This window comes from Hevea brasiliensis, chromosome 12 (genome assembly GCF_030052815.1).
Source record: "Hevea brasiliensis isolate MT/VB/25A 57/8 chromosome 12, ASM3005281v1, whole genome shotgun sequence".
NCBI lineage: Eukaryota > Viridiplantae > Streptophyta > Magnoliopsida > Malpighiales > Euphorbiaceae > Hevea > Hevea brasiliensis.
The window spans coordinates 29,420,359-29,492,447 of record NC_079504.1 but is presented as its reverse complement, the minus strand read 5'-3'; the positions used below and the strand labels follow the sequence as shown (position 1 = coordinate 29,492,447).

General features: G+C 32.8%; 3 protein-coding genes and 1 pseudogene across 5 annotated transcripts; all 4 read left to right on the top strand.

Annotated features, from left to right (window-relative positions):
• The first annotated feature begins 5,198 nt into the window (after positions 1-5,198).
• Positions 5,199-10,129, top strand: LOC110649490 (two-component response regulator ORR3). Its single transcript, XM_021804077.2, has 5 exons — positions 5,199-5,457; positions 5,588-5,667; positions 7,413-7,490; positions 8,228-8,298; positions 9,651-10,129. Exons 1-5 carry the CDS (start codon positions 5,313-5,315, stop codon positions 9,844-9,846), a joined length of 570 nt encoding a protein of 189 aa, XP_021659769.2. The 5' UTR covers positions 5,199-5,312; the 3' UTR covers positions 9,847-10,129.
• A 10,396-nt stretch (positions 10,130-20,525) lies between these two features.
• LOC110649492 (dynamin-2A) lies at positions 20,526-38,718 on the top strand. The gene is made up of 22 exons (XM_058131426.1): positions 20,526-21,012; positions 21,897-21,947; positions 22,044-22,164; positions 22,654-22,746; positions 26,129-26,190; positions 26,417-26,534; positions 26,803-27,136; positions 29,100-29,247; positions 29,910-30,011; positions 30,101-30,220; positions 30,622-30,705; positions 30,901-31,028; positions 31,444-31,528; positions 31,652-31,775; positions 32,559-32,635; positions 33,552-33,608; positions 35,694-35,838; positions 35,943-36,100; positions 36,359-36,472; positions 36,562-36,629; positions 36,859-37,028; positions 38,178-38,718. The coding sequence occupies exons 1-22, from the start codon at positions 20,866-20,868 to the stop codon at positions 38,429-38,431; spliced, it is 2,760 nt and encodes a 919-aa protein (XP_057987409.1). The 5' UTR covers positions 20,526-20,865; the 3' UTR covers positions 38,432-38,718.
• Positions 38,719-48,393: 9,675 nt separating this feature from the next.
• Positions 48,394-60,720, top strand: LOC110646578 (uncharacterized). 3 transcript variants are annotated; one of them, XR_002493175.2, is made up of 10 exons: positions 48,406-48,772; positions 49,373-49,484; positions 51,688-51,878; positions 52,026-52,120; positions 52,200-52,631; positions 53,812-53,920; positions 56,808-57,456; positions 59,051-59,187; positions 59,509-59,601; positions 60,430-60,720. XR_002493175.2 is itself a non-coding variant. In XM_021800056.2 (9 exons), the coding sequence occupies exons 1-8, from the start codon at positions 48,638-48,640 to the stop codon at positions 59,170-59,172; spliced, it is 1,845 nt and encodes a 614-aa protein (XP_021655748.2). In that variant the 5' UTR covers positions 48,394-48,637; the 3' UTR covers positions 59,173-59,187; positions 60,430-60,720. The 3 variants fall into 3 exon arrangements, 2 of the variants coding, with proteins under 2 accessions (XP_021655748.2, XP_021655751.2); XM_021800056.2 differs by lacking the exon at positions 59,509-59,601 and having other exon boundaries at positions 48,394-48,772; XM_021800059.2 differs by lacking the exons at positions 49,373-49,484; positions 59,509-59,601 and having other exon boundaries at positions 48,639-48,772.
• Positions 60,721-62,532: 1,812 nt separating this feature from the next.
• Positions 62,533-66,881, top strand: LOC110646576 (disease resistance protein RPV1-like; annotated as a pseudogene).
• The last annotated feature ends 5,208 nt before the right edge of the window (positions 66,882-72,089 follow it).

Below are 72,089 nucleotides of genomic sequence, written 5' to 3'. Positions count from 1 at the left end.
TATGAATCTGGAGCCTAAGCTCTGATACCACATTTGTCATGACCCAACCTATGGGCCAGACCGGCACTAGGACCTGGGCCAGCCTAAAGCCCCCGAGGCCCGTAGTAAGCCTAACTATTCCTTAACCCAACTCTAAGGCCCATTTGGGCCCAATTTCAAGAATTCAACTAGACAGAGTTCGGCCATAAAATGGACCTTTCAACGGGGAGTTTTTAACTCACCCGACCTGTAAACACAATATACAATCAATTGGGGAGCTCAGCTCACCCTCCATATACTCATATGTCATAAAAATAAATGGGAGCTCAGCTCTCTCATCCAGTCCAACATACACGCATATAATAATAAGTTTACAGGTCCAACATGGTAATTATATTACAGACCCAAATCAAATGAATATTTCTAACACATGCAGAAATTCTAGGAGTTAACAGAATTACACAAACATTAATAGACAACCTGCGAAGGAGAAAAACAGGTTAACCACAACAAAAATCCTCCTGTAGCCTGAAAAATAATAAACAGGAGTGAGCGTTCGACTCAGAGAGTAAAATATCAATTTTAACCATAATCTCTATAACTATCTAAAGCTAATGCACCCTGTAGAGTGAAATGCAACATCGTCAATATTTTCACATCATAACAGCAAAAAGGTAATTTGGAGCACTCACACACCCGATAATGTCAAACAATACATATATGGGAGCTGATCCCCTATACAGCCCTCTTAATCCAAACTGTGCCAGCGAAGAACTCAAGCTCAGACTTTCACTTAATAAACCAAATCGGAGTCCTAGCGAAGAACTCAAGCCGTGTCTACCCCGAAGGACCGGGTCCCAGCAAAGATCTCAAGCTGTGTCTACTCGTCCTATCCATAACTAACACCATACCACACGCACGCCAACGCACGCACACTACTCCAAATTACCACAACAACATCCATGGTACTTTAACAGTTGTGAATGCAACATAAAACATGCCTAGAGTTTAACTACATAGATATATACATATAAGTGATGCATGGGCATGCTTGAACATATAATAATATCGAAATTACAATTAAAATTAATATTTTACTCACAGACTTAACCGCAGTCACTGTGGCGGTTGGGCGGAGGAAGAAGGCTGTCCCAACTCACCTGATAATTTTTTATTAAAATTATTTAGTACATTTGACTCAATACAAACTAAGAAAAAGACCAAAGATGTCCTAAGTCGTGCCGAAAATCCGGCAGAGTCTCTCCTATACCTAGGACCTACCCAACCTGCAAAATGGCTTAAAATGCACTTCTATATCCACAAACCATACACCCTCAACTCAATCATATCACACAGCCCCTCCTGGGCCCATCCAAACAGTCGTCAATCACAATATGTAAAATTACAGTTTAGTCCTTATAATTGATCCTTTTTGCAAAAACTACCCAAATAAACTCTAAAAATTCTAAAACTTTTCCCCGCGGTCCTTAGCAATATTACTAAGCTAATGCAAAAAGAATCATAATTTTCTGAGCTACCACAAATATTTATGGATTTTTAATCCCATTCAAGCACTAAAAATTTAAGAAAAAGTAAGGTTCGTGTTTACCTATGCCGATTCTGATCTCGGGAACGCGCTCGGGACGTCTAACAACGGTAGGGTAGCTAAAATCTCAACTCAATTCCGAGACTTTTTCAGTAGCCTGTCTGTCTGGCCGGAAATTCACAGACTAGGGCAACCGTCGAATTTCACAAATTGAAAGTACCTACACAAAGCCCACAATATGGAGGTTAGTATAAAATTTTTACGAAATTTTCTAAACTCATTTAATGCTCGAAAAAATACTATGAAGTTTCGTGGGACCCATCGAAAAACGATGTCGAAAAATTTTGAAATTTATATTGCCGTGAAGCTCTCGACGAGTGGAGCGCTCTAGTACTCCCGGTTTTCTCGTGGGGTTCACGGTTTGCGAGAAATCTAGCCCAAAAGTCGAAATGGGCTAAAACTTTCCAAACAAAAATTGGACAAACCGCTTAATGAATTTTGGTGTTCTTGGTGTCTATGGAATGCTATCAGGGTGTAGATGGTGTTTGACAGAAGACCCGGCTCAAACAGTGGCCGGATCGGCCGGATTTTAGCCGGGAAGCCGAAATGGCGCGCTGAGCATCGCGCGGTTTCGGGCGTGTTTTCCCGGCGTTTCAGGCTGCGGCCGGCGATGGGGGAAGGCTGGGGCGGCACGCCGACGAGGTGGGGAGGGCTAGGTGGCGGCGGCGCTGCGTGAGGGTGAGGGAGGAGAGAGAAAACGGGAGAGAGAGGAAGAGAGGTCGGGCGCGCTGCGGAAAGGAGAAGAAGAAAAAGAAAGGCCGGTCCGATTCGGCCGGTTCGATTCAAGGTACCCAAAATTAAATTTTTACTCTGCCTTTGGACCAAAAACGAAACCCAAAAATTCCGAAAAAAATTTTAGAAAACTCAGAAAAATTCGTAGAGTCCAAATATATTTTTAGTTTTGCCACGTGGTCTTTAAATAAATTTTTAAAAATCATCAAAGTTTTATATTTTTGGAAAATCGAACCCGATTTTTAAAATTCGAAAAATTTCAAATAATTTTCTAAAATTTAAATAAAATAAAATATTAATATTTATTCACAAAATAATAAATTTAAAAATGTGGGGTGTTACATAATCTTTATTTGTTGCCTTGAGATAGATTGACTTTGTAACCTTCTTTTTACTTTAATTCATCTTGAATTATCTCGCTTTGAAATCTGCTTAAGGGCGCTCTAAAATTCATATCCCCTTCCATCAAAACTCTTTCAATTAAATTACCTATAAAATACTTATAAATTAAATAAGTTGAACTTCTTTAAATTATTGATATCATTGGAATCTAATTTTTTGAAATTGGTCTAACAAGTAGGGATGATAATGGGTAGGATACCCATGAAAATCACTTTATTTAAACTCAAATCCGAACCCAATTAATATTCTCAAAATCTGAATATGTCTCAAATCCAATTACAATTTATTTTGAATTATCTGAACTCATTTCAAACCCGATTATTATTCCCTGATAATACCCAAATCTGTTTAATTTTATATATTTTAATTAATATTCTATATAAAAAATAATTTTTATTAATACTTTATATTTAAAAAATTTAATAATTTTATAAAATATTTCAATTTTATTTTATATAAAATAAAATATATAAAAATTTATAAATATTATTATAATATATATATATATATATTATATTTAATTAAATATTTATATAAACAAATTTGGATAACGGATAACTAATGTGTAAAAAGTTAAACCTGACCTAAACTCATCACTAGTATTAAATTTCAAACCCAAATCCTTTTCAAACCTGATTATATTATCCAAACTCGCTTTATTAGAGTTCGGTCAGATCGAGTATTTATAAAAACTCGACCCGTTACCATCTCTACTAACAATAATAGATCCATAGAACTAAGTTCAATGAGCTCTCAAAGGTCTGATAATCTAGATATGGTTATTGTGACTGTTTAATTAGTAGAAAATAATTACACATTTTTAGAAGCTAAACAAAAGCTATTAACAATTTATCCCCTATTGGGATTCATCATGGGGAGGAAGGAAAATAATCAAAGGAATATATATATATATATATATATATATTATTTTTCACCCTTTATATTTTCTCTCTATTTGTATGGATAGGTGGAAAATATTCAGATGAAATGTATCAATTACTGTACATTTTTCTTTCTTTTTTCCTTATGTTCTCTCCATTTTGGAAAGAAATATCCAAACCACTCTTTGCCTTCCTTGTCCAAACAAGGAAAAATGGGTTACTAAATCTATTTGCCTTTGGTTTAAATATTTTTTAAAAAATAAATTAAAATAATTATTACATATATTTTATCTAAATATGTGAAAATTTTTATCTTTATATTTTATTTTATTGAAAAAATAATAATGAAAAAAAAAACCTGAGCATTCAAAATATTATATCTAAATTATTAAGGATTGCGCAATTATAATTTATCTTCAGGTTATCCGTTATTGAGATAACAAAACAGTCATGTAAACCTTATTTAACACCAATAAATTTAATTAAATTTTAATTAATGTTAATTAAATGAAATTAAAATATAATAAAAAATAAGATGATTTTTAAGTCATTATCTCCAAAATGCATGCGGTGGAACTCATTGGATTTAAATGGCATTTATTCAGTTTTAATGTTGATTGAAATTAGATTAATTGTTAATGAGTTAGTTGACTTAATTACTAACTGTCAGTTGATTAAAAATTATCTTATTTTTTATTATATTCTAATTTCATTTAATTAGCGTTACTTAAGGTTTAATTAACTTAATTAAGGGATTAAGAAATGATGATGTGGTAATTTCATTATCTTAATTAAGGCTGTACAAACAAACAGACAAACCAATCAACCTGATTAATATGAATAAATTTAAATCAAAATTAGTAATTTTATATATTTAAATATTAATTATAATTTTAAAATAATTATGAATTGAATTTTTTATTTAAATTTTAGATTGATATATTAAAAATCAAACTCAAATCAAATATATATATATATAATTTAATTAGAATTAAATTATAAAAATTGATAAATATTAAAACAAATAAAAATTATCTAAATTAAATATTACTCGTTTATTATAAAAATTAAATATATGTGATTTTATAATTTAATTTATTAATTTTAATTTAAATATTAACAAAATTGATTTTTTAAATTTAATTTGATAAAATATATCAAATCCATCTAAACTGATATATGTATACGCCTAACCTTAATAATGAGTAATTTGATAATAGAGAGTAATTACATAATTCTTAATTAGCTCTTTTCTAAGATGAAATTATAAAATTTTTAAGAGTTGATTTTTTTTTTTTTGTCATTTTTCCTTATTTTATTTAAAGATGGGAACATATAAGAAAAATCAGAAGTTTCTGAATAAAAAGAACAAATAAAAAAATAAAACAAAATAAAATGTCGGAGGAGAATGGGGACAAGAATATGTCAAGATCAGGTGAGAGACGGTCCAGAGCAAAAGATTCCCGACACTGCAATCTAAAGAAGTAAAGCTTTTTCCCCCCAACTTTTTCTCTCTGCACACTCTCTAACCTCACTAAAGCGTCATCCTCTGACCCCACCCACCTTCCCACTCTCCCCTTATCCCTCGAGCAATTCTCTTTCCTCTCTCTCCTTCTGCCTTATTATCCCACGAGCACTTCCTCTTCCTGCCACTTGCCCTTCCCAGTTTTTCTCCTCTCTTTTGGTCTTACTTGCTGCTGGCTGAGCCAGTCATGGAGGAGGAGGAGGAGCAGCAGAAGCACGAGCAGGCTAGTGCTTGTGATTCTAATGGCACTCCCATTCATGTCTTGGCTGTTGATGACTGCTTCGTTGACCGGAAAATTGTTGGGAAGCTCCTTGAAAAAGCCTCGTTTAAAGGTTTTTCTTTTTCTGCATTTTGTGGGATTTTGTCCATTTTGTTCTGAGTGTGTCAGTTTTTGAATCTGAGAACCGAAATGGGTATTTGTTGGGTTGATAGATTGAAGGTTTGGTTTTTAATAAATTGCAGTTACTAGTGCTGATAGTGGAAAGAAGGCATTGGAGATTCTTGGATTTAGTCAGGACAAAGTGGAGAAATCTAGTTATAATGTAAGTAATTTTCTGCCTGTTGCTTGTTATAGATTGATTTTCTTTTACTTTCTTTTCTTAGTATCTCATGCAAGAATGTGATATGAAACCGAGAAGAGTTTGGTAAATTTGTATGTTTCCACAGCATTTGAATCTAAATGCAAATTTAAATTTATTGATCCCAATCAACTAATGAATTACTGTAATAACCACTAGCAAAACCTCTGTTTTTAGCTAAGTTTAAGCAATTGTTAATGATTAGATCAATGAAGTGAAGATTTTTATATTTCAAAAGCTTAAATGCCTTGATCTATGAGAAATTGAGAATGCATCCCAACTTTGAATTTGCCAAATTAGTATGATGGGTTTTGGACTTAATGACAGTAACAAGTTTCTTCTATTACATGGCCCATCGTGCTTGTTCTGAGGTACAGTGTGGAAATTGGAGTGCCCACACAACGCAGTTATGAATGACAAAACTACTTTTTTTTGGTGGTGGTTTATAGTGGTGGTGGGGGAAGTGTTGTATACGATACAGCATATTTGCATTTATGCTTGAAATATATGGTGCAGTGACATTGATTCTTCTTTTCATTCTATTATTTGACAAGATAACACTAAATTGATTCTTGCTTCTGACATGTCATAAATGATTTCTAATTGCATTAATAGAGACAGTTTTACATTTTTATTGAATCAATGCATGATAATTGAATGAACGAGGATATTACCATTGCAGTACTAATTAAGTAATTATTAATCTAGAGCGAGGGAATTGGGTGTAAAGAATGGCATAGAACTGTAATTATGAGTGCTTGATTTGATTTGGAAGGCTTGCCTGCTTAGCAATTCTCCTCTGTCCTCTCTTTTCCTCTTGTTCTTCCTTTCTTCCAAAAGCTAACTGCTAGATTAACTGGACTACTGTTCACAGGCCCCGAACATCCCAGCAATTTCTTTTTATTTTCTCATTATAACCAGCTCTAATTCAAATTCTAAACCATGAATTCCCCTTCTTTTATATCTGAATCTTAAAAATCATCATTTGCTTGAGATTTGACTGCCATAAAAGCACTAGTATTGCAACTCTTCTGTATGCCTCACAGTTCCTTGATATCATGAAGATACTGTTTTTAATTAAAGAGTCGTTAAACTTCACTAGGTTCCATTGGCAAGTTTTCTAAGTTTCCAAGATTAAAACCCAACTTTTTATGTCAAAATGTTCTCATCTCCAGAGTTATATAATATTCAACAGATTATTAATCATTTATAATCTTCATAATGATTATCCCTATAATGCTGCCCTGTTTGTGCATTGGGTTTTATGTTCTGACATTTAGAGGGATTTTCTATATATTCAAACTGCAGTACAGCTCCTTTTTCTTTTTGTTTTCCAAGTTGCAGTATGAACTTTGACCATTGGACCTTGAACCTCTTGCTGTAAACATCTAACAAAGAAGTAAAAAACAACTGGCTGGAGTTTAAAACATCATATCAGGTAGATTGATGTTTGTTTTCCACTAGCATCATAGTTGAGTCCATAGATCACTACTGTACCCAAGTTCCTATCTATAATACTTTTTCCATTTTGTGTGGCCACATTTATATAAAATGATGCTGCCTTATGGATACAATTTTAGAATTGAGATGCATGCTTCCTGCCTAACATCTTGTATTTTTAAGTTGGTTGGAGATGAACTATGTTGAAACAGCTTTTTTAAGGTCACCTCTAACCATTCATCACAAATCTTTTGTTGCACATTTTGCAGGACCAAAAGATTGACATAATCCTTACTGACTATTGTATGCCTGAGATGAATGGATATGATCTTCTTATGGCTGTGAAGGTAAACAAATGGGCATGCCTCTCCTCCCCCAGCTCATCCCCTCCAATCCCTAACATTGATTTTTATATATTTCTTCCTGCTCAAATATAAAAGATGATACAAATGATGGTAAATCAAACTAACCTCTGGATCATGGTTTTGAATAACGGCCTTTACATAATGAATGGCTAGGGTACCATTACCAATACCCCCATAAGTAATGGGCATTTAAATTTCAGGCTGGTAACAACCTACTACGGCCGTTAATGCCTATCACTTAAAGGTGACAGAATGAACTTTGATGATATCTACCTAGCTATTTTAATTTTAAATTGATTAATACTAATTATGTTTAAGAATGATGGATTTAATGTCTTTATTTGATATATTTATGCTTTTATGTAGTTGTATATCATTTTTTAAATTATATCTTTAAATATCTATTCATTTCATGAACTTAACAATTTTTTCAAGAAAAAAAAAATAGTAATAGGCTATTGCCTTTACGTTACAGCAGTTGCATGCCTGTTTTTGTTACCTTTGACTGTGATTTAAATCCATGCTCTGGATTGTTGGGTATTTGGCACATAAGTAATTTGAACTAGGAAACCTATAATAAGATCAGAATTTTCTGAACAATGATTTGAATTATTTCATTTTCTTAAGCAATGGTTTACCAATTTCATTACATTTAAAGAAATCAGATGCCATGTGGTTTTTGAACTTTCTATAACAGAGTCCATTTTCTTTATACCCAGGGGAATAGCAATGTGAAGTCCATTCCCGTTGTGATAATATCATCTGAATATGATCCACAGAGAATCAGCAGGTATTTTTCTCACATTAGTTTACCATGAAGATAACTACCTGCAAGTCTATTATTGTAGTTGTTGATCTTTTTGGATATTATTTGCACAATCTTGGGTGTTTTCTCCAAAGTTTGATTTGGTGGATTAGATTTTACCATTAGTACACATGGATTTGAATGGAAGGATGGATAATTTGCAATTTCTTTCTTTAGCTTGGTAAGTGCTTCTCTCATCTTAGCTACCCACGAACGGAAAGCAAAATATAGTGAACTTTGTTTGGACGTGGTTATTAAAAGATGGTACTTTGGGATTCCACAAACAGGACATGTCCCTAATTTCTCTCTTGGCTAGCCGGTATGAAAGAAGGAAAGGAAAGGAGTTGAAATTTAATGCTTCATTGAAATAAACTAATAAAAGTGTTTTAATATGAATGGCATAGATCATTAATATTAAAAGAAAAGATGGCAGCATCTGTAACCAAGCAGTATTTACTCGCTTTTCAACTAATAGCTATTTATATTAAGATGGATCTTGATATTAAATATCTTATTGTTAAGGCACATCAAGATGTCTAAATCAATAGAATAATCATTCCCATGCTGCCAATCAAATTTGGCGGAAGAAGAGATTTGAGTACTTTGCTCTTGGCTACCAAAGCTACCAGCCTTATTGGAGTTTAATATGCTTTGGCATTTTAAGCTTGGATATTAGTTATAAAGTTCCTATTATGAATCTGGTTTAATCTGCATATACAAACTTTCATGAAGTGCTATTGTATTGATGCTTATTTGGTTAGTCAGCATTCTGCATCTACAGTGCATCATCAAAATGGTGCCTTTTGCATATACCAAGAAAATGACTTTGTGTGATTTAGCTTTTATTTTTGATGTGGCTTCTGTGCATCAATGTTATTTTAGTTTCTGTTTGGGAGAGACGAAAATGGAGGGAGAGAGAAAGTGGGATGTGGGGACCACATGATAAGAAACAAATATGTGGGCCTTATCCCATTTTTCCTCCACATGGCATGATAAGAAACATATTTGTGGGCTCTTATACCATTTTCCCTTTTCCCCATTTTTTCTTCCTCTCCCAAACAGAGCCTTAGTGATCTGAGTGTGCTTAGAACTTTTCCAGTCTTTGCAGGGCAATCTTTTCCTATATTTGGTGGAAAAACAACCATAACTTTATGTGAAATACTATGTTTAACCCATGGGGAAATGCCAAGTTGCCAACCTAGCTCATGGCTGTTCAATAATTGGGCTGCATCTTCTTTCATTATCAAATAGTGGATTACATAATATCAAGTTGCATCATAGAATGGTAGGTTCACATGGCCCTCACATATTGTACTTGATTGTTATGTGCTCCACAGGTGTCTTGCAAATGGTGCTGAAGATTTCCTACGGAAACCACTTCAACATAAAGACCTGCAGAAGTTGAGAAGCTATGTTAAGCCTTCAGCACCTGTACCCAAGACAGGGACAAAAAGAAAAGTCATGCTGGAATTGATACCAGAAAGTGGTACAGCAGAAACGCGACCTCGCATTGCTGGAGTTGCAGTGGCTTAACCCTCCATCGGTGTGACCCTCTCTCCCTTGTCTTCTCTTTCCCTCGACAAGGGCAAGTTGCCAGCAGCCATCATACACATCCCTGCGGAGTAAAGGATTAAATGTCTGGCTGGAAACCTGATTGTGCTTTAAGCAATAAGTTCTTTGTGTTGTTCTGAGGGATCCAAATGTTATGGTTTAGAAATACAGCAGCCATGTTTATACAATAGGCCTTGTGGCCCTGCGGAAACTTGTTAATAATTAATTATGAATGCAATCCTGTTTGTGATGGATTTCCAAACCATTCTCTCTCTTCCTCTCTTATTCTTTGGTATTGAGTATGGAGATTCTTGGATTAAAGAAAGGTTCATACGGATGGAGGAGGATTAGAGATGAAAATGGACAATAATATCATAAATGATTAGTTCACTATCTAGTCCAGTTACAGCCCTAGTATAAATTTCAAATATTCGTTTATTAAAAAAAAATATCAAGCGATAAGCCAGGTTTGAATTGAAGCAACTACACGGCCTGGCTGTGTAATAGCTTGTCAGAATGGCTTATATGATCAGTTAAATCTTATATGACTTTTGATAATCAGATTTCTTTCAATAAAGTTGTGCTCAATTTATTTTATTTTCTTTAGATTCTAAATTAAATCTTTCGTGTTTAAAGGTTGTAAGTTAAATCTTACCATTTTTTTTTTTCAAATAATTTAATCGTGTGTCATCATTTACATTGCCATCCTCAACAGCTGTGCCAAGTGCATCAAGTAGTTCCTCTTTGCTGACTGAATAGAATTGTTGGGTGGGATGATATTCAGTTTCTCCAAGCACAGGAACATATCTATAGAAACAATCATAATAATTTACTTCAGAAAGCATTAAAGAGTGAGACACTATTTGTGGGAACAAGAGACTATTTGGGGGAACTCCTACGAAACAATTATGTTCATTATTAGCGTAGATTCCACTTTCAACACTGCAACAACCTACTCAAAGAAGAAGAAGAAGAAGAAGAAGAAGGTCCATCAAATAGAATTTGGCCAATATATGACAACATCATTTTCCACAATGCTATGACCTTTGTGCCTATGAGAGGATTTGTTTAACACAAGAACATAAAAATTTGATTGATGGTTGTACTATACAAAAGCTGGCTGAATAAACATTGGCATTGACACTTGGAATGTAATATCAGCTTTCTACTCCTTCTAGACTACATAATGCTCGGATCTTATCGAAACAAATATCCAAGCCCAAATTATCAATCAGTCCCTTGGCAAAGTAACTTGTCCACTGTTCACTACATTGTAAGATACGGATATACCCAATGCATTATCTACAGTAAAACCTACGAACAGAACATGGGAATGCCAATGTGGAGATGCAAAGACAAATCGTGCAAGAAATCAGCAGTATGTGATGGGTTAAACTGGGCCAGGAAGAAACAGAAATTACTAGAGCATGCATGCCTGGCAGCCAGTTCAACAGGTATGCAAATCAGACGACACATCAATTGCAAGGAGACCAGCAAGGCACCCCTATTCTATTTCAAAACTAGAATGCCGACCTGTTGTCAATAGCCTTGGTAATATTCATTGGCATCCAAATTGGTAGGTCTGCCTTGAATTTGCCAGTAACCTAGATAAAAGCAGCTATCACAACCGTCCAAGGAAAACCAAGAAGCGAGAAGATTTAAAATTTGCAGTTGAATGTGGAAAGCTGAGTTTTTAGCATCAGAAATTCATATTAGAATTCGAATTCGCAGCAACAAAAACATACATGCAGTCAGATATACCCAAATTTGCAACAAGATGATCTGCACATGATTGAGGGATGTGCATGAGCGTACATCGTAATCAAAACAAAAACAAATACAAGAAAAACTGAGACATTAACATGCATCCACACTAGTTAACTGCAAAATTAATTCATGAAGAAATTGTCTCTGCTGCGATATAATAAGAACAAATGAAGTATTTCCAAATTTTGCTTACCATATCATCAATTATGATAGTGATCACTAATAAAATATTTGAAATAATTAATCTTTGCATCTCTGCTACAAGGCCTAATAAAGATCATTATGATAAAATAATCAATTACAAGTAACCATTACTATCAAATTAATCTTTCCAACGATCGATCAACACGCTCGACAAAGAGGGTATGTCTTGCTTTTTTTCAGCCACTCCGTGATGCGGTTGCTATGGTAGAGATGCGAGCATGGCAACCGCCTACCTTCCGACCCTATCAACAATTGGTCCAAGCAAATTGGACACACCAAACCCGATTCTTTGATTTTGACCTTCTCAAGCTTTTCAACGAACTCGGCACTCGCAGGCTGTTTCTTTGTGTCATCTTCATTAGTTGCTAACTCCGCCATCGTCAAAGCATCATCTTCGTCGCCCATCAAAACCAGTAATGGTAAACGTAGAGCAGGGGAGGACTCGTGGGAACTTGCTAGTTGCCCCATGAAACCTGCGAGTTCGTCGCCCAGAAAGGACTCGAATTCATCGTTGTCCCCAAAGAAAAGAGTAGAGAACAACTTAGACATTTTTGTGAAGCAGTACGAAGAAGAAGATGAAGATGAGTAACTCGATTGATTGCTTCAAAGAGAACAAATTAAGTAACGAGAGAAGAGGATGAGGATTAATATGGAGAAATTTAATAGATTTCCTCTACGACGAGAATCAGGACCTGTAGAGAATGTTTTTATCAGCCTACTCCAACGACTAACCGCCATGGACCCCCGCGGTACAAGTAGGTTATCTTTTGTTAAATTACAATTACCCTCTAAAGTTTTTCAAAATTCACAACTTAATCCTCCTATTTTCAAATTAAAATAATTTATTCACTTAGTTATTGTGTTGTCAAATAAATTATCATTTTATCTAAATTTGGTGAATTTAACATGAACTATAGTAAAAATAATTAAAATGTCCCTTATTTAAATAAATTTTATTTTTATTTTTAATTTAAAATAATTACGTTCTTAAAATTTTATTTTATAAATAAAATAATTATTTTATTTAAATTTTATATTTAAATAATTAACATATTTTATATTTAAATTATTTTATTTCATATTTAAATAATCATAAAATTATATTTAAAATATAATATATAAATACATTATATCTAAAATATTTTTATTAAGATATGCTCTATATATGTGTAATATCCTAAATTATTAAGAATAAAAGTGTCATATATTTGTATTGTAAATGTATTTTGCGGTTATATTTATAATTTATAAATTTATTAATATGGTTATTTTGATAAGAAACATTTAAAATTAGAAGGGATAAAATAAATTTATTATAATCTATAATAAAATTTTATGGGTGAATATTATATTAACAAAATTAATAAATTACACAATATAAGAATTTTTAAGCATATATATTTTAAATATGATGTATTATATTGAACAAATTAATAAATTATACAATATAAAATAGGGTCGTGATGTTAATAAAAGATAGTTTATAAGATATTTTTTCTTAATATTTTTCTTACAAAATTCTAATTTGTCACTAAATAGTTTAAAAATTTTATTTCTTAAATAATAATTAAAATTAATATGATTAGCATTCTAAAAAAATAATATGATTGGATTATTTTCTTATAAAATTATATAAAAAAATATTTTCATATTAATTACGAAATTTATTAATTTGATCAATATAATATTTAATAGTAAGAATCTACTATAAATCATAAAAAAGATAAGACAAAATTATTTTAATCATCTTAATTTTAAATGAATTTTATCATACCCACACATATTTAATAAGTTTATAAATAATAAATATAGATACAAAATATATTTATTACAATATAAATATTTTACATAATAGAAGACATTTTAATAAAAATATTCTATTTATTATATTTTTGTTATAATATATGTATATATTATTCCCCATAAAAAGCTCACACCAGCAGAATCTGTCTTGTACAATTTGGTTCCTGTAAAGAAAGAAAGTTGATAATTTTTTTCATTAACCAACTCTTAACTACCTGCTTCTTAATGATACTTGCGAAATTTTCCTCTAATCACTTTATGCAAAAGCTGAGAAACGACTTATGTCATCTATGTTAAGAGTATGCCACTCTCTCTCTCTCTCTCTCTCTCTCTCTCTCTCTCTCTCTCTCTCTCTCTCTCTCTCTCTCTCTCTCTCTCTCGTTTTCTAACACTCTGTTTGGGAACTTTTTAAAGGGGAAAGAAAATAAAGGAGAGAAAATAAGGAATATAAATAAAAATTATTTTCTTTCTATTTGTTTAGATTAAGAGAGAAAAATATTAAAGGAAAAGTTGTTTTATAAATAATACAATTACAACTTTGCTCCCAAATTTAAAAAGAAAAACTATAAAATATATGGTTATATTTGTAATTTTGAATGTTTTTCTTTTATTTTCTTTCAATTTTAGAGAGAAAGTTGAAAATGATAAAATATTTTTATTTTTCCTGTAAATTTTTCTTTCTTTTTTATTTTCTACTCAATCCAAATAAAAATAATGAAAAATAAAGTTATTTTCCCCTATATTTTCTTTCCTCTCTTATTTTCCTCCTTTCCAAACATAGTGTAAAGAGAAAATTCTCTCATTCACCGTTTTTATCTTCTGGGGTTGAAAGTAAATATTGATATTATAAAAACTATTATAAATTTAATGTAAATAATAATTTAATTAATAAATTTATTTTCAGAATTTTCAGGGTAAAAAATAATTTTTGAATACATAAATTTTAAAGTAATGTAATTGTAATATCTATTTAAATCTTTTTGCTTTTAATAGTATTTAGTACATATAATTGATGAAGAATACATTTTTGTTTAATAAATTCTATTTAATTATAATATTTACAAGAATTTGGATGACAAGATTATACACAAATTCATTACTATATATACATGACATGAAATAAGATAAATAAAATTTAATAAATTTGTATAATTGGAGTGAAAGATTAAAATTGAATACTAGATTCAATTTGAAATATTAATAAAATTGAACATAAATTCACCAAAGATTTATATAGTAATTTATTTTACCTGTAAAAATTATTTTATTATTATTATTATTATTATTGTTTTAGAATTCATATTAAATATAGCTAGCTTATAAAAGGAAATTGATTCTTAAAATTAAAAATTGAAATTCATATATTAAGTTTGACTGTCATTAAGAAGGTTTGAGAAAGCTAATCATATGAAAATTACTCATTATAAATAATTAATTTAATAAATATACATCTTAAATAAGGAAATTTCACTAAGTTTTGAGGGGCCATGGCCCCCTTTAGCTCCGTCCTTGATTTTGAGTTTTTTTTTTTATCTTTTTTGGAAACAGTCACTTTTAATGCCTTTCAAAGAATTCTCCTACCGTAGTCGATCTTTGTGGGCTTTCACCATTGTCTCACCTGGAGAGGCTGTAAATTGGCGTTAAACTCTCGGGATCTGCTCTTGAATTTGGTTTTGATGAGGATATGGACGACATCTGCGTGCAGGGGTTTCTCTCGGGCGGGAAAGGGCAGTTGTATTTTTAACAATTGTTCCTAAATTTCTATGACTGTAATATTGTAATCTTTTGACTTTAAAATGTAACATAAAATTAACTAAATTTTTAAATTTTGTACAGTAAAATTCCTCTGACTTTCAATTATTAATTTTTCAATTAGAAACTGATGTAAACAGCTCCCACGTGTTGTTTTGTTAACACTTCTCTCTCATCTCTTATGCAAAGTATAAAATTATTCTCTCTATATATGAAAAATTATTTTATCTATAGAGAGGATAATGATTCAATTTACACATGAGTTGATTGAGAAAAAAGAAATACTGACTAAACTCTATATTAGAATTATCTAAATCAGCGTCTAATTAAAAAATTATTAATTAGATATTAGAGATATTTTACTATGTAAAATATAAAAGTTAATAAAATTTTACAATAAATTTTTAAATTAAAAAATTATAATATTATAATTATATAAATTCAAGAATCCTTATTAAAATTTATCCCACACGGTCCAAATTTGCCTGTGGTTCTTGTCTTTTAGCGATATCGTCCTAAGCTCAAGTCCTTTGGTTCGGATTCGAGTCAATCTCCCTAGCTGTAGGGTTTACTTTGTATGGGGCTATGGACTCGGCTTTCTTTTGGGGCTTGGGATGGGTGGATGGGATCTACCTACAGTCCTGATGTAATAGGCCTTAAGCCCAAGTTCTATTGCCCTCACATCTGAATAAAATTTATCCTTTTTTTTTAAGAAAAAAATATATTTTAAGAGTATACTATTTTGGTTGAAGGCTTGCAATTCATATAAAAGAGTACAAAAGATATACTATCTTTTAAAAATATTTTTCGTAAAATTGCATACATTAATCCTTTTCGGAGCATATAAATATGAAATGATGCATTACTTTTTTTGTTAGCATAGATTATAATAAAATAGCACATCACTTAGCTAAGTGAGGCTTTTTCTGTTAGATGATGGGATGATCATTATAGAGGATGTTCCCCCCCTTTTATAATATTTCTGAATAAAAATAATATTTAAATATTATTAAAAATAATTAAAATTTATTAAATTTAATTTTAAATTATTTTTTAATATATTTTAATTAATATATCTAAAAAAGTAATTTTTTTTCAAGCAGACAGTTAGTCTCTCACATTTTAATTAATATATCTAAAAAAGTAATTTTTTTTCAAACAGACAGTTAGTCTCTCACTTTATTTTCCTTAAAGTCAAAAATTTCTCATTCTAAAAACCAAATTTACCCTTTTATTAATTAAAATTAATTATCAAATAAAGAAAAAGTAACTAACCCACATTCCCACCTCTCTTCTTCCACAGTTCCCCAATTCCTTTCTATTACTTCCATGCACGAAAGCAATTCCATGCCAGCCTACTCCAACTTCGGCGACTGATATGGCTTGCTCAGGTGGTACTATAAATATACTACCCACCAAATTTAAAACCAAGCTCAATTTCGGTGCCGCTGTAGATAAGACCCGCGGCTTGCTCAGGGAGATCACAGAGAATAAAAGTGTCAATTCCAAATGGTGGAGGAGGTTTTAAGGCATGGAAATCTCGTCTCGTCAGAAATTACTGCTCCACTTCCACCAGCACCAACATATAGAGTAGTCGTGATTGCAAATGATGACAAATAATCTGTTATCGACTGTGGAAGTCTCTCTTCAATGCCTACTCTTTCCTTTTTTTTTTTTATGGAAAATTTCTGGGTATTGAATGGTTGATTGAAGAATTTAATTGTTTGGTATTGTTCAATTTGCAAATTCATTCGAACCTAATGCTTAATTTAAGCTAATACTGCGGAGGTAGCATTATCGTTATAATGTTGAAATCATGGCTTTTGTGGTTTTGTTGGGTTGAAGCTAATGGTTGATTAGAGCAAAGTGTTGGATTTCACTGTTGAAGTTGTTGATAATATTGCGTTTTGTGTAGCCGTGTGCGTCTAAATGTTGGCTTGATGGTTCTGTCTTTGGTGGAGTCGAGATGGTGGCTACGATTGATGGTGGTTCTGCTTGTTTGTGTAGCCGGTGACATTGTTAAGCACTGCCCTTCTCTCTTTTCTTGTTTTTTGGTTTGGAGAAGGCACTGTTCTCCTCATTTTCAAATCCCCAACTTGTTATTGCTATTGTTCTTGTTGTTGCTGCTGCAACTGATGCAGTTGATGCTGCTGTTTCTGATAATGAATTTGGAGCTGTTGAAACTGCTATATGGTTAAAAGAGTATGCATCGCATGATTTCACTAGTTTTGTGAGACTGTATCTCCTTGTTGAATGTAATTCCCTCATCTCATAAGTTTCAATTAGCTTATTGGAATTGAAATTTTGTAACTTGTGGGCATGAATTTATGAACATTGGAATTGAAATTGTGGAACTTGTGATGAGACAGAAGTAGATATGGGGAAAGAGAGAAATGGGGAGAGATAAACAGTTAAAAAGGGAGATAAAGAGAAATGTTTTCTCTCTTCTTGTACTAACGAGACTAACAGTAAATTATATGTAGGAACTTTTGATTTTGATAAAAGCAAAAGTCATGAACTAAATAGTAAACTTTCATGCAATTAAACTCGAAGCGATCGTTTTTCTATTATTTTTTTTATATCATATAGGTATTTGTAGATTAATGGGTCAGGACTAATTCTATTTATGCCATATCTAAAATAATATTTCCCTAATCCTAGTTATATAAGAAAATTGATACGTAATCGATCATTATTGATTCTTTTCAATAAAAAAATTTCTTCTCAATTTCAATTATAACAATAATTATGAGTACATGTAAACCCTAGAATATAGAATTTTACACAGATATCTAATATGATATCTTATCTGTCTATGATTTCTATAAGAAAATTTTTATTCAATTTTTCATTGAATATAAATTTTGATAGAGCATGACATGCACTGTCCAAAATATAACTGCAGTGAAATAAGAGACATATAACTATAGATAGTTATAGTTATGTCTGTATATGTTTAATAAAAAAATTTTCTTATGTACTTTAATCGTATTATATGAATTCGATTAAAAAAATAAATAAAATATATTTATTTTATGTTTTTTTTTAACTAAACAATGAAATTCATGAAAAAACTAAGTGCTAAAAAAAATTAACTTTATATTTGACTCATTAAGGATAAAACGCTCCCAATAGATACCTTTTCTATCAACGAGAATAAAACACTCAATCTCACTTAAAAAATAAGAATGTAGAAATACTCATACAATATATTTGCATTAAATAATTTTTAAATGCAAATTAATACAAAATTTGATGCTTCTAATTTAATCTGGTCAACTTTAATATTATTTTTTTCTTCTTCTTCAAGGATATGGAGAGAGATTTTAACAAGTCAAAACTGTTGACTGTTTCAAAGAGAAGACTCTAGAAAATTCTTTGTTATGACCAATTTACAAGCATTATATACTGAAAATGGAAAAATGGTTCACGCCACTATAAATTACATATTTAAAATTATTTATTCTAAGGATATGTGAATTTGTACTTCTAAAATTACAGACTTAATTTTAGTACATAAAATTTATTTTTTAATTAATTTTTAATTTTTGTCTAAATTAATTTAAAAGTTTTATTTGAAACTCAATTTAAATCAAAACAAAAAAAAATTAAAAAATTAAACTTATTATTTTTGAGCTTAAATAAAAAAAAGAAATTTAATTAAAAATCAATATATTGAAATTCTTGATTTTTTTTATTTAAATCATGAAAATAAAAAAATTTAGCATTTAAATTTTAATTTTATATTAATTTGAGTTTAAATTAAAAATTTTTGTATTAATTTAAATAAAAAATTAAATTAAATTAAATATTCTTAATAAATATATGGATAAAATTGAATATTTTGCAAAATAATTGAATGGGAGCCGCCGCAGATACGCCTACCAACTGCCAAGCAATTTGGGCGTGCAACCGTTCCCGCGCCTGAGCTAGTAAACTTAGCATCGAAGGAAAAAGATTTATTAAATTAAGGAGTCTATCACAGCTCACGAGGATGTTATTTCATTTATAACTGTTTATAAAATTACAAATTTCATCAGTAATTTTTCATCAATTTTAAAAAGTAATATTAATTAATCAAGTTAATTTTATTTTTTATTATAATATATGAATGCAAAATTTTTTTTATTCAAATTAAAAACTATAAACAATTAGATGACTTGTTTTTAATTTGTATTAAAACAAAAAATGAATGATATATAAGAAATCCTAAGATTTTTGAGTTCTGATTCTTAAATTTTTTTTATATTTTTATTATTAAGATTTAATATTGAAAATATAAAATCTTATAAAATTCAATTTGATCGATTTAAAATTGAATCAAATCGATATTTATCAATTTGATTTGATTTAATTATCTCTTAATGATCATTTTAATTTAATTTTTAAAATTTTTAATTTTTAATTTTAAATCTCAAAAACAAAATCATAAAAAAAAAACTCTCGAAGATTTTTAATTTATGGAGCTTTTGGACTTCTTGTTTGGTGGAATAGGTGATTTTTTTTTTTAAAGAATAGCGAACCTTTTTATTTGGGCTTGTGCTGTGCTCTTTTAGTCTATTAATGAATTTTTAATTCCAGAACAAAAATGAGAGGTCATTTTTATTAGTCATTCTCCAAATTTGGGAAGTGTTTCACTTTTGTCCCTCATTTTCATTTCATTTTGCTACCACAAATCTCCAAACTTTGAAAGTTATAATATTACGCTAAAATTTCTGTGGTTAGAATCTGATGAGATTTCTTTTAAGAAGCTTTATATAACAGTATCACGTGACATAAAATAAAATTAAAAAAAAAAAAAGAAATGTTACATAGAAAGTGACCAATAAGAGGCGTTAATAATTCTTTTTTTTTTATTTTATTTTTTGACAATAAAATACTGTCACATAAGTGTTTTGTTGAAAAATTAATCGGATAATATTTTTAAAATTTAAAATTTTATAATAATAAAATAAAAATAGAGAGGGAAGTGAAATAAATTTAAGAGACAACATATAAATTATTAAATAATATTTAGCAACAATTATATTTTTTTATTTCATTAATTTAGCACCACATTATATGCATGACGTCAAATGCCGGACGCGTGTTTTAATTTTTCATTTAAAAAAACTACCAAAATGGAAACTTCTCTCACGAAAACTAAAAGAGAGTTAAAACAAGATTCAAAATAAGGCAGTAAAAACTCAATTCGAAACGCGTAAGAGAGAGAGAGAGAGAGAGAGAGAGAGAAGGTGGTTCTTCTTCCTTAACAATTTCCCCAAACATTTTCTCTCTAAAGAGACCCACCTCTTTCCCTCTGTTCTCAAATCGTTGAAATTTCAATTTCTTCTCTCTCTCCACGCCATCAGATCTCCTCTAATTCTAGGGTTTTACCATTACTTGGATCGCTTTCGCCTTTACTCAGAACAAGTCTTCGCTCTTTTCCTTCTTTTAGATCCTTGGATCTTGGAAATTTTGTTTATTCCAATTTAAATGGAGGCGATCGAAGAGTTGGGGCAGCTTTCAGAGTCCATGAGGCAAGCGGCGGCTTTGCTTGCCGACGAAGATGTTGATGAGAACCACAGCTCCACTTCTAGACGGAGTTCTACTTTTCTTAATGTTGTTGCTCTTGGGAATGTTGTAAGTTCCTCTCTTTGGTATATGTGCTCACTTATCTATGTCTAGTGATTGGATTGGATTCTGTGGATTGAAGTTGGATTCAGGTCTTTGGAAGTTTGGATTAGGTTTATGTTTTTTGCTTGTGTATTTAAATTGATAGATCTTTGTGTCTGCTGTTGTTTTTGAATTTTTTTTTTGGTTTGTATGCTTGAAGTGACAGTGTGGAGTGACTAGCTGATGCATCCAAGTAAATTTGTGTTTGCTTATAGTAACGGGAGTTCTAGTAAATGATTTAAAAACAGCTCGAAGCAAAAGGAACTGAATTCAATCTGTACTAATAATTCAACTGAATTTAACTAAGCCTTAATCTCGACCTAGTTAGGGTCAGGGATCAATTTTTCCCAATTCTGCTTAGTTAATCACAAACCTAGTTGATGTCAACGGCATTCATTTCCCCACACAACGTTGCTTATTTAAGGGTGACATTATTAGAAAGGTCTAGTGATTGCTTTTGATAATGATCAGAAATTTAATACATTATTTTGGAATTGGTTCCTAGTATTCAGGAATCAGGACAGCTTTAGATAAAACTCTCTTTTGTAGCCATTTTTAGAGAAGGAATTGTGGGATTTAGATATGTGATGTTGCTTAAAATGTGCACCCAAGTGTTTTCATGCAAGGAACTACTGAAGATGATTAAGTTTATTTAAGTAACATTTCTGTTTTGAAGTAATTTGTGTTGTTGCTAAATGATAACTTGCTATGAGCCTTGAGTAGCACTTGAAGAGACTTAACTGCCAGTTTCTTTGTTATTATAGTTGCTATTTCTGTGCTATGCAAACATTTTTACTATTTTATGATCTTCCCTCCTCCTTTCTTTATCTGTTTGTGGACAATCTGGTTAGGGTGCTGGTAAATCTGCAGTTCTAAACAGCTTAATTGGACACCCTGTTCTGGTAAGTAATCTGCAAAGAATCCTGTATATTCTTTTGCTTGGTACTTTCCTTTTTGCATTAAAACCCAATAAATCCTTTTCTCTTTTCAATGTTCAGCCAACTGGTGAAAATGGTGCTACTCGTGCTCCTATAAGCATTGATTTACAGAATGATGGCTCTTTGAGCAGCAAATCAATTTTTTTGCAAATTGACAATAAATCCCAGCAAGTTTCTGCAAGTTAGTATCTTCAAATGATTGGTTTATATTATTATACATGTTTTATTGTGCTTTTGTCCTCTCTCTTACTCTCTCTCTCTTTCTCTCTCTCTCTCTCTCTCTCTCTTTCCCTATCTGCTTGTTGCTTAGTAGTGTGGGTGAGAATAAGTTTTAAAAATAGTCTTGTCAGGTTCTTGTGCTATTGCTGACTCTGGTTTTAAAAATTGTCACTAATATCTGCTGTTTTGGTGTCTTTATGATTGATCCCCATCTGAAAAAGCTATGCAAGGTATTTAATGGGCATTGTCGATAAGTGATAACTTGTTTAGACTTCAGAGGCCTAATAATACTATAGTTGATTGTAAGACAAGATAGAGTGCTAATGTAATGGTGATTGAAGAACTCTTAATGTCTACTACAGGGTTGAAAATTTGACATGCTTGTGCTTGAATAGGTTCCTTTCTGACATTCAGATGTGAACAAATTGTTAATGTTACTGCTTGTCTGTAGGTGCATTACGGCATTCTTTACAGGAAAGGCTCAGTAAGGGAGCCTCAGGCAACAGCCGGGATGAAATATATTTGAGACTACGGACAAGTACAGGTTGGTTTATTAGTTAAAGCTGTGATTATGTCTTCATTTATGCAATAAATTCTAAGAGGCAATATATAACTATTGTGATTTTGTGAAAGCTTACTTTATGCACAAAATAAGGCGCCTGCTTGAAGTATTTGCTGTTATAACTGTATCAAATATTGTTTGTGAAAGGATATATTGGCTGGATGACATAAAAGAAATGATCATTTGAAAATAATCTTATACAATGGTTAGTCATGTAAACATTATTCTGGTTGCTGGAGATATTTGGGCCAGTTTTTCAAATAAAGATCCTTGATGAATGAATTATCTAATGATAGGCGCTTGGGCTAGGCACCTCTTAATCTGTCATATACCGTAGTTGCTTTAACTCTATGCTTTATTCATAAATACTTGTGTTCTATAATCTGTTTGAAAGTTTTATCAAAGAAGATGAGGGTTTTTAGCATGCTTTTGGTATTGATGATAAATAGAGCTTTGAGATTCTCCTATTTTAGGACTCTAAAGATACTCTTGTGGATAAATTTTTAGAGAGTAAGAGAAGAAAGATAGAATTCACTTACCTTACAGTTTTCTTTACTTTCTCCTGTGGTCCGAATTTCTCTTGTTTAATTTTTCTTGGTAGTTGGATGTTTACGCTTCTTTTCCTTGAGTAACCTCTCATGGAAGTGCGTTGCTAGAACTTGAAGCTAGTATTAAGAAATATAAAGGGAAAAGAAATAAAGAGTAGATAATCAACTGTGAAAGTTATAAGTAATAAAAATTAATCCTTATATGTATGCTTACTCAAGTACTCATTGGGTGGGTTTTTTATTTCCATGGAGAAGTGAATGCCTTTTCTATACAACTTTGGGTTTGTTTGATGTTGTTATTGGAGTTGCTATTGAGAAAATGAGCTTACTAAATATGTTAGTTAGAGGATATTAAAAATTGGTTTTAAGTTAAATTTGATATGCTTTGGTCATATGATCTCCAAAACATCCAAACAGCTTTTTTCAACAACATAAAAAATGGTGCTTTTCCAAAAAGTACTTTTTTGGCCTGCCACCACAATCCCAAACGGAGCCTTAGTATCAGCATTAAGCTCGCTCTCATGATTGAAAGTCAAATTCTTGCACAATTTAGAATCAAGTTTTTCGGTGTTATCTTCCTTCTTAATGGATCTGTATTACTAATTAATGGATTCAATCAGCACAACCACTGAATTCCTATTACTGCTAACCAAGGAATACAATAATAAGAATCAGGAATACCATAGAGACTTCTTCAAGAGCCCAGCTATAAGCCAAAATACAGGGCAATACAAGTCATGCAACCATTCTACTATTTTAGTGCTATATATAGATTTCTCCTCTGCTCTTCTTCCCTTTTTTGAATCTTCTATCAACTTCCAGAAGCTTACATAGGTTCCACTCTTCCCGAATTCATTCATCTTCTTTCTGGTGTAGACTTTCAACTGTCCTTTTCCAGGCCCATTCCTCCTTAGCTTCCTTGCTCCTTCTGAATCCATATCATTCTTTGTTTTTCTCATTACCCTCATGTCCAAATAAAGTCACACATAATTTATTCAACTGATTCTGAAAGGGTTTCCAGTGTTCCATATCATTTCTGCAAATGAGTGATATCTCAAGTTTCTAGCTCAGAAAGGCCAAAATAGCTGCAAGTTTGTGACTACTTTATTGAATTTTACTAGAATTGGCAGCTCAGCCGCCCAGATAGGTGCCAAACCACTTGTATCTACTAGAATATCACTTGAAAGGATATATATAAGAATGGACACTTTGTTTTACAAGCTCCAAGGTCTATACTAATTTTCTTCTATGAGATTTTCTCTGCATAATTAAGTGATTAGCATAGCTTTTTACTACAATGGTTGAAGTAAGACAATTGCTTACTCTCTCTGTCCCACAAAGATAGGCTTATGTTCCTTTTTTATGTGTCCCAAATTATAGGCCACTTTCCTGTTTGAATAGTAGTTTATTTACTAACTTGTTAATAGAACCCTATGTAATATACATTGAAAGTGTAAAATTTATAAGTTCGAAGAATAATTTAGGAACATGAGTTATTTAATTTTTAATGGAGCAATATGACTAGAGGGTATATTAAGAAAAGACTAAACAAACTCTATTACTTTAACTATATTAACTATATTTGGCTTATCTATGTGAAATTAGAAGTAAGCATATCTTTGTGGGACAGAGGGAGAATAACCTATGGATGTTATAATTTGCTTGTGTTGGCATAACGTGAGGCTAGTGATCGGCAGAAGACTATAGGGAGGACAAACACTTATAAAATGTGAATGTGATGCTGTTTTTTTGACGCATCGTGAAGGTCAAGATACATCCACATACAACACACAACGTGTTTGAGAAAATAATTCTGCAGAATTTTATATATCAAAACTTAAAATCTGAAAATACATAGAATATATGGGGCTATTTATAGAGTCTTAATCTCCTAAACTCAATAGGAATATAAAGCTAATAGTTAGGAAGTTTTGATAAACCTAAATACAGAAGAGAAACATAGATAAAATAGGAGTAAACGTAATCCTAGATAGAATAGGAAGAACCAAGTGGCTTGAGGACTGCTGGACTTCGAATTTAACCAAAAATGTAGGTGCCACTGCTGTCCAGAGAGTCTCACAGCCTGTGTGGGATTGGGTGCTATCTCACACCCCTCACGTGGGATACACTGTGTCAAAAATTACCTTTGCCCAAACTTGCTAGAAATTTGCTGTTTTTCCCTCTTCACACCAGCGTGCTTCCATGGTTGTTCGACTTGCTTCTTCACCCAAAAATGCCCTGCATCATTTTTAATTTTATAATTTCTGGAAAGTTTTTTTTTTCATGTCCATGCATTTTTATAAACAACTAGAATAATGTAGGTTATCACCCCTAGTAAATAGGAAGATTTTATTTATCAAGTCTGGTAGTTAGGACCAAGGTTTCTTATAGGATGTTCACAGGCTGTCACTCGAGTATTTTTAAATATGGGCTTATGCTAGATTGTCAAATTAAATAATCTCATACACATTTCAATAGTTAAAGGTCAGAAATTCATATGTCAGCGTTTCACAGACTTCTTAATGATTTTTGATAGCTACAATTTGCATGCTCAAGTTTGGCAGTGTGAATTGGCCTGTTTTTGGATGCTATAAACTTCTATTACAACATTGTACTTACTTCCATCTCTACTAAACATGTATGGTCTGCTAATGAAAAATGAAATGTTTATTTCACAAAAATTTTGGTTCATGTTAGGACATGAGATGTTCAGTTGACTGATTCACTTTAATTTTATGCTTTTGTTTCTATTTTTTAAGATCAATTGATTTCCTTTATACTACACCTTACAATTGTTTTTTGTGATTTGTTCTCAGCACCTCCTCTGAAATTGATAGACTTACCTGGCCTAGATCAACGCATCATGGATGAATCTGTGGTAAGACCGTAAGAGTTGTTTAATGGTTCTGTGCCTTCATTTAATTTAAGGATTTGTATATGTGCATTTCATTGTCAGTGTAGACAATGCTAGTTCTTTATGTGCTAATGAAAAAACAGCATTTGGCTGATTTTATTTGCTTGATCATTTATTCTGTTTGACTTTTAATTCAGTATGGCACTTGAAACAGTATATGTTAATTTGTTTTGAAATGGCCTTTGCTTAGGTTAGTGACTATGTGGAGCACAATGATGCCATCTTGTTAGTTATCATTCCTGCTGCCCAAGCATCAGAAGTAGCTTCTTCTCGAGCTCTTAGGGTTGCCAAGGAATATGATGGAGAAGGTAAATGGCATATAGCCTTAGCCTTTTTTTTTTTATAAAAAGATATTTTGGCTGATTTAAATTGTTCTAAGATCTTTGTTGGGTCTAATTATGGTCAAGTTTGATTTATAAATTGATATTGGATGTGCCTCTTATTATGTGGCACATCTTCCCTTCATTCTTATGTCTCCCTGGTGTTTCTTTCTTTCTTTTCTCTTTTTCTTTTTCCCCTTTTTTCCTGCATAATTTTTATGCGAACTGAGCAGACATATTCTTACATTGGTGGCAGGTACTAGAACTGTTGGTGTAATTAGTAAAGTAGATCAAGCTGCTTCAGACCAGAAAGCTCTTGCAGCTGTTCAGGCTCTCCTGTTGAATCAGGGTCCTGCAAAAACTGCTGATATTCCCTGGGTTGCTTTGATTGGTCAGTCAGTTTCAATAGCTTCTGCACAGTCTGGATCTGAGAGCTCATTGGAAACTGCATGGAAAGCAGAGAGTGAAAGTCTTAAATCGATACTGGCTGGAGCCCCTCAAAGTAAGCTAGGCAGAATAGCTTTGGTGGATGTTCTGGCACATCAGATTCGCAAGCGTATGAAAATTCGGCTCCCGAACCTCCTTTCTGGGTAATTGTTTTCCATCTGCTGCATGACTTTTTGTGCCCATGATTGAAAGATAATGAGTCTTCAAATGCTGCTTCTGCTTCAAATGCACAAATGAGCTGGTCATTCGCATTTATTTTTTTTACTTGTATTGCATGTGATGCTTAACGCTTGAATAGTTGTGTTAATTGTAAATATATGTTCAATGAGGTAAACAAACAACTAATTGAATTGTTTATAAAGAATTCTCTTTTATGCTAGTTAACAAAGTTTACGTTTATCTTATTGGGAGCTAAGCTTAGAGAAATCTCAAATTAACTTAGGGTGCATTCAGCTACATTGCAGTGTTTTTGGTTTGATAAAAACAATAAACTATTTTCTATTTTTCAGTTTTTATTTTAGAAACCACTACTCAGCTTATCTATCCTCCGTTCTTATTTATTATTGTCTATCTATTGACAACAGTTCAACACTTAATTACTTTTGATTCACCTTTGATTCTCTTTCTCTTCATCTTTTAACAACAAGCTAAAGCCACTCAACTCAACTCAACTCAACTAAGCCTTTATCCCAAATAAAGCCACTCAAAAAGGAAAAAAAAAAAAAAAATCCAACTATTACCTAAAATCACTCTTATTAGTAATATCCTATTTCTGCATCATAGCCATCAACACTTTTATGAGTTTAGGGAGAAACCCATCAATTTCATGTTTCCCATGGTCATCTAGCTGTAGATTCATGATTTTTACATTACCCAGATCCATGGCAACAGAGCCAACTTTTATGCAATCAAAGGAAAAATAAAAGGAGTTCTAGATATGATGGATTAAGGTATCAGTGATGTAGAATAACCTAAAGAGAAGGAAGACAAAGGGGGAATTAACGAGAAACAATCAAATAGGGTGGAGATTGGTGAGAGAAAAAGGATTATAGAGTAGATGCTGTTCATATTTTTAAAGTAGCAGCAATAACATGGAAATCATCATTTTTGGTTTCCTGTTTATTGTTTTTCAATTTGAGAAATGTTGTAAGATAAGTGGTTAGAAAATAAACACAACTTGTCTTGCCAAACGTATTGTACGTTTTTTTTTTTTTTTTCCCTTAAAAGAAACAGAAGACACCAACGATAACTAAGACGCTCTTAGAAGTTTAAATTGAAAAACAAAAAGTACATTAAAGATTAAGGGACATGGCTAAAAAATGCAGTCTCAAAAGTTTGTTTGGTTTATCTTCTCTTTGATGAATGTGCTAGGGGGACTAAACAAAAATGAAACATTGCATGGTAATGTTAGTACCAACTGCCTGCCCTAAAAAGAAGGAAGTCATGCGATTAATTAGCGCATATAGCTATGTAGAATTAGCTACCTAGGCCAAATTGGAACCAAATAAAAGTTATGAAGAACTAGCAACCAAGACAAAATGGCTATTTTTTTTTTTTTTCGTGTTACAAAATGAGAACATTTGAAATTGCAACAGATAGAGCAAGTTTTAAGAAAAAAGACATGTAGTTCAACCAGAACAGATAAAGGGCTACTACAATATCTTATTTTTCTAGGATTCATTTATGAGTAGTTAAGGGTTATATAGGTCAATTTAGTAATATAAAATATCAAGAAGTCCTATTTTCAGTATTTTGTTTTGTACTGTAAATTTAACTTTTAATTTTTTATCGATTTAGGGCACGTTTGTTATTCAGTCTGTTATTGATTTTTGGTTTTCGTTGTTCACTTGTCAAATAAACTTATATAAAATAACATGTATTTATTTTTTTATATTTTAAAACAAAAAACAGGTTGTTGCAACATAGGAAAACTATAAAAGGTGGTTTTCTTGGAGAGAGAGAGAGAGAGAGAGAGAGAGAGAGAGAGAGAGAGAGAGGGAGAGGGAGAGAGATCTGATAACTTTTTATTTTATCTAGATTATGATTTGTGGCTTAACTAAGTTATAGTGGTTTTCAGTTTTTCCTGAAACTTTTGCATCTATGCAGGTTACAAGGGAAGTCTCAAATAGTTCAGGATGAATTAGTAAGGCTTGGGGAGCAGATGGTTGAAACTGCTGAGGGCACAAGAGCTATTGCATTGGAACTTTGCCGTGAATTTGAGGATAAATTTCTCCAACACATTACAACTGGTGAGGTGAGTGTGTTCATTTCTAATGCGTTCTCTGGTTTGTGCAGATCCAAAGTATTATATATGTTGGGTATATATGAATATATTTTTTCCTACCTTTTGATGTTAATCTATTGTTTTTGTCAAATGAAAGCTACATGCGTAGTTTTTTTTTAAATAGTGCCATTTTGATGTAAAAAATTGTAGAAGTTGGATCATTAGCATAGTGTCCTATCTTAAAATTTTTTCAGCTGCAACTACCCACCCGTGGCTTAAGTTGTTAGTACTTTAATTCAGGAAGCTTATCATGCACAGATGCTGTTATTATAAAGAAAGTTGTTCCTATTAAGATGCTTGGCACTTTTACTCAATGGTCATTGTTTCTTTTTTGGTCCTTGGCTATTCCCTATTTCTCTACAAAGCAAGTGGTCGTAGAATCCTTTGGTTTCTTGCTCTTATTTTTGTTAAGGCGGTTTATTTGTGGTAAAACACTGTCTGGTGGTGTGCTCATTTTTGTTTGGTGTTTTGCTTATATAATCAATACTGTTCATTATATTCTATTCTTGGAGTAGTTTAAACTGCTGAGTGGTGTACTAAATTAATTTCCTCTGATAAGCATGAGTGCTGCTGAGGTCCTGTTGAAGTTTAATGATCAAATGCTTAAGCTGCTCACTAATATTTTACTGCAGGGTGCTGGTTGGAAAGTTGTTGCTAGTTTTGAGGGAAATTTCCCTAATAGGATCAAGCAGCTTCCCTTGGACCGACATTTTGATATCAATAATGTCAAGAGGGTAATTCTGCTGCCTTTACCAGTTTTCTATCTTGTATTGCTTTCAGGAGTTATGTTCTGTAACTTTTTATTCTATACATGTTCTATTAGATTGTATTAGAGGCCGATGGTTATCAACCATATCTCATATCTCCAGAAAAGGGTTTGAGATCTTTAATAAAGGGGGTTCTCGAGCTTGCAAAAGAGCCATCGCGTCTTTGTGTTGATGAGGTATTTTTTTTTAATCCTTTCATTTTAAAACTCAAATTTTTTTTGTGGGGAATCATTTAGGGTTTAAACTTTTGATTTGTTTGCTAGTCCTTTATTGTCATGGGTCAATGGCATGTGATGGTCCTAAAAGAATGATTTGAGCGGTGGAATAATAAGCTCTTCTATTTTTCACCAGATCTTTAGTGCTCATAAAGTATTACCATGTTATTATTGATAGGGAGTTTTCTTAAAAATTTTTTTTTTCATTGCTTCATTTTATGGTATCTAACCTGGATTCGGCATAGGATTGTTTTCTTTATCTTGTGTGTGCGTGTAGTACAAGTGTTTCACCTCACTGAAGTGTAATTGCTGCCCCACTCTGATAAGTGCTATTAATGGAGTTCATGCCTTGCTGTAAACAGGTACACCGTGTCCTGGTAGAAATAGTTTCCGCTTCTGCAAATGCTACACCTGGACTAGGAAGATACCCTCCTTTCAAGAGAGAGGTATAGCATGATAACTTGCTTATTTCACATATTGTAGACTTGTGCAAGTATTTGCATAGTTTAAGTCCTCATTTTTCTTTTTTGTGATGTTAATCATTTACAATGTTCTAGCTACATTGCAACTTGCAATTATTTTCCATAGGCTAAGTCCTCATTTTTTTTTTTGTGATGTTAATTATATTAAATCTTTTAAAGGTTGTAGCTATTGCTACTACTGCTCTGGAGGGATTCAAGAATGAAGCAAAAAAGATGGTTGTTGCACTAGTGGATATGGAGCGGGCATTTGTGCCTCCCCAGCATTTCATCCGTTTGGTGCAAAGGAGGTATTTGAACTTGTTTGGCTAGTATATTAGTGATTCATTATAGTCTTCTTGTAAATGATCAAAATCTGTTGGCATTAGTGATACAAGGAAGCAAATGTATTTGTCATAGCATGTTCATGTTGTCTGTGACACTAAGGATTAAGGAAAATGCCGGAAAAGTAATGTTGTCATGTGCATTTTTTTAGACATTTAAATTGTCTTGGTGTTCTCTCTCTCTCTCTCTCTCTCTCTCTCTCTCTTTATATATATATATATATATATATATATATATATAATTTTTTGTGTGCTTGAGTAGGTTGTGTATTAGTGTGGTGTGTCTCTGAGGATCTCCAGAGTGTGTTGGTAAATTTTTTATACCTTGCTATTTCTGAATATTTAGAGTTTACTTGATATCTTTTCAATTTTATCTACTTAGGATGGAAAGACAGCGCCGAGAGGAGGAACTTAAGAACCGATCTTCTAAAAAAGGTCATGAAGCTGAGCAAGCAATACAGAATAGGGTAGGATTTTCATTTCTCTAATGTGTATGTGAAGAACATTTTCAGCATGAATACATAATTGCTGTTATGTTTTATTTCTGTTCTATTCACTGCTCAATTGTGTTTTACATTTTCTTTTTTTAGGCAACAAGTCCTCAAACAGGGGGAAATTTAAAGTCCATGAAAGAGAAATCCAATCAGGCAGAAAAAGAAGTGCAGGAGGCTTCTGGATTAAAGACTGCAGGTCCTGAAGGAGAAATAACTGCAGGTTTGATGGGTTACTTGTAGTCTCTTTCCAAACAATTTTTATGCTTTTGCTTTGTCTCTGTCATAGTTCAATATATTTTGCTGTTCAAGCATTGATGACTTTTGAATTGGATGCCATTTCTATTTCCTTTTGAAACTTCCAGGACCTTCTAGGTCCAGGAGATTTGGAACTGCTTCACTTGTATGATGCATCTTTGAAGTTGAATAATAGGGAACATTCAGTGAATTGTTTGTAAGATTAGTTCCAATATGGAGAGTCCATCACCTTAGCTTTGAGGAACTTAATTTCTCCTCCACCTTTGCAATTAGTTTCCATGTTACAGAATTATTAAGGCCATGAGCAGGCTTTAAGTTGGGATAAACATATTGCATAGGGGCAGATGAGTTTTCTGATCTAAGATTCCTTTTTGGCCATCAAAACTCTCGAGGGCTAAAAAGTTGGCTTGCTGCTATTCTTATGTGATTGACATGTAAAGAAATTGACTTGCAAAAAGAACTAACAAAGTTAGCAGACTGAATTTACCAATCTGGAGATAAGTTGTGGAAAGGAAATCTGAATGATTTTATCTTCATGTGGAAAAAAGTTTCTGATGAATAATCCATGGACAATACAATGAATGTTTACTGAATTTGGGGTATGTTACTAAAACCCAAGAGCCTTTGAACCAACCTTGTACTTTCCATTGTGTGTATGAACAATTTCTTGATGAAGGAGTTTGTAGTTCTTCTTACAACTTCTTTCCCACCTTATATGTGATAGTTCCCAACTTCCTATCATCTGCAGGTTTTTTGTCAAAGAAAAGTGTAAAAAAAGATGGATGGAGCAAGCGATGGTTTGTTTTGAATGAGAAGACTGGGAAGGTTTATAACACTTTGCTCTAATATACTCCTTTATCACCATGCTTATTGTCAATATCTGTGCCCTTATACTGTGCATTTTCTTATTATTTTGTATAATGGTTGTAAGCAGGAATAGTTTCATTTGGTGTTTGAGCAGTGGTTAAGAAGATTTTGCTTAGATTTATTTTGCACCTAACAGCTAAAAAAATTTATAACTTTGACGTGTTTTGGCAATTTTATTATCCTAACCTTTTAATTTTTGCAAGTTTGTCTAATTGATTAAAATTAATCAAAATTGGAATAAAAAATTTTATCAAAAATTTTAATGGAGAATAATTTGATTATAGCATGTCGTGGAATGACTTGCAGCTAATTTTCACTAATTTTTTTATTCAAATTGGTGATAAAATATGAAGTTTTATTTTAATTTTGACTAGTTGGATAAAATTGCAACTAAGTTTTGAAATCATGACGAAATTGCCGAAAATTAAAAGACTTGGACAAATTGCAAAAACACTCAAAAGTTTGGTTTTTTTTTTTAGCCATGAAGCATTGATTTTATGATGCATATATATGTATTCTTATAGCTCTTTAACGTTGGGATGCTTTTAGATGATTTACAATTATATTGAAGTTGCAGAATAGTGTTTCTTAACTTTGTATTTTCATTATTTTGTCTTTACTACATAACAAGGTTTTGGAAGCAAGTCTGTTTTTTCAGCCTTTTATGCATATTTACAGCGAATAAAAGCAATGTAGGATTTGAAAATCCAGTGATGCAATTAATCTTATCATATACACGATCGTTTGATTTCAACCTTAATTTTAATGGATTCCATAATATATGATATCTTATCATATGCATGATTGCATGATTTCAACCTTAATGGATTCCATAATATATGATTTTCAAACTGGCTTATTTCTTTTTTCACAGCTTGGTTACACAACAAAGCAAGAGGAGAGACATTTTCGTGGTGTGATCACATTGGAGGTTTGGGAACCATCACTTCTTCTTCTTCTTCTTTTTTTTTTTTTTAGATTACTCTCAATTTTGCAGTTGGATATTCGGGAATCTTCCCAATATCTTTAGATTTTATAAAGTTGGCACTGTATAGGATGCATAAGAAGTTCAGCAGGTTAGAAATTGTGACTATACTGGAGGGAAGACCGTACACCCCCCCCACACCCTAAATTAAATTTTGTTCTGTTTTGAAGTATTGCTATATAGGAGCTTTCTAAAATTATGGATTTTTTAGGATTAAGGTTAGAGGTAATATGTGAGGATGCAAATGAATTTAATTTTAGCAAACTCTGGCTTAGCTCATTTGTGGAAGAAACCTTAAATTTAAGTGTAGCCTCAACTCATTTATTGAATGAGTCAAGATAAGTCCTAGGACTGCTGTGCATCCTTTCTTCAGTTATGATCTTTATAGTATTGTGCACTCCACCCAAATATCACACGTTCGTGCATTAAATCATATTACAATTGGAAGCTACTGTGTAACCATGTGAAAGTTAATTGCATTTATATCTGAACCATGTGAAAGTTAATTGCATTTATATCTGAAATATACAAATCCTTTCCCTTTGAGGAAAGAAAAGGAAATTAACTCCAAAGTTAACTTGCAATATTCCTTTATATCAATTGCAATCTGGTTGGTCTTGAAGTGCAACTTTCCGTGGAGAACATCTCCCATCTTTTTCCCCCATTCTAAGAACAGACACCATTTTCTCAATGTAGGAGACATATAGCATAAGACGTTTCATATTGTAAGCCACATTGCAGAAAAATGGCTGTCTTTCATGATGCATGCAACTTTTTGTTAAGTCTTGTTTTTCTTTAAGGGATAATAATCCCTTGTTGAATGCCTTTAATTTGAATCAAATTTTGTTTGCGTTATCAGCATAAATGCAAAATCTTTATTTTGGCTAAAGCCTAGATTTCATTGGTTCTAGAAAAGTGGTGATATGGCATCGTGTTCAATTTTCCACTTCTCTTCTACAGATTAGAGTTTTGAAGATCACCTCTTGTATTGATGTCTTGGAGAGTATTTTGTTTTTCTTCTGCAATTAGTGCTGAAACAAATTTTCAGAAAATTTGATAATTAGTTAATGGCTGTGTGAAATTGTTTTCTATACCTTGTAGGGAGAATCTCTGTTATGTAGCTTTTCTCCTCCTATTTGTAAATAAATTTTCCTTTATTGGGTATTGGTCACCTAATATATGGGGTCAAAGCATTGCAATTTTTCAAATGTGGGAAAGTGCAAATCTCTTCTCTCTTTTTCAATAACAGCTAGATGCTGGAATTGGATTCAAACCCTGAGGTTCTTGCTGAAATTTTACTATTTTAGACATTGTGAACCCCAGATTTCAGTTGGTTACTCTAGAATTCTATGATATATGGATTTAAGGATACTTCTCTAAAGAATTATGATTTTGATATAACGTTTACCATACCTTAAGATGTATATCAAGACTTTGTAGCCAGGTTGAATCTTTGGCTTCCATCTAGTGAGATGAGATATTAAGAGCCTATTTGGCATTGTTGTTGGAACTGCTGATTAGAAAATCATTTTTTTACATATACTAATTAGAGAGTATTAAAACATAATTTAAAATTAAATTTGATAAATTTTAGTCATAAGAATACTAAAATAATAAAATAGCTATCAGCAGCATCTAAAATAGTATTTTTATTCAAAAAAGCAGTTTTGAATCTCCAAACGCAATGCCAAACGGGCACAAAGAATATTATTAACCTGGTTTCACCTAGGATCCTTTATCTTGGGGGAAGGGAATGCTAGTGCTGAGAGCTGTTCGTTTTTGTTGTATTTGTGATCTCTGGTGCACCTTTTTCCCTCAATAGAACATTGTCTCCAGCACCTGCTAAAAGTTATTTGTTCATGTAAAACTAACTTAACCTCTGATTTGTTGCTTGCATTATAATAGTGACCAAGAATACTGTGTCCCTCCTATGATGGCTTCTCCATATTTTTGTGTGCAGCATGCTAGTGAAAAATTTTTAATCATTTAATATGGCATTGCACGTCAATAATTTTTTCATCCCATGGACAGGAATGCAATATTGAAGAGGTTCAAGATGAGGAAGAACCTCCCTCAAAGAGTTCAAAGGATAAAAAGGCCAATGGACCAGATTCTAAAGCACCCAGCCTTGTGTTCAAAATAACTAGCAAAGTCCCCTATAAAACTGTTTTGAAAGGTAGTAGACTTCTTCTTGGTCATCAAACTTCACTTGGGCGGATTTTTCCTTGGATGCTCTTTTAAGGCACCAACTCTTTTGACTGAACTCCTTTTCTCTTGCAGCCCACAGTGCTGTTGTTTTAAAGGCTGAGACTATGGCTGACAAGATTGAATGGATAAACAAGATATCAAAAATTGCACAACCTTCTAAAGGACAAATTAGAAATGCCTCTCCTGAAGGTGGTTCTACATTGCGGCAGAGTCTTTCTGATGGTTCTCTAGTATGTTACTGACTTCACTGGCTGCTTCATTTTATCTTTTAAGAATTATTTTTTTGGTAGTTTGGCTACGATTATTCCTTCGATTCAGTTTCATGGTGCTTACAATAATGACTTGCTGTACTTTGTGGTTTGATGTGCTTGTTCACTTTTCATTAGTTGGTATTCCTGTAAATGGCAACTGTCACTGACCTTTTTTTTTTTATCACCTGCTAATGTTTATCTTCTGAACTAAATTTTGGGCATTTGTGGTTTGTGCAGGATACAATGGCTCGAAGGCCTGCAGACCCTGAAGAAGAGCTTCGATGGATGTCTCAAGAAGTGCGTGGTTATGTTGAAGCAGTCTTGAATAGTTTGGCGGCTAACGTTCCCAAAGTAAGCTCGCTTCTTAAATTTGTCTTTCTTGCCATTGTAGTTGGGCTCATATGGAAGCCTCTGTTAACACATTAAAATTGGCAATGCAGGCAGTTGTTCTTTGCCAAGTTGAGAAGGCCAAGGAAGATATGCTCACTCAGTTATATAGCTCTATCAGGTTTGATGCATTATGTTTTGCTGCTACTGATTTTTGCATTACTAGGAGTTTGTTACATGGCTTTTTGTTGGCTTCGTTCATGGTCTCCTTGTTGGCACTTGGCTTCATGTGAATTTTTCTATAAAATGTTGTGGTTTTCATAGGTGTCTTGTGCATATTCTGTGTAACAATTAGATATGATGTTCAGATATCATACTTATTCAAACTTCTTGTATTTGATTATGGCTAGTGCTCAAAGCACAGTGAGGATTGAAGAGCTGCTTCAAGAGGATCAGAATGTAAAGCGGAGGAGAGAGCGCTACCAAAAACAGTCCTCGCTCCTTTCTAAGTTGACACGCCAACTCAGCATTCATGACAACCGGGCAGCTGCTACTTCCAATTGGTCTAATGGTAGTGCAGGTATGTTGTTGACAAACAGTCTGTCATATCTGAAGTTTGAAAAGCTCACATTATGTGTAAAGGATGAATGCTTACTGTTGATGAATTTTTTTATCTAATCCATCAAGTTTAAAACTTCAAATTAAATGAGTGCAATCTTTTAACTTATTATAGAATATCTATAACTTCTTTTTCAGTGTTTAGAATCATGGGCCTGGGAGTATAGATCAATAAATAGGCAGGTCTCAAGTCTCATTGTTGAATTGAGCTTGAAATTGGGTTCCTCATCATCAAAATGGCCTAAGCCATTTTGGTTTGGTTGGCTCACATTTATACGTCCTTTGATTTCTTCTTTCTTTGCCGATGTGGGACTTTGTCCCTTAAGCCATTCCAATACTCCTCAAGTGTAACTGGGTTCAGCTCAGGCTTCACAGGCTTAGTTGTCACTTGGCATTGCATGGGATAGCTCCTTTAACTTTGGTTTGGTTCCTCTTGGCTCTGTCCTTAGGATCTAGCTCCTCTTTAACTAGCCCAGTGGGTCCACCAGAGTCTGGCTTATTTTTGGCTCGGCTCACGGGTCTGACTCCTTCAAACTTAGCTCACCATGCTTTCGGGTCTTGGATCTATAGCCGCTGGGTCTCACAGCTTTGATACTATGTTGAGAATCATGGGCTGAGGAGTGTAGATCAATAAATTGGCATGTCTACATGCTAAACTGGGCTCCCCATCACCAAAATTGTCTATGCCATTTTGATTTGTTTGCTCCACGTTTATATGCTGTTTGATTTCTTCTTTTTCTGCCCATCCCAACTTTGACTTTTACTGCTTGCTTTTGTTTTAAATTGTTGCTTGGCATTGATCCAAATTGCTGCCGATGTTTGCTGATAGATCATGTGTGCGTGTGTTTCTGGCTGTAGATTTTTCATTTTGGAAATAAAAGGTATATAGAATGGAAGTTTTATGGTTTTGAATTTTGAAAATAGCTATTGCTGTTTGTCTTCAGTGTGATCTGATCTGGATCTACTTGTTGATCATTTTTCAATCATGACAATTACGATGGGAATAGTGCATATTATGAAATAGAATTTGGTAGAATTATATTTATGGTCAGTTTTTGGATACCATTTTGAAAATGATGTCCTATAAATTCTCTGGAATATCTAATTGCAGAAAGCAGCCCCAAGACAAATGGTCCATCTGGCGATGACTGGAGATCCGCATTTGATGCAGCTGCCAATGGTTCTGTGGATTATGGTCCATCTAGATCTTCAACCAGATCTTCATCTAATGGTCGCAGTCGGCATTACAATGACTCGGCCCAGAATGGTGACATAAGCACTGGTTCAAACTCGAGCAGCCGTCGTACTCCTAATCGGTTGCCACCTGCACCTCCACAGTCTGGATCTTCAGGTTACAGATATTAACAGATGGTCAACTGATTGTGATTGACAATTCATATATTCACCGCATTTTTGGTGGGTGAGATTCAGTTCATGATCATTCCAAAATTCTATTATAGAAAATCTTTAGGAAAGGAGAGGGTGTTTGTGTACATAATACTATAGTTCCTCTATGGCAGTTATTTTTGCGGGTTGCTCTAGTTAGAACCTACAACACAATGGATTCAAGGTGTTCTTGAAATCCATTTCTTATATTTTATACTAGCCTCAAACCCTAGCGATGCAGTGGGAAATCTATATTTTTTTTATAATTTTTCTATTATACTATTTAATGCAATAATATTTTAAGTAATTACTTGAAAAATAAAGATATTCAGGTTGAATCAAGCGGGCTTTGAGAAATCTTAATTTCAGCTCAACTTAATCTCAAACTGCACGTGAGAAGTGAAATGTGGTGTTTATGGGATTCACAAGATTCATCTATAACGCATCAATTAAAGGCCAAGGAGTTGAACGAGCTCTTTTTTTCTGAAATAATAACCATTTTTATTAAATCCAGGAAAAGGTTAGTATAGAAGATCTAAACTAAAACACATCATATACAAGTAACAGAAATTAAGGAGTTTAGAGGCTCTTCTCAGATCTTAAGATTAGCATGAAATGGAGCCATCCAATAAGAGTATGAGTGTCTCTATTAGTTTGTCTCCTAACCCATTTAAGAGACACATTATGAATTTGTCTCAAAAGAATTTAACAATCTTCAATAACCTGACCAAATTCTATGAGATTATTCTTATTACAATTTAAAGCAAGAAAAACTTCCTTAGCATCAGTCTCTGCATCAACATTATGACAACAACGGGATATCAACTAAGAAAAAAATTCATGCAGCCTGATTGCTTCTGCTTCTCTAGGCCTACAAAACCAAAGAAGAAACTTGAATAACTTGCAACAAAAGATCCATTTTCATTCCTTAAAACTGCCCTGTAAGGTATTTTACATTCTTGCTCGACTATAGCAACATCAATGTTGCATTTAACTCTACCCAAACTCGACTTCTTCCAACGTAGCACCCCCTCTTCATCATTGCCACGAAAAGATAGCGAAACTGGCACATCACGCACTGCCTGCCTTCCCTCCAAAAAATTATGAGCCGAAGATACAATACAATCTCCTCAGGCGATCAATTCTTACCATTCCACAATAAAGCATTTCTATTATTTCATAGATTCCACAGGACAGAACTTACAGATGTCACTGTAACATCAGCATAATAATAAAAAACATTAGAAAAAAATTCTGTGAAGTTGGAGAAAAAATGATCAAAAAGAATATTGAAAATGTTCCAACAAGCACGAGCTTTAGAACAATTGACAAGCACATGCAGAATATCCTCAGACTCCCCACCAATTAAACATCCACTCAACACATCAATGCCTTTTGAAGACAAAAGCTGTTTAGTAGGAAGAATTTCCTTCACAGCCTGCCAAAAATAATTTTTGACCTTTGGCGGAACATCTAATTTCCAAAGCACTTTCCAACGACCAACAAAATCATTAGAAGCAAGTATCATATCAGTAGAGTAGGACACATGATATCCTGTCTTGACTAAATAAATGCCATCTTTAGAAAAATGCTACATACATTTGTCAATAGAACCTCTAATACTCAAAGGAATATTAATAATTTTGTTCACATCCGAAGGTAATAAAAAAGCATGTAATTTAGTGACATCCCAACAATGGCTAGTAATGTCAGTGAACTCATGAACACGAAGATCTTCCATACAGGAAACCCCAGGAGATTCCACTAAAAAAATTAGCATTATCTAGAATCCATAGATCATCCCAAACCCTTATACTCCTACCATTCCCAACCCTCCACTGTACTCCCTTTCGAAGCAACTCTTGAGCAAGCAAAACACCCTTCCATATATAAGTGGGATTATAACCCTCTTTAGCATCTAAAAAATTAACTCTAATAAAATATTTAGCTTTGTAAACCCTACTAAGAAGAGTGTTAGGATTTTAAAGAATTCTCCACCCTTGCTGACTAAGTATAGCTAGATTGAAACTATGGAGGTTTCTAAAACCCATTCTGCCATCCACCTTACGAACACACAGCCTGTCCCAGGATAACCAATGGATATTATGCTGCCCATTCTATTTCGAACCCCATTAAAAGGAATTCAACATACGCTGCAGCTCCTCGCAAAGGGACATAAGAATGTGAAATGCACGCATGCAATATGCAGGAACTGCTTAGGCCACCTCCTTTAATAACATTTCCTTTCCTGCTCGAGAAAGCATTTTCCCCTTTTACCCCTGCAAACGCTTCCATAACCTGTCTCGCAGGAAACCAAAAACTTGTCTCTTACTTTTACCAACCAAAGAAGGTAAACCCAAATATCTCCCATGACCAAGAGGGTTAGACATAGTCAGAATACTGCACACCTCCTCCTGCTGATCCTGAGAAACATTTGAACTAAAAAATACACCTGACTTTTGGAAATTTATAGCCTGACCCGAGGCTTTCTCATGATAGAGTAAAATTTGTTTCAAGGTAGAGGACTCCTTAATATTAGCTCGAACAAAAAAGAAGCTATAGTATGCAAATAACAAATGAGATATGGCTGCATCTACAAATCATACTACCATGAATATCACCCCTAGCCTCTGCTTTTTAAAACAAACCCGTCAAGCCTTCTGCACATAGAATAAAAAGATATGGGGAGAGAGGATCCCCTTGTCTCAACCTGTAATGTCCCGAGAATTTCGAGCTCTGAATAGTACCATTTTCGATTTGTGAATAGTATTATTCAAAATCAAATTGAGGACTAAAAATCAGATGAAAATTAATTGAGATAAGCAGAATAAAAACCAAAGTGACCATCGGGTTATGAACTTAATAGGTATTATTGAAAAAGATGGACTATAACCCGACGAAGAGCATTTTGGTCAATTCACTTGAAGAGTTGACTTTTGATCGAAATGTAATTAAGTAAGATTGATGTATCATAATGGAATTTAATTAACTAAGAGGAGTATGGAAATTTAATGGGGACATAGATGAAATTTTTGGAATTGTAATAATTATAATTAGAATTATAATTATTTAGATATTTATGTAAATATGACAAAATTATTTAATTAAGGTTAAACACCACATCATCTATCCGATCATCATCTTGTCTTCATCATCATCTTCTTCTTCTTCTTTTCATCCTTGTCGTCCCACTCTCTCTCTCATCTCCTCCATTGAAGCTTCATTTCTAAGCTCTAAACCCATAAATTCCTCCATAATTTTCATAGGAAATCAAAAGAAAACCTATTGTCAAGCCTTGATTTGAAAAAAAATAAGTAAGGATTCTAAGGAAATTGGAAGATTAGTGAAGAAAGAGTATTGGCCAATTGAGGTAAGTCATGATTTAAGCTTAGTTAATTATGAATTTATGGAATTCAAGTTTGATTGGGGAGATTATTACGAAAATTGATTGAAATTATGGATGTTATTGAAGGAAGGAACTTCGGTTTGGGGAGACCAAGAAGGAGAATCAAAGTTTTGGTGGATTAAAGGTTGATTGAAGTTGATTAAGATTTATAATCAAGGTTAGTGCTAAGAAATTTCATAAATTTTAAAGTTATTGCTAGTTAAGTTAGGATTTTATACAATTAGGTTTTCATTGTATGAAGCTTATTTAATGTTATTATGCTTGTATTATAACTATTTAATGTGTATTTATTGAGAAACATTAATGATAGGGTAACTATTTAATGTGTATTTATTGAGAAACATTAATGATAGGGTGAAGAGATTAAATGAATTGACAAGTGTGCAGTAAGTATGAATTTGGACAGCTTGAGTCTAGTGGGATTAAATGCTCATAACTTGAGTTACATAATTCCAATTGATGTAAAATCAATGGCCAATTAAAGATAAGACAATATTCTAAAACTTTTATGAAGACAAGTTACTCAAATTTTGTGCGTAAATACCTTGAAAAATTGCTTGAAATTGAGTTATAAAACTTGAAACCTAGGAGAAGGACACCCTAAACAGTTCAGATTAAATGAGTATAACTCACTATAGAAAACTCCAAATGAGGTGATTCTTGATTTGCTAAAAAGATAAGATATAAACGAACAACTTTCTTGAAGAACAAAATGACAAATTCTGTTTGCAACTGATTCAAATCCAAACACCAAAAACTGCCTAGAACTTGTCTTGCGATTAGTAAAGTAGTGCATCTAAACCTGTCCTATTTACTTGGACATAATTCATTGTATATAATTCCAATGAGGTAAATTTTACCTTGTTGGCAAGCCAAGACACAGAGAAACAACTTTCATGAAGAACCCTTAACCTGAAATTGACAACAAGATACTTGAATTATGGCTGGAATCCGGCAATGCAAAAATTGAAATCCTAAAAAATGATCAAATGAACAGTGCACACTAAATTGAGTATAACTTACTTTAAAAACCTCCAAATTGAGTAATTCTTGAACCTGTGTAATTCTGAGACACAGGGGAACAATTCATATGAAGACTATAATGCTAAATTATGATTGTAACCTATCCAAATTTGCTTGACAAAGTAAGTCCAGAAATCTACCTGGATTCTAGAAGTGACCTGAAAATTGGAAATTAGTCGCCTGAATAGTTTTGGCAAAATAGCCATAACTCAAGCTACACAAATGCAAATTGAACAATTTTAAAGCCAAAATAAATGTAAGACATAAATATTCAATTCTCATGAAGAAGGTATGGCCTAATTCATGCTGTACCCTAGCCAAATTTATTAAAGAAGTTGAGGTACCAAACTTGAAAATTATGAAATATAAGCATAATTATTTAAAATGTGAATTGTGATGAATGCCAATGGCATGTTAAACATGAATGGCATGTGAAATTGTGTTTGGGACCTATGTTCCCATGATGAAAATATGATAATGAAATGATGAAATAATGAGAACATTGAATTGCTAATGATAATAAATTAGCCCGAGTATGCCTAGACAATAGTGTAAGGGTTTGATAAATTGGCATGCCAAGAAGGGATGAGATTAACAGTACTGCCCACGGCTTCTATGCCCAAATACTATTGGCAGGCACTGAGTGTCCGATATGGTTATCCCTTATTCATAATTGCTTTGAATAATCATTGGCAGGCACCGAGTGTCCGATATGATTATTCCCATAGCTTTTATGCCCAATTATATTACATACCTGATAGGCACCAATGTGTTCGACAGTATGATGGCCTGAGGCACCAAGTGTCCAGCTCCAGTAAAACCAGCGTATCCAGTCCAAACAATTCTGTTAAAAGTTACTTTGGACACCGAAATAAATTAAGAAAGTTGAATATCGAAATAAAGAAAGGGAAAGATCCTATGAAAATAAATAGTTCCAAAGATCGTGAAAATATGGAAATATGAGAAAATGAGAGAAAATTATTATGAAAGATATCCAAATAGTTACATAGTTAAACAAATGAAATGACTACAAAATTTTAATGTTATAAATTCTATATTCTTTTAAATAGTTTATGAATATTTAAATGTGCATTTTCCTTATTTCATACAAGCATAAAGATTAGTTTGTTTGTACATTGTGCTTTTATTATGTAGTGCACCACTAAGTAGAAATGCTTGGCACGATAGTTTCTCCTTGCGTAAGTCCAGGCGATAGGACCCAATAGACTTGGGACAGAGATTTTGGACTGATCTGCAGTAGTGGTTATTATCACCTTTGCATATTTCTGGTAGAGATCATTAGCCTACAGTAGTGCATGATCATGTATATTATAATTAAATACAAAGTTTGTAATTAAATTTTGAAATGTATGATAAATGTGCACATTTTGTTAATGAATGCAATGAAGGAAAATTTATGCATAGAAATGGATGTGATTAGAAAAGGAAATATAAATTGTGATGTTGAAATTGTTATACATTTGAGACTTTTCAATATGGATTATTTTAATAGGACAATTCTTTAACAGATAGAACATTAAAAATACGAGGAAACTCTCGCAGTTTCCATTTAAAATTTTTTTGATTAAGTTATGATGGAATTAAATTGATCATCCATTGAATAAGATAAGATTAGGTGCTTTGACACAGAATGTGGCATTCTTTTGCTCGGCTACACTGTAGATCGAGTAAGGGGGTGTTATACAACCCTTTCTTAGAAAGATAGGACCAATATCATTACCATTCAACACGACCGAATACTTCACATAAGTCACACCCAGCATAATTAACCTTAACCACTTAACATCAAAACCCAACTTCAATAACACATAACCAAGATAGTTCCAATCAACTCTAGCATAAGTTTTACTAATATCAATCTTTAGTGCCACCTCACCCTTTTGACCCCTCATCTTCCTTTTAATATGATGCACAATATCAAAAACAACTATAAAATTATATGTTATTGATCTCCCAGGCACAAAAAGCAAACTGAGCAGGAGAGATAAGAGCAGGAAGAAGAACTTTCAATCTATTGGCCAACACCTTAGCGATAATTTTATTCAAAATGTTACATAAAGAAATTGGTCTCAAATCCTTAAGGGTGGTTGGGGACTCCCATTTAGGAATTAGGACAATGATATTATCATTTAAATGCATAAGGAACTCACCTCTATTCAACCAATTGATACAACTATTAGTCACATCACACCAATAAGATGCCAAAACTTTTGAAAGAATGCTAAGTTTATACCATCAGGCCCTGTAGACTTATCGGATGCATCTGAAACACTGCCCTACAAAACTCATCTGGATGAGAAGGGGCTAACAATCACACATATCCTCTTTAGAGACTTTTTGATCAATACAATTTAAAATAGGACCATAGTCACCATCAGACCTAACAAATATATTAGAAAATAATTAACAACCAAGTTACTCAACCCTGTCGGTCTAGAAACCCAACTGCCTGCCCCATCTTGAAGCACCTCCACTCTATTAGCTCTCTTTCTAAATTAAGTTTGAGTATGGAAAAGATGAGTATTAGAATCACCATGTTGTAGCCAAAATGTTTTAGCCCGCTGTTTCCAAAATAACTCTTCTTCCAATAACAAATTATTCAACTCAATTTTCAACTCTAAAACCTTAGCGATAGAAGAAACATCAATATCCCTCCGATCCACTAGTAATAGGTCATTTAACAAATTAATTCTATTTTTAAAATTTCAAACCAGACCCTACCCCAATTTTTCAGAGCTAACCCACATAGGTTAATATGCTTAATAATAGATTCACCATTTGACTCCTGCTAGCTACGCTCCACAACCAACCCAATATCAGGATGCACTAGCCAAGCATTCTCAAATCTAAACCTTTCAACACTACCAAAACTAGACTTACCTCCTTACCCCAACTTAAGAGGCGAGTGATCTGACACAGAGGCAACTAAATTAGACAACTTATTCTCAAGAAAAAAAAATTACCCACTCATGAGAAACCAACTAGCTATCCAACATTTCCTAGAGAAATCTATTTGTACCCCTACCCCTTTCCCAGGTATCCTAAAATCCATGCAAAGATAAATCAACAAGACTACGCTTCTTAATCGAATTTCTAAACCCTTCCATAAGAGTAACAGGATGATCAGAACCCTCAAACTTATCTTCTAAACACATTAAATCATTAAAATCCCCAATACAAGCCCAAGGAAGATTAGACATACCTAAGAGGTGCTCGAGTAATGCCCAAGAGTGTCTCCTGCGAGCCTGTTCTAGAAAGTCATAGATACTTGTTAATGGCCAAGAAACACCAATGGGGTTGATAATATGCATGCTAATAAAATTTTGAGAAAAGCTTGTAATAAAAAGCTTGTAATAATAACCGAATAGTCTTTTTACCAAAGCACTGTAAGACTACCACTTCTACCCAGTTTGTCCACTGAAAAACAATTATCAAAACCCAACTTAACTTGAACCTCCTCAATTTTGTTTGAATGAACTAACGTCTTAATTAAAAAAACAATATGTGGCTTATTAACTTGAACTAGCTCTTTAAAAGCTAAGACTGCCTGAGAGTTGCCAAGCCCTTGGCAGTTCCAACTTAAGAAAATTATTGTTCATGATAGGTTTGGTGTTTAGGTCTCATTGTTGGTAAATGTTTTGGAGAAAAATTTTGAGAAGAAGTGGATTCTCCATTCACCTCCACTCTCTCTTGTGGCTCGCGAGATTGACTAATATGCTATCGTTTCTTGCCCTCCTCAATTTCCAAAACTTGTTCTTTGCTTTCAGAACCCATAAGCGCAGCCTCTAGCCCCACAAACGTTGTTTCGTGAGTTAAATGAGCTCTTTTAAATTTGGATGAATAATATGTTCTAAATTTATAAAGAATAAAGGGGAATGATATTAATAATGATTATGTGAAATGTAATACGATAATAAAATTATGATTATTTTTAATTCTTTTAAGAATGAATGGTCAAGTTTTAAATTAATTTCAAGTTAAATATAACATATAGTTATAAAATAAAAAAAAAATCTTTATGCATATAGAAAATCAAACTTTCTATTAATATATGTAAGGAAAAGTGATTAAAAAATATATAAAATCTTTTTTTACATAATCACATTTGGGTATAAAAATAATTAAAAAAAACCTTTTATTGATTAGGCTATAAATTAATTAAGCAACTTCTTATTAATATGGGTGAAAATTAATTTATTAATTAAAAAATTAAGAATTAAGTGGGAAATTTTTTGTGAAAATTTATTGATTAAAAAAAGAAATCAATTCAAAAATAATTATGTAATTTTCTATTAATTATTAATGAATTTATTATTATTTTGATATTTTTATAGAATGCTATATTATAATATTAAACAAAAACATTATCCCTTTTTATATATAGATAGATTTGTTGAACTTTTTGCATGCAATTAACGACAGATATGTGTTGATATTAATATTATCATAAGGAACCTTTATTTATGTATATTAATATTATTTTAAATAAATTTATTTTAATTATTTTTATCATTTCATGTTACCAATCTCATATTATTAAGGTATAATTTTAGTAAAAGTTTAATAAAATTTTAATTTTTTAAAGTCAAATTTTAAGGGTAAATTTTATTTAAATGGCCTATTTTCCTGTTATTCATGTGAAATGATATTATAATTTTCATGTAATTCTTATCAAATTATATTAAAATGGATCTTATCTTGCGAAACTTATCATCATAGCCCACGGAATTTTTATTTTATTTTTATTTATTTTTCATCTTTGCGAGACTCTGCACTTGGTATGGTCACTCACAGAGTTTTTATTTTTATTTTTTTTTATTTATTTTTCCTTCTATTATTTCTATATATTTACTTAGGGTGACTATATATACATATATAAAGTGATGATTTTATTTTCTAATTCATAATTTTTTTTAATAAAAAATTATATTTAATATAATAAGTTAATTTTTTTATTTTTTCAATTAAAGTTAAATTTTTATATAAAAAATTATAAAAATATACAACATGGTGATTTTTTAAATCACTATTATTAAGTTAGATAACACAATTTTGTAAGTATTTTTTGTAAGTCTTAGGTTTCATTTATTTCACCAAAATTTTTTTTAAAACATATTTTTTATATTTTTTAATATTTAAAATATTTTAAAAAATAAATTAATAAAAAATATTTTTAAGTGAAAATTAACATATTTTAAAAACAAATAATTTGCTCTTTATTATTTTTTAAATTTTAATAATTTTATTAAAATATAAAAATATTTATACAGCATCAATATATATTATTAGTTTAATATTATAATAAAATAATAAAAAATATTTTTTATATAAAAATTATTTTTTAGATATATATATATATATATATATATTAATTAATTAGATTTCATCAGAGATTAATAAATAAATAATTTTAAAATTTAATTATTAATTGTTATTAATTAATAAATTCATTGGAATATAATAACAATTACAGTCCCCTATTACGCACATAGGGCATTGCGTTTGCTTGTGTGATGCCTTTGTGAAGTCCTATCTCTCAACATAAATACAACACCAATCCTTTTCTCTCGAACCATACTTTTCTCTTTCGTGAACCTTCCTTTGCGAGAAGCCAAACGAGTACTTCCTTAGCTCACTCATTTCACTCTCATAAAGCACATCTTCTTCTTTCTTATTTGATTCGAGGAAACACAGAAGAATTTTGATTTGTTTCGTAAGAAAAAGGAAGGGAAAAGATGTTTAAGAAGGCAGTAGAGGCAAAATCGCATCAGAGACTATCCGGAGCTGACAGAAAGAAGCTTAAACGAACCGTTAAAGATAGATTTCCTCGCGCTTCTGACGCCGATATGGATAATTTACTCCCTCCCAAAGTAAATATTTTTTTTTTGTTATTTTGGATGTGGAGCAATGGTAATGGATTCATTTATTCTTAATTTTATTGTTTGGTTTTTTATTTTCATTCATATTTGAAACCCATTTATTGTTGTTATTATTGTTACTTGTTATACGTGGTTTTGTCAGTTTTGAAGAATTTTTATTGCTTAATTTGATTTGAATATTCGATGTTCCTGAAAAGGTTATCAATTTATGCATTCTCTGTGTTCTTATGTGAAGCAGGCTTTCCTTTTAATTTTTGTTTAATGTATTTACCTTCTAAGTGAGAGTGCTTGAAGGTTTTTGTTTGTCCGGCAAGTTGTTCAAGGTTGTATAGAAAAGGGGTCTAGCTCCTAGTTTGATAATAGAAGATTTCAGTTGCTAATTTTTACTATAAGTTATTTTCGTGTCTGTTATTTTATACACTGATGCTTTTTTATACGATATTTGTGTTTTAGGCTGAGATAACTGTTTCAAAGTTTCAAAATCGTGTCCATGTATTTGGTGTTGAAGGTGGCTTTCCTATGTTTTTCGATGTATTTTCGTGTCTGTTATTTTATAAACTGATGCTTTTTTATACGATATTTGTGTTTTAGGCTGAGATAACTGTTTCAAAGTTTCAAAATCGTGTCCATGTATTTGGTGTTGAAGGTGGCTTTCCTATGTTTTTCGATGTAGATGGGCGAGGCAATGAAATTTTTCCCACAGGTAGTTGAGAATTTTTTAATGCGTTTTACTTCTTTAATTGAATTTATATAAAAAAGTAGTTCATTGAAATGCACTAATAGTTATTCTCATACCACTTGCTTAGTATTTGGTAGTTGGATTTTCATAATTCTAGCTCAGCGCTTGCCTTGCTCAATACTCCATTCCCTGAACTTAATTCAATACTTATTCTCAATAGGTTTAAGTTTTGATTTTATGTATGTGTTCTTTTACTGTCTGATGTTTGTTGTCATAAATAACAACTGTTTACTTTTCCTTACATTGCACAATTCCCACTTAGTTTTGCTTAATTCAAAACTTCTAGACACTAGAGTTGTATTCGCTTGCACAGACTTTTGCTTTTAACCTCATATCAAGTTTCATCTATCTGCATTATGTCATTAGTAAAAGTATGGACTGAATTCTATGATTGCTGCTCTTTTGTTGTTCCCATGTGTTTGCTTAGAAATACTAGGAAACAATGTTGAAGCCCCATTTGTTTCATGAAAAATGTTGGAAATGGAGTGCAAGTAATTGGAAATCTATGGTTAACTTAAGATATTTTATTATTTTTTTTTTTTGAATTTTTTTTGGTAAATGGAAGAGGAAAGTCCTGCCCCTTTCCAATTGATGCTTCTTTTGTAGCATGTCTAATGTTGTGCTATAATGCCTATGAATGCCTATGCATTGTTGTGATGAGATGTTACTTGGTCTCTTGACCAATTAGGCTATTTGATTTGGAAGTTCTTGGTTGCTTGTGCCTAGATTAGACAATTTGGATATGAAGGAACACTCAAAGTATAGAGTTAACATTTGATGTAGAATATGAGGAAATATGCTCTTTTTTTTTGTGGATTTCGTTTTGAATGAAAGAGAATTAAAAAAGGAACGCAAGCAAAGAGGAATGACTTCTTTTGAAAGGTAATTGTGGATTTTCTATCATGAAACTTAGTAGATTTTTAGCTAACGTATATCAAATTGTCCTTCTCTCTCTATCACAATTTGATCTTAATTAGATTGACATTATTGGCAGAACCTTGCTAGTTGAATTCTTTTCTTGCTTCTATGTAGATTGATAATTTTTGAATTGTATTTCACCATGTACACTTTTTGTGTTGAGCTAGCATTAGTTTATTGGAGTAAGCTTTTTTTGTTATGTTTTAATTCAGCCATGGGGAAGGGAATGTGATTTGTGTGAGTTTAGTCAATATTAGTATAAAATAGTTGGTTAATTTTGGAGTTGACCTCGTATTAGTTTATTGAAGTAAGCTTCTTTTGTTATGTTTTAATTCAGCCATGGGGAAGGGAATGTGATTTGTGTGAGTTTAGTCAATATTACTATAAAATAGTTAGTTAATTTTGGAAAACAATAAGTGTGCTGTGAATGACATCAACAATGAAAAAAATTGTTGGAATTAGATGGTGGGATGTTAGCTGGGAGGGCTCGACCCAAAATGAAAGGCAATGATATCAATCAAGTTTCACCAATCAAAGACTGCAACTGTTGCTGGATATGACAAAACAAAGGAATCATTAGGAATCTTCAACTTTGTGTATACATAAGCCAACTGAGGTCTCACATGTTGAAATGAATAACATAGTTGCTTCAATAGTGAACCTTTAATTTGCACTTTCTGATTATGAATAATTCAATTATTTAGAATGGAATTTATGTTAAAGACAATAGAATAAGGGCACTATTAGTCCTGAATTAGTAGCTAAAGTTCAATTGAGTTCCTACACTAAAAAAAGTGTAGTTAAATCCTAAAATTTTATTTATGGGCTATTAATTCTTCTATAATAGATTGATAAAATCACTTGTATCTACTAACTTTGAATGGTAGTAAAGAATTATTATTATTATTATTATTTAAAATCAAATTCACTTGAAAACTAGTCATTATTCTTTGATTTTTCTTCAACCAAAATAGTAGAAATATGAATTAAAAAACATTTTTTTACAAACAACTTCAGATAAGAAAATTTGGTTGTTGGCTTTCCAATTAGCAAAAAATTGCAATGTGGTCAATTTAAGTTAAATGTTTGACAATGTCAAATTCAAGAAGGTTGATTGCTCATTTTATAAATTTAAGGGCTTGATTAATATTAACTGCAAGTTTGATGACTAAGAGTGCCTTCTTCTGAATCCAAAATTTTTGTGTCCTGGAAGGTTATTAATTTTTTTTTCTTCCATCTCATCATGCAGTTTTTGCTCTCTGGAAGGTCCCTGAATTGTTGCCTTCTTTTATGCTTAAAGGCGGTGAGGTCTCTAGGTTTGTCATTGGAGGGGCAGATTTGATGTTCCCTGGTATAAATATACCTGCTGAAGGCCTACCTTCTTTTTCATCTGGGGAACCATGGGCAGTAAAAGTACCTGGCAATCCAGCACCAATTGCAGTAAGCTTCTTTGAATTCCTCGCCCCCTCCCTTTTCCTTCCTCTGTGTGTGTGTGTGGATAGTTGCTTATGTATTCCTTTCTTCTAACATCCGAACTGATAGTTGATTTATGTTAGTAATCATGTCGGAAATGTTTGCTTTACGCAGGTTGGATCTACTACTATGAGCAGCACTGACGCCGTAAAAGCTGGATTTCGTGGAAAGGCCTTAAGGATAACTCATTATTACCGGGACTTACTTTGGTAAGTGTAGCTGGACACTCTTTGGGTGATTGATTACTAATCAGTTCCATCTTTGATATGCTCTCAGAATTATCTGCAGGGAGTCAGTTGAGGGCCATTATGTGCCAAATGCAGGTTTCTTGGAAGATGCTGTCTTCGAGGATCCTGCTTCCACATTATCAGTTCATAGTTCTGATGAGTGTCAAGCTACTAGAGACGCTTCATATGAGCAGCAGAATGAGGTTGAGAGCAAAGAAATTTTGGAATCTGCTGATATGAATGATGTTATATCCGAACCTCATCCCTCTTTAATTGCGGAACTTGATTGTAAAAATGATATTGTAGAACAAGTCACTGCAGATGCAAGTAATTTGAATGTAACAGATAATGTTGCAGCTGATGAATCAACTACTGAGGAGCAGTACACATTGTCAACTGCAGACGTGGATGCTTATTTGGATAAATGCCTGTTGCAAGCCCTGCATACAACTGTTAAGGACAAAGATCTTCCAATGCCTGGTAGCACTTTATGGTAAGATGTTTGCACATCAACACAACCACAACACCTCCCCATACCGCACACCTTCCCCCACAGATCCCTATCCTATCCCCCCCCCCCCCCCCCCCAACCCTAAAACACTTCCCAACAAATACATTATTTGGTCAGTGTACTGATCATCTACATTTCTATATGGTGAACTCGGCCAATGAAATCAATCTTGTCTTAATTTGATATGCCTAATATATTCTCTGTTGCTTTATTATTGTAGATCTCCATCTCCTTCCATATTGTATCAACATCCAGTAGCTACTCCTTAAAAGCTATTTGGTTCATGGCTTCATGCCTTTTAGGTTTCATCATTGAGTTACAGATTGCATAAATCTCTCTTCTTTTTTCACGCCGCCCTTTATCTTCAATCTAAAACCAATAGCTTGTACCGAGTAGTTAGAGCCTTACCAGGGATAACTTTTCAATTCTTTCATAGAGCTTTGTCTCCTAAACACTTTAAAAATTTAAAGAGCCTCAAATTGAAAGTTCATGGAGTACATGAAGACTTCCCACAAGTTTCTATACTGAATTCTATTCTTCTTCCTTAAATCATTTTTACTCGCATTTAATATTTGTAAGGAATAGTAGCTGTTTTAGTGACTACTTTTTTTTTTTTCAATAAATAAAATTGTTAAGTCTTTTTTACTTATGAAAATTCTTAATTCTTTTTCTTCTTACTTGTACAAAAGGTCTGGTTTACTTTTTCACATTTACATCTTAGTATCTTACTTTCCCTGGCTATATTCTTGCCATTTGTCTACTATAACTTAGAAGTAGTTGAATGTTGAAGATCCTATCCACAAGTAAGATGAGGCATGCAAGTAGAGGTGTTAGGTTTATACAAGTGTCATTGACCAATGTCATTGACCAATGCAGTATCTCATGAAAATACAATTAAAAACAAATATTTCTGAAACCTGGATGTCAATGAAGATATTTTCAGCTCAGTTTCACATTCATGCATATGCACATGAGCATTTATTAACATGAACTTATGCATCAACTGGATTTGATATTGTACTAGCTGAAGATTCCATTGTACATTACTTATATTTGAGGTTTCGAACTTAAGTTGCCTACCTTTCTGATGGACCGTTATTTGTCATCATTTGCTCTGATTTTTCCAAAAATAAATATTGCTGCTTGTATGTGATTGGTGCAGGTCCAATCATGTTTTACCTTGTAGGCCATCTGGTATCATGCTAGATATCAAGAAGTCATCCCACAAGAAATTGTCAAAGTGGTTACAATCTAAATCATCTGCAGCATTGGTGAGTCTCCATGCACTGTTTCTCTCTGCCTCCCTACAAGATGCTAAAATTTTAGAAATAACTTCTTAATTATTTAAAAGTCGAGAACTTGAAGAACTTGTGGGCAGAATTCCACAGTTAAATAACAGATGCAGAAATTGCTTCTTGATGGGCTAATATTTAAGTTATGGTATTTTTTTTTTCCTGTAGAAAATTTTTGTCAATATGTTGTCACTTTTTGATTGAAGAGTGTGTGTATGTGTGTGTGTGTGTGCATAATTAATTTGCATGCAAACATATATTAATTTTATCATTTTGATCAAACCCTTAACCCACAAGGTTGTTACTCTTACCATTTGGGTAAGGTATCTGTTGGGATTACATATCCGACATTGGGGGGAAAAAAATTTAAGGGTGAATATAAGTGGATGAGTTGCAACATTGACTTGGCTAGTCATTTTAATGTGTAAAGTAACTTAAACCACTTATATAATCGCAGATTAAAATTTAATTAATACATTATTTGCCCAGCAGTCTCCGAATTAAACAGGATCATTTGTAAGCTTTTGAAAGTAATAATAAGTAATTGCTGATAACTTAAGGTTCTCAAGTGTTTTTGGTAAATATTAAAATATGTTGAAAAATTTTTTGCTCTTTTATTTTGAATGGGCTAAAACAGTCTTCCCTTTGAAGATTTGTTTTTTTTTTTTTTTTTTGGGCGTATTTGTAAATAATCAGGCCTTAAAGGGAAGAGCCTGCATAATTCATGTACCCAGAAAAAAAGGTTCCTACCTTCCATGCGTGTCTTGGTTTGAGAAATCTGAATGGAAGGGTTTTCCTTCTTCCAAGATAGAGGAAATCTAAAAGGTGCATATGAAAATGTGTTCAATAGGATGACAAATGAAACAAGTGGTGGAAATGGTTTCATTGACTTTCTTTAGAACATAAATTTAGAACTTCTAGAAATTGCTGGAAACAGAGGAGCATGTTCTGTGAGCTTTCTAATATAAACTACATAAATCTACTCCTAAGTAGAGCATTAGGGGAAATGGGAAATAGCGCATCTGCAATTCACAGTCCAATGCATCTACAAGTCTAGAAAAGACAATGACTTTTATGAATGCATGCTATGCATTAGTAGAGGGTTCCTAATTTTCTTTCCTTTTTTTTTTCTCCCTTCTATTTTAATTGAGAAAAGAGAGTTCCCAACTGATGCGTCCCACATCGGTTCTGCATGGAGGTCTTGGGTGTTATATATACATAGTATTGCAAACCTCCCCTTGTGAGCTAGTTTTTGAGGTGGAGTTAGACAGGTTCATGTCAAAATTGCTATATGCTAAAACTGGAGAGAAAAATATAGGACTTTGTTTATCAATGGGACAGATGTGATTCATGTGAACCTGGACAAAAGACAGAACATCTAGATGGACACTAAATGGCCTTTCTATTCTGCTATCATGAAATCCTCCCAACAAAATAAAAGTCCACAAACTTACACTATCCAAGGCCACTGGCCTCATTACAGGCACAATCTTTAAAGTATTCCTTGAGTGAACATAAAAGGCAGAATCCTTTCAATTGAGGCAAAAGGCAAGTTTAGATTTATGGTAGATGTTGAAAGTAAAGAAGAATTACACAGCTTTTGATTTAATATTGAATTCTTAAGAGTTGGTGATGCGTCCCGCATCGGTTCTGCAGGGAAGTCTTGGGTGTTATATATATGAGTTTGCAAACCTCCTCTTATGAGCTAGCTTTTGAGGAGTTAGGCATGTTCATATAATTTGGTATCATAGCATTCCCGACCCCTTAAGACTGAACGTCTTCGTGAAGCAATCGGGGTAATGACTCGTTCACCCCGAGCTCTCCCGAAGAACGTCATGAAACCTTTGTACATGGCCTACCGACCCATACAGAGTGAGGTTTTGATACCAAATGATATGAACCTGCCTAACTCCACCTCAAAAGTTAGCTCACAAGAGGAGGTTTGCAAACCCATATATATAACACCCAAGACCTCCTTGCAGAACCGATGTGGGAAGCATCATTCCCGACCCCTTTAGATTGAACGTCCTCGTGAAGCAACCGGGGTCATGACTCGTTTACCTCGTCATCTCCCGAAGAATGTCAAGAAACCTTTGTACATGTCCCACCGACCCATACAGAGTGAGACTCTAATACCAAATGATATGAACCTGCCTAACTCGATCTCAAAAGCTAGCTCACAAGGGGAGGTTTGCAAATCTATATATATGTAACATCCAAGACCTCTCTGCAGAATTGATGTGGGACGCATCAAATTTGGTGATAAAAAAATAGAGTACAGGATTGTTGAGCATATTATATTTTAGGTTTGAACTTCGAAGTGATGGTGAACTTGCCAAAAGATGGTAATGCAAAAAGTGATGATGTGAATACTACTAGCTAGGAAAAAAATGAATTGAAACCACATACCAAAAAAAAAAAAAAAAAAGAAAGAAGGGAGAAAAATGGAAGGTGTGTTAGACATGATGTATAATGTGGTGGGGCTTTTAGTTACTAAAGCAAGGGAACTGAGCTGTTTTTTGTCATGTTCATTATGTCAAAGCAAGTTAAACCTTTAGAGGGCTACACTTTGTTCTTGTCGGTGATGGTGTTCTTTTTGTTCTTCTCTTTTGTTGCTCTTTTTCCCCCTTTCTGTTATTTTTTTTTTTTACCCTTTTTTTTTCTTTCACAATTTAAGGTAATTGACATCTATAGAATTTGAGAAGGCAAATAGGTAGCCAAGGCAGATCTATAGGCAAGGAAAGTTTTTACTTTCTTGTTGCGGATTCTTTTGTGATCAAGTTATTTTGTTGATTGCATATTTGCATTTGTACAAAATTGATGTATTTTTGGCTGTTAGATTACGATGACTGTTTAATATGGACAGATTTCAGTAAAGGAAGACAAATATAAAAAGGAGACTGTATTAGTTTCCGTTAACCGCAGTCACCCAGATTTCTTATCCTTCAAGCCAGAGAAGAGGCAGGAACAAAAAATTGATCAGGCTGCTGACCAAGCTACTACCAGTGAAAGTCGGCTAAAAAAAATGCTTGAAGTGGTGGACATCTACAAACCAAGTGTGCATGTCAATCCCATTTTTGCTTCTGTTGGTGCTGATACAGGGAAACTTTACAGTGCTTCAGAAGCTTCTGATATAGTATTCAAGTATATTGAGAAAGAAAATCTAGTCAAGCCAACAAATAAGGCCTTCGTAGTTTTAGATCCAACACTATGTGATGCTTTGTTCAAGGGAACAATTAAGAAAGGATCAACATACCCTACAGAGATTCATAAGAAAGATCTAGGATTGACATTTGTAAGCCGGATGCAAGCCCATTATGTTGTGACCAGGGGAAGTGAGTCTGTTGTTCGTAAAGGTTCATTAAAGACAATTCAAATTGTAACAGAAAGGCGTCAAGGTAACAAGAAGGTAACAAAAGTCTCAGGTGTAGAAACATTCTTGATGGATGCTGAAGCATTGGCGTCAGAGCTGCAGAAAAAATTTGCTTGCAGTACGTCAGTGCAAGAGCTACCAGGTATGTTGTGATGCATTGGTCTTTACACTTGATTTGTTTAAGGTGGTTGTCCCTAACAAATATTTAAGCTGCTGCTGCATGATCTGTTCCTCTTGGTTTCAATGTGGTGAAGTTAAAAAATATGAGTCAAAGGCATGTATAATCCTTTTTGGGACATGAGAACTAAACTAAGTTATATATAAATGTGCTTATGAAATGCTCAAATGTGTGGTGCTTTTGTATTTTCATCTTTGTTTATTTTCAAATCATTATAAATCACTGAATTTAGTTTTTTTTTTTTTTTTGAAATAAATGATGCACTCTCACAAGCATGTTTATATGCTGTGTTATTTATGTGGACATCTCTGTCACTGGTATCAGATCCACCATGCGCTGCTTGGAATTGGTATGTCTAGTACTTGACTTGTAATTATTGCCCTTAGGCCATGCCCATGGAGGGACATTTCTTCCACTCATATAATTATTAGAGGATAAAGTATTATTCTTGGCTTAATTCTGGTGTTCTGCTAATTGTTTTTCAAGTGGAATTTCTTTAGCGTATTAGCAACAGGATTGGGGAGCCTTTTTGTGTCAGTAGGGGCTTTTGTTTTGACTTTTTATTTTTCTTCAGGAGGGTGTCATATCCTTCTTTTTGTATCCTCTTTCTCTAAATTCACTTTGTTTATTAACAATAAAAAACCATCAGCATATTTCAAGAACCCTTGTTCTTTAGATGTCAAATTTAGCACCTTTTACTTTAAATATGGCATTTTTCATATCTGAATTGGTAAGAAGAATGACTCTCTTCCTTTCTCTATATAAATTATAGTTTGTAGGGCTTTTGTTTGGGAGCTTGTTTTGGTTGTTAGCAGTGGTATTACATCTTCCATAGCGATGCTATTAGTGGTAGTCATAGCATTAAGTTTGTATAATTTTAGGAATAGAGCAGTGGTGATGACCATATTGGTAGAAGTGGTGGTAATAGTAGTGGCTGCAGTGCAGGTGGAGTGCATATCTACGGAGTGATGGGGCATGGTGGCAGAGTTGTTTGGCATTGTTGTTGGGGCTGTTATTGAGAAAAACACTTTCTTAAATTCATTAGTTAGAGGATATTAAAAACTGATTTAAAATTAAATTTGATATGTTTTAATCATAAAAACACCGAAATAATAAAACAACATTTTCAAAACTGCTTTTTTCAACATCTAAATTTTCCCCCCCTCTCTAAAAAGCAGTTTTTTGCCCCCTGAACCACAATGCCAAATGAGGCTGCAATTGGGGGGTCTGATATTAGGCAGACCTTGGTGGTTGTGGGACTGCGAACTTGATATAGTTTTATGTTGAAATCTCATCTTAATAAAAGGTTTGGTATTTTGCTTCATATATCCTATTTTAACCTATTAATATAGATATGAAAAGTGACCCATTTGCTAAGATTAATGCCTAAAATAGCCCTGCCGTGTGTATAGCAATGTAATGATGCAGTATGAAGATGATAATGTTGAAAATGTTGTTGCCATTATTGTAGATTTTCTGAGTCTTCTCATTTGTCAAATGTGGACTACCGACCTATATTTGTTGACTGAGGTTTTCTTTTAATTTTGTACCTTCTTAGGCAAGAAAGGGCATGAGGTTCTCATTCAAGGTGGTGTGATTGATGATGTAGCACGGCATCTGGTTGAACAGTATGGGGTTCCAAAGAGATATATTGAGGTTCTTGATAAAACCAAGAAATGAGAAGTGTACTTAATGGTGAGATTTCTTTGAGCAGTTAGGTTGACATTGCACAAGTTGGGTAAAGAATTTTCAAATAAATCTGAATGCATCCCTTTGAATTATTTATTAATCTCAATCTTTTTTTTTTTCTAATTTTATACTTTTCCTGGTTATTTTATTTATTTATTTTTGGGTTTAATGAAGACCTAAACATGCTATCTAATTGTTTAATTCGTTTCTCAATTTGCATCTGATGGTCACCATGTATATCCACAAAAATTTGTAATGACTAAGAGATTTTCCTATTCTAGGAAAGCAATTAAAATGATCATATTCCGATTGTTCTTTCTTCTGCAGAGCACCTTAGTTGGCAATGAATACTGCAAAAGCACCCATTGGTCTCCTCCTATCCTAAGCATATGCTCATTTATGCATAATGAGTAACTAAAGGTTTAAATTCTTTTAGGCTTGACATTCCTCATTATTGGATAAGAGTTATGCATTGGGTAGGCAACAAGTTATACTCTTAAGTCTTAATAGATTGACTCTCAATATTTCATCCATTTTGAATTATCTAATGGGTTGATGCATGAGTAGAAGACTCGCCAGTTAAATCATTGTCTGATCTAATTTGTTACTGATAGCTTATAGAGATGCTTAAACTGAAGTTTCCTTTTCCCAAACTGTTTATATTGGTAATCTAAGGGCGTACTTCTTTTGCTGGTCTGGTCCCTTATTACATATTCACATGCATCTGAAATAGGTGTCTCTCTATATTTTCATCTTGGCCTGTTTTCCATTGGCTGAAGTGCATAAGGTGGGGCAGCTAAGTCCTGATTTGTACGAGTCCCAACTAGCATAGCTGGTGAAGTTTTTGGCTTTGAGACTTAACTATTAGGATTTGGGTTGTGGTTATACTGGGAATGGCTAGATGGGGATTTGAGAGAGGAGGCTATTCCCAGCTCAGTCGTTGCCTTATTGGAGCCGAAGGGGGAAAATATGAAGCTAGGTTTGCATGTTACATTTTGCTTTTTTCAATGTTTTATTTTAGTAATTTAGAAATTCAGATGTTCTAAAAAGCCGACTTAGAAGAGGCATTAACTAATGTGTATTCCAGACTTAATATTCCATTGTTCTCTTTATGTTTGCTTGATATAAAATTTGATGCAGATTTATTTATGAGATTATGCATTTTACAGTTGATATGATTTTGAGCATGTGCGTTTATTATTAATGAAAATTTATGTCGATTTGTAACTTTTAACTTCATTTTCATAGGTGGGGTATTCACAAGGTTTGAAGGGTACAACTGCTTAACTACAACTTACAACCTCATGAGCCAAATTGGTGCATTGAAGTTTTGATCAATCCCAGAAATAAATGCTCAAGGAAGCTCAGAATTGAGGTTATAAGTGCATAAAGCTTTTTTGCAAAAATGTCCCAACAGTTTAAGTTTGAGAAAATGGTCTGTTTGAGCTGACTGCGGAACTTGTACATCTATTTATTATGGTCCTTTTGTTTCACCAAACCGATGTAAATTTTCATTCTAAATGCACTGGTTTCCTATAACTACAGGTTTTGCTTTTTTCATATGTTGAAACTATCATATTCCAGTTTCCCTTACCAGGATCAGGAATGAAGTATAAATTATGTGGATGCCGGTGACCATGTGGCGCCTCTATTATCGTTATGTTGATGCATAAGTGATTCTGGTTTGTTTGCCCATTTGGAAAAATTTATCAAGGCTTCATGAATTGAGCTCGCCTTCAAATGAATATGTTCTCCTTCCTACTCGATTCGTTATTTGGTGGCTATGCCATATTTTTAATGGCAACTCATAGGAGGGGAAAACAAAAAAATATTTAGTTCATATATTTTATTTAAATTAATTATTTAGTGAATATATTTTGTTTTTATTTAATTGTTTAATTTTTCTGTTAATTTTTTTATTAGTTAATATAGTCAAATTATTATTTAATTTTTTTATTTTGATAAAATTAATTAGTTAGTATTTATATTTTAAAAATTATATTAATATTTTATGTAATTTAATTTTGTTAATTATTTACAATATTTAAATTACTTTAATTATTGTATTTTTTTAAAATATTTTGTTTTTCAAAATATGAATACAAACTAATAAATTTAATTAAAATAAAAGAGTTAAATAATAGTATTCTTAAAATAAAGAAATTAATTAATTTTTTTAAAAAATTAAATAACTTAATAAACATAAAATATAAAAATTAAATTATATATTTTTTAAAATATAAACACTAAATATAGTGAAGAAAAAAAAAAGCGAAAGGACGGCACCGGTGATTGAGGAAGTCAGACTCTGAAAAAATGAAATAGTATTTTAACAAGTTTTTATTAAAAAAAAAAAGACAATTTGTATTTTGAATGAAAAATAAAAATGAAATTAAAAAAAAATAAAAATTTCTACAAATTAACAGAAGCTTGATCTTCTCGACGAGAACTACGTAATATATGACGCCCATATGATATATGCCGCTGTTAACTTGATTTCACCAACTCAAATCCCATGGCTTCTTCAGTCAACTAGTGAAGGCATTATGCCAATGAAAAATTCTTGCGTATGCCATAATTTGAAGCAACAAAAAATAGGGGTAATTTTTATAAACCTTTCCAAAATTTTGTCTCAAATTTTATTTTATTATTATTATTTAATTTTAATTTATTATTAAAAAATTTTTAAATTTTAATTTAATTTTATAAAAAATCTCTTTAACTTGTAGATTTTTAATTTTAAAAAATAAAATTATTTTTTTTATTTTTTTTACACTAAACAAAAATTTCAATACTTCAATTATTATCTAGACTTGTCATAAAAATATTAATACCATTATAATAATTTACTTAAAAAAAATAAATATTTACCCTTTAAAAACCGCTAAAATTACATTTAAAAACTTTCACATTTTAGTTTAAAGAAATTTCTTAGTTTAAAAAATTAGCTATTTAGAGAAATTTTTATGAAATAAAAATAAAAATTTAAAAATTTTTAATGATAAATTAAAATTAAAAGATAAAAATAAAATATTAGATAAAATTTAAGATCATTTATAAAAATTATTAAAAAATAAGAAGAAAAAAAGAAAGGAGAAGTCTTATGATATGTTAATGATGTAATACAAATTTCATTTTATATTTGAATGTTTAATAATTACCAGTTACAAAAGAGTTTTAGTAATTATTAAATTTAATTTTTTCTGTATGAATTTTTTTTTTAAATCTATGAAAGCTACTAATAACACCCATTTAATTTTTTTTTGAAATATATATATATATATATATATATATATATATATATATATATATATATATATATATATATATATATCCACCAACATTAGGTTGATTTCTCCCGCATAATCGCTATGGCTTCTTCCTCTGGTTCTTGCGCTCGACCCAAGTATGAAGTTTTCCTTAGTTTCAGAGGCGAAGATACCCGTGATAATTTTACCAGCCATCTCTATTCTGCTCTGCATCGGAAACAGATTAAAACCTTCATAGATAATGAACTTGATAGAGGAGAGGAAATCTCATCAACCCTCTTGAAAGTCATTGAAGAATCAATGATTTCAGTTTTCATTTTCTCAGAAAATTATGCAGCTTCCCCGTGGTGTTTGGATGAACTGGTGAAGATTCTTGAATGCAGGAAGCTGGCTGACCAAATGGTTTTACGTTTTCTACCGTGTTAATCCCATGGATGTTGCAGAGCAAAAAGGGAGTTTTGGGGATGCATTTGTCAAACTTGAGAAGGGTTTCAAGCAGAGCATAGATAAGGCGCAAAAATGGAGAGCTGCGTTGAATGAAGCTGCTAGCTTATCTGGTTGGGATTCGCTAGTCATAAGGTAACTGTGATTTCCTCTTTAATTTCTTCTCCTTTTTGTCTTTTACTCAAATTTTATTTTCACAAATGAACAATTAATGGATTTAATCATCTGTTTGTTAGATGATTCAGAAAAATTTCTAAGTTAAGGGGATTATGATGAATAAGGATTTCATTTATTCATTGACAACTTTATTTAGATTTATAGTATTATATAAAATAAGGATTTGGAGCTATTTGGTGGCCATGATTAGATGGATATATGACTAAGTCTAAGAGTTGAATTTATGAAATGATTATTTATATGGCTTCGTTATTTTTCAATTATACAAGTTTATTTTATATGAATAGACTAATAAATTCAAGATGAGTTTATGAAATATTAAATGGCTCCAAATTTTTGAAAATCATGTTGATTATACACATATATAAGTTGATTATTTAATTTTATATGAACTCAGAACTGTTTCTTTTATATTTTTCGTAGGCCTGAATCCAAACTTATTGAGGAAATTGTTGAGGATATTTTGAAGAAATTGAATCATATGTCATCTCGTAATTATAAGGGTTTGGTTGGAATTGGTTCACGCATTCAGAGAATCGAATCATTGTTAAGCATTGGATCTATGGATATTCGTGTTTTAGGGATTTGGGGAATGGGTGGTATTGGTAAAACAACCATTGCTGGGATTGTGTTTGATAAAATCTCTGCACAATTTGATCGTTGCTTCTTTCTGGCTAATGTTAGGGAAGAATCAGAAAAGTATGGACTGTATCGGCTACGAAGGGAACTTTTCTCTAAATTATTAGGAGAAGAAAATCTCAACTTAGATGCATATGATATTAGAGCCAGTTTTATTGAGAGGAGACTTCATCGAACAAAGGTTCTTGTTGTTCTTGATGATGTGAATAATTTCAGACAAATAGAATTTTTAGCAGGAGAGCATGAATGGTTTGGACCAGGAAGTAGAATCATTATAACAACTAGAGATAAGGACGTTCTTAAGAGTAGTGAAATCTATGAAGTTGAAGGATTAAATTACCATAAAGCACTTCAGCTTTTTAGTTTGAATGCATTTAAACAAGACCAACCATGACAAGACCATCTAAAGCTATCAGAAACAGTAATAAGTTATGCTAATGGTAATCCACTCGCTCTGAAAGTTCTGGGTTCTTTTCTACACCGTAGGAGTATGGGAGAATGGAAAAGTGCATTGCATAAACTAGAAAGAAATCCCAACATGGAGATTCAAAATATATTAAGAATAAGTTATGATGGATTGGATGTCGAAGAGAGACGTTTTTCTTGATATTGCATGTTTCTTCAAGGGGGAGGATAAGGATTTTGTGGAAAGAATACTAAATGGCTGCGGCTTTTCTTTCGACATTGTAACAAGTGTTCTTATTGATAAGTCTCTTGTAACAATTTCTAACAATAAGTTGGAGATGCATAATCTACTACAACGAATGGGTTGGGAAATTGTTCGACAAGAATCTATTAAAGAGCCTGGAAAGCGCAGCAGGTTATGGACTTCTGAAGATGTTTTCCATGTGTTGACGAGAAATACGGTAAGATTGAAATGCATTAAATTTCCTCTTTATGAGTAAAAAGCAATGAATTCCCAAGTTAATTCTCCTTAAGATGTTCTATACTTTTATGTCCTACTCTTTTATGATTTGATTGCGTTGATTATTAGGGAACTGAAACAACTGAAGGTATATATTCCTTTACATGTATAAAATGGAAGACACATTCTTAGATCCTGAAGCCTTTGCAAGGATGCACAACTTGAGGTTGCTCAAATTTTATATTTCTTGCCCTTACTATTGGGTGAATAGCCAAGTGTACCTTCGACAAAGTCTTGAATTTTTGTCAGATAAGTTAAGCTATCTCTGGTGGGATGCATGCCCCTTAAGGTCTCTGCCATTGAATTTCCGTGCTGAGAACCTTGTTGAACTTAGAATGCCTTATAGCCATGTTCAATTGCTTTGGGAGGGAAACCAGGTATTTCATGAACAGTACAAGTGTTCCAAATGCATTTAGCCATATAAATATCTATAACTTGTAAATTCATGAATGTGCTTATTTCTTTGTTGGCCCACTTGTTGCAGAATCTTGAGAAGTTGAACACAATTGACCTCAGGCACTCACGGCACCTTATCGGATTACCAGACCTATCACGAGCCCTAAATCTTGAATGTATCAATCTTGAAGGCTGCATAAGTTTACTTCAGGTGCCATCATCCATTAAATGTTTCAAGAAGCTTACTGTCCTGAATCTGGAAAATTGCAGAGAGCTAAGTAGTATTCCAAGCTGCATTTATCTGCAATCACTTCACAAACTCAATCTCTCTGGATGCTCAAAATCGAAGAACTTACCGGAGATCTCAAGGAGTGTAGAAGAGTTAAGTCTGGATGGAACAGCCATAGAAGAATTGCCTGCGTCTATTGAGCATCTTTCTGAACTTGACTTTTGGAGTCTACGTAACTGTAAACTTCTTAGAAGCCTTCCAAGCAATATTTGTGCAATGAAATCTCTAAACAGCCTTTTGATTTCTGGTTGCTTAAAGCTGGAAAGCATACCTGTCAGTATCAGAAAACTTTCTCAACTACAAAAGCTAGACATTAGTGGTTGCAATGGACTGACATCCTTACCAGAACTTCCACCATATCTTAGGCTCTTAAATGCCAGTGGTTGCATTTCACTTGAAACAATATCATCTTCAGCAACTTTATTTAGCCCAAAATGTCCAAATAATCAGAGGTATTGCTTTACTAACTGTCCAAGATTGAATCAGAATTCACAACGCATCATTGAAGTTGATTCACAGTGGAGGATTCAGCACACAGCAGCTGCAGCTGTAAAAGATTATGATCAGGTCTCTCTCACACATATTTTAATTTTTGTTTGAGAAACTTTTGTAAAGATGACAATTCTTGAATGAATTGTTGTATCTTAAGAGTGTTTTAGCATTTTAAAAGCTTCAACTTAGAGCTTTTAAAATTAGCTGCTCTTAAGTTTCCAACAGCTAACTGCTACTAATTTAAACAAGTCACTGAACACTTCTGGAATGTTAAGGATAAACTGCTAACAGCTACTCTGAACAGCTAAACCAAACACGCTTTTAGCAGTTATTGCTCTTGGTAATAATTTATATATATATATATTTGATGCAGGGGCTTCGTTCACTACCATCGATTTGTTTTAGTTTCCCTGGAAATGAAATTCCAAAGTGGTTTGGATATCGGAAAAAAGGTTCTTATATCCCTATCAAGCTATCGACAAATTGGCTTAATCCCAAGTTCTTAGGTTTTGCTGTATGTGCTGTTATTGACTGTAGAGACTCTGCAGATAGTGGCATTTATGTTCCATGTGAATGCAATTTGATGACCAACCATGGCGATCACCATGTTGTGAGTTGCATTTTGCGAGGTTTGGCTAACATGCCGGATGAACTTGGATCCTGTTTTATTAGATCAAATCATGTGTTCCTGGGATATGATTTCAGCTTATATCTGAGAGCAATTGAGGAAAAAGAACAAGAGAAATCGTATTATTATAGTGAAGCTACATTTACTTTCTACTCAAAGAAAGAAGTAGGGCACTCTAGTACCTTGCGCGTGGTCAGTATGTGTGGTGTCCATCTACTATATGCTCAGGATGAGGGGGGCACAAATCAGTGCAGTTGACCAGGTATAACTTTGCCATTAGACTAATAGCTCAATGGTCAAGTATGCATCTTGTAATTATTATTTTCTTTTAAAAAAACAAGGATTTAATTGTGTATTTTGAAGCATTTTGTTATTTGTTGAAGTATATACATATAGCTCTAAAAGTAAAAGTAAAATAAAAAAAAAAAAAGCTAATTCACAGTTTCTTTTGTTATTAATTTAGAAAAATTCTAATTTTTAAGTAATGTATACAATATGATGCAATAGGTATATGATAGTGGAGATGGATTATTTTCTACAAGGCATAGCGAAGCAAGAAAAAAAAAATGAAAATTGTATTCACAACATCTATCCTTATTAAATGGTGGATTTAATCTTGCATCTTGCAGAAGTATCTCAACAACTCTCATGGTGGGTCTTGCATCTTTCTCCTCATGGACACATTTTAAAGCCACCTCAATAAGAATTTTCATCTGGTTCTTGTCATAACTTCCTTCTAATTTGGGGTAAAATCTTTTCCATCCTGAGGTACATTGCAGTAGCTTCCTTAACCGTGCTTTCACCTATGTCTTCGGTCCTATATGTCGGCTGTCGGGTTACTTTAGTTACTATCTCCAGTAATACCATTCCACGGCTATAAACATCTATTTTGGAAGTGATGGGCAGACTGAAAACCCACCTGGAGCAAATGTAACTCTAGTTCCTCTTATCATTTAAAGCTTTGAAATTCCATTGGGTGTCTCTCTTTTTAGTGGATAAGAGAGGCCAAAATCTGACACCTTTGGCTGGTAATCACAGTCTAGGAGTGTATTTTGAGGCTTTACATCACACTTTAGAACCCACTCTAAACACTCTTCATGTAAACAGGAAAGGCCCTTGGCTATACCCAAGGCAATTTCAAGCCTCTTTTCCTAATCAAGTGTTTTAGTAGAGAGATTTTCTGCCAAGGATCTATGCTTCATGTACTCGTAAAGCATGTGCTTTCCCTGTCAACATTCCCTCTGCACAATAGCACCACATCTGTATCAAGTTCATGAGAATAAGCCTCCCAATCACATTTAAATTCTGCCGGGAATTGTGCTTCTCCTTGGTTACCTTCATTGATCGATTGCTTTACTGCTGGAACTTTATGATTAGATAATATACCTTTGTATGCAGTAATTCCTCCTTCTCCTCTTCCAAACTCTTCGCCGAAACCTCGAGTTGATTTTTTGAGCTCGGCATGGGTGAATTTTTTAATACCAGTTGCAGCTTCAAGGTAATCTTGCTTGACTGCACCTGTGTTGAGTTTTGGTGGGTTTTGATCAAGAAACACCTTAACAAGAAAATGACAATGAACTCAATTGCTTCCATTATCCAAGCAAGCCAAAACACAAACTTTAGTAATCCATTTTCTTGTCTTTCTGAATACATTCTAATAAGGATTGACCTCAGTAAATAGATCCCTTAATCAAGGTAGATACTCAGTAAATTGAAAAGCATGGACTAATGCCCAATTGCAAGAGGCTAACAATTAAACCCGTTGAAGAAGGCATTACAATTGAAATCCAAGTCATTAAAAGCCCACCCAGAGATGTAAAAAGAATCCTAAAACTCAGTTGCCAAGGTCTAGCCCAACACCGACCGTAGCTAGAGTAGACTCTAATAACAAGAAGATTTAGCTTGAGCCCTGTCTTCCCCTTTGCAAATCGTCACTGGGGATCTTGAACGCCAAGGGAAGAACTAGGTCATATAAGGCCGAAGTCGGACAAGGAGACCCACATATATCATCCACGGAGATAGATTGTGTTAGATTAGAAACCAACAACGAAAAGAACATAGATCTATGGGTGGGCTCAAGAGAAGGAAAGCTTGGGGGACTTGCACACAGAGGAAAGCACAGTCAAAGGGTCCCTAGGCTTTACAAAGATGAAACTTTGACGGCCAAGTTATTAGAGTTTTTTGGGGGTGTGGATGTAAATAAGAGCCGGTGAATAGAAATTCACTCACAGGTAAGTAATCAGATGATTTTTCTTATTAGAGTTTTGGGTCTAAAAGCTTTTCTTTGAGGGAGAAGGTGTTCATATCATATAAAGAGATGATGTACATAGTAGACATGAAGAGGTTGGGCTTTACCATGAAGGTGTTCACTTGAGAGGACTTCCTTTATTAGGTAGACTAAGCTATGTCTACCTTCACTATACCATTTTTAGGTAGACTTTGAAGTCTACCTTTGCTGGGTAGACTTAGAGAGAAATGAGTTGAAGAGCTAAAATACAGAGGATTGAAAGAGCCGAAAACTCTAATACCATTAGATTAAAATTCATTGGTAGTTGAAAGGTTGGATTTTGAAAATATATTGGCAACTATTTTTTTAAATGATTTTTTTATCATATTTATTATAGGATATCCTCAAATCAAATAACCAATGCAACATACCAATTGTCATATTGCACTTCAAAAATAACAGATTCTATGAGGGATTATGATCTCCTAGATGACGCAGCTTGTAGCGTGGAAAAGAATTGACACACGATTAAACCTATAAAAATAAATAAGATTTAATTCAAGATCTTAAAATAAATAAGATTTAATCCAGAATTTGAGGATAAAATAAAGCAAATATAGCTTTATAAAGAAGACAACTTCATTGAATAAATCTAAAAACTTGTACATAATGAAAATATAATGGGTACTTATAGAGTTCTAAATCTTAATCCTCAAAGAAAAATAATTTAAAAGACCTAAACTAATTAGGAATAATATTTTAAAGTCCTAAGTAAAATAGAAATAACAACCAAAAACTAAATAGGAATTAAACATTCCAAATTATAATAGAAATCCTAAACTAAGTGGGACTTCAAATATTTCTTTTTCACTTAGCACTTTGTCATTCACCCACACTTGTGAAAAAAAAAAAAACTAGATCTTGAGTTAATTTCTGGTCCGAACAATAATGAAATGACTATCTCACACACCATTCTCTTCTACTTGAGATAAATTTGGTTTCAAATTTTAAAATGTTGATGAATCAAAATCTCCATTGGAAGATCACACCATATTTTCTTCTTGAATGGTATCAATAAGATTTGGTTTCAAATTTTAAACTGTTGATGAATCAAAATCTCTATTGGAAAATCACACCATATTTTCTTCTTGAATGGTATCAATAAGATTGTCTTGAGTAAAATTGATTTGAGTAATTTCGCATCTTTCTTAGCATGCTTAAACTCACCTGGACAAATAAGATCAACAAAAACACTAGGGTAATTGTTAGAGAAAATTTCAGTCTCCATTGGAACCTTCATGGCTTTATGCTCTTCCTTTCCTATAATACTCTTTTTAAACTCTTCATCATCCAGCATAGCAAAAGGCATTGTAAAAGTGTCAAATTCAAATTCAAGATGATCTCTTTATTCTACAAAGTTTTTCAATGACTTGTCTTCAATCTTTTGTATGAACATTGACCTCCTCATTGAGTATGCTGATTCATCTTGTTCACAATCTTCCTCTTCATCCTCTCCATCAGGTCCACAATAGATTTCACCATCATCATCACGATATTTTTTAATGATGTTGATAGATTTTCTCTTTGGATATTCATTTGACCTATGTCCTTCCTCATTGCACCTATAGCATTTGATAGGATCAGGTTTTGCATATGTATTATTGGTTTTGGGAGGATTCAAAATTGCACTTTTATTGCTTTCGGCCATTGGATTTTTGTTGCTGACCTTTTTCATGTTAATAATACTTAAGCTTGATTCACCTTGTGCAACTTCCTTTACTTTTTCAAATTTACCATGGTTATCATCTCCACCATACTTTTGATGAGGGTCATGGTAAATTCTTTCTTTCATCACCATTTCAGCTTTTAATGCCAAGTTTTTTTGCTTTTGCATGCTCATAACCATTTGCATCACGATCTTGTCATGAATTGAAGATTTTAGCCCTCTTAAATATTGTGCTACTTGTTGATTATCACTTTCGGACAAGTAATTTCTTGCTGCCAACCTCAAAAATTCAGTTGTATATTCATTGACACTCCTATTTACAAGCAATTTTGGTAAGCTTCAAATAAATATTGTTTATAATTTGGTGGTAAAAATCTATCCCTTAATAATCGCTGCATCCTCCTCCAAGTAGTAACTGGATTGCACCCTTTTCGCCTCTTTGTTTCTTTCAAACGATCCCACCATATGGAAGCTCCTCCCTTTAGTCTATAAGCCACCAATTTTACCTTTCATTCCTCCAGAATTATGGCATATTCTAAGAAACGGTCCAACTTAGTCAACCAATCAAGAACCTTTAATGTCAATATCTCCACTAAAGATAGGGATATCCATCTTCAATTTGAACTCATCATCCCTTCTATAGTTGTGTTGGAATTTCAGCCATCTCTTCCTTGTCCTTGGCTTGCAACATACCCAAAGTCCATCTCCTCATCGTCACTTGTATCATCCTCCATCATAGCTCTTCTTTAAGGATTGAAGAGAACATGATCAAGTTCAGTTCTACTGGGGTTAGCTCCATTGGCTAGAATAGCTACTTGATTCCTATTTCCACCAACATTTAACATGGTATGCAATTGCTCTTGAAGCTCCTAAAATTGACATCCCAAATTTGTTCTAAATTGTTCCATATTGTTCCATTGTTCTTTGATTGCTCTCCAAATAGCTGACAACCCATGATTACAGTCATGAGATTGATTATCACCACCACCATCATCATTGGCCATCATAATTAGGGTGAAATCTCACCTGATGCAGTGTGTAGCACGGAAAATGATTAGCACACGATCAAACCCTTGAAAATAAGCAAGATCTAATCCAAGATCTTAAAATAAATAAGATTCAATCCAAAATTCAAGGATAAAATAAAGTAAATATAGCTTTGTAAAGAAGACAACTTCATTGAATAAATTTAAAAACTTGTACACAATGAAAATATAATCATAATAGGGAAATAATTTAAAATACCTAAACTAATTAAGAATAATATTTTAGAGTTCTCAATAAATTAGAAATAACAAACCAAAACTAAATAGGAATTAAAGAATCCAAATTATAATAGAAATAATAAAGTAAGTGGGACTTCGAATATTCCTTTTTAACTTAGCACTGTCACTGAACAATAATTGAGATTAGTCAAAGAGACCATAATTATCATATTTCATTATTTTATTTGCATGATTTAATTATATATAATATATAACTTATAGCATTGTACATAATTAAATTATGTAAACCAAATAGTTAAATTATCTAAACTCGAGAAATTAAATGCTTCGAGGATGATCACATGGTTTGTTTTCTTGAATCAACAAATATGAAATTTTATGACCACTTTTGTTTTGTTAAATTTAAATTAAATATGGATTTACATTGTTTGTGTTTTTAATTTGATGTAATAAGGAAAGGGGTGCAATCT

What these genes read in the sequence shown, in the direction of transcription:
- LOC110649490 (XM_021804077.2), top strand. Translation starts at nt 5,313, where the DNA reads ATGGAGGAGGAGGAGGAGCAGCAGAAGCACGAGCAGGCTAGTGCTTGT. An exon ending in TGAAAAAGCCTCGTTTAAAG is followed by an intron (nt 5,458 to 5,587) that starts GTTTTTCTTTTT and finishes AATAAATTGCAG; the next exon opens with TTACTAGTGCTGATAGTGGA. An exon ending in GATCCACAGAGAATCAGCAG is followed by an intron (nt 8,299 to 9,650) that starts GTATTTTTCTCA and finishes TGTGCTCCACAG; the next exon opens with GTGTCTTGCAAATGGTGCTG.
- LOC110646578 (XM_021800056.2), top strand. Translation starts at nt 48,638, where the DNA reads ATGTTTAAGAAGGCAGTAGAGGCAAAATCGCATCAGAGACTATCCGGA. An exon ending in CAATGAAATTTTTCCCACAG is followed by an intron (nt 49,485 to 51,687) that starts GTAGTTGAGAAT and finishes CTCATCATGCAG; the next exon opens with TTTTTGCTCTCTGGAAGGTC. An exon ending in ATGCCTGGTAGCACTTTATG is followed by an intron (nt 52,632 to 53,811) that starts GTAAGATGTTTG and finishes TGATTGGTGCAG; the next exon opens with GTCCAATCATGTTTTACCTT.
- LOC110649492 (XM_058131426.1), top strand. Translation starts at nt 20,866, where the DNA reads ATGGAGGCGATCGAAGAGTTGGGGCAGCTTTCAGAGTCCATGAGGCAA. An exon ending in TTGTTGCTCTTGGGAATGTT is followed by an intron (nt 21,013 to 21,896) that starts GTAAGTTCCTCT and finishes CAATCTGGTTAG; the next exon opens with GGTGCTGGTAAATCTGCAGT. An exon ending in CAAGGAATATGATGGAGAAG is followed by an intron (nt 26,535 to 26,802) that starts GTAAATGGCATA and finishes CATTGGTGGCAG; the next exon opens with GTACTAGAACTGTTGGTGTA.